This window comes from Vigna angularis, chromosome 8 (genome assembly GCF_016808095.1).
Source record: "Vigna angularis cultivar LongXiaoDou No.4 chromosome 8, ASM1680809v1, whole genome shotgun sequence".
In the NCBI taxonomy this organism is placed as follows: Eukaryota; Viridiplantae; Streptophyta; class Magnoliopsida; order Fabales; family Fabaceae; genus Vigna; species Vigna angularis.
Window position 1 is genome coordinate 5,499,845 of NC_068977.1, and position 72,089 is coordinate 5,571,933.

General features: G+C 27.7%; 2 protein-coding genes and 1 non-coding gene across 4 annotated transcripts; 1 reads left to right on the forward strand and 2 right to left on the reverse strand.

Moving 5' to 3' along the window:
* Window positions 1–12,329: 12,329 nt before the first annotated feature.
* LOC108344732 (SPX domain-containing protein 4) lies at window positions 12,330–14,645 on the reverse strand. The gene is made up of 3 exons (XM_017583209.2): window positions 14,223–14,645; window positions 13,177–13,342; window positions 12,330–12,990 (listed from the first exon to the last, which is right to left on the reverse strand). The coding sequence occupies exons 1-3, from the start codon at window positions 14,505–14,507 to the stop codon at window positions 12,506–12,508; spliced, it is 936 nt and encodes a 311-aa protein (XP_017438698.2). The 5' UTR covers window positions 14,508–14,645; the 3' UTR covers window positions 12,330–12,505.
* A 20,910-nt stretch (window positions 14,646–35,555) lies between these two features.
* Window positions 35,556–35,637, forward strand: LOC128193836 (small nucleolar RNA Z196/R39/R59 family). Its single transcript, XR_008245145.1, has one exon. It is a non-coding gene; the product is annotated as a small nucleolar RNA Z196/R39/R59 family (small nucleolar RNA).
* A 9,669-nt stretch (window positions 35,638–45,306) lies between these two features.
* LOC108343696 (transcription factor MYB106) lies at window positions 45,307–48,131 on the reverse strand. 2 transcript variants are annotated; one of them, XM_017582032.2, is made up of 4 exons: window positions 47,826–48,131; window positions 47,556–47,685; window positions 45,832–46,801; window positions 45,307–45,726 (listed from the first exon to the last, which is right to left on the reverse strand). In XM_017582032.2, the coding sequence occupies exons 1-3, from the start codon at window positions 47,956–47,958 to the stop codon at window positions 45,838–45,840; spliced, it is 1,227 nt and encodes a 408-aa protein (XP_017437521.1). In that variant the 5' UTR covers window positions 47,959–48,131; the 3' UTR covers window positions 45,307–45,726; window positions 45,832–45,837. The 2 variants fall into 2 exon arrangements, with proteins under 2 accessions (XP_017437521.1, XP_017437520.1); XM_017582031.2 differs by having other exon boundaries at window positions 45,307–46,801; window positions 47,826–48,130.
* Window positions 48,132–72,089: the final 23,958 nt, after the last annotated feature.

Below are 72,089 nucleotides of genomic sequence, written 5' to 3' on the forward strand. Positions count from 1 at the left end.
GAACCTCTACTCTTCTTGCAACTAAAAATTTCTCCCTAACTCTTTCTTCTCTATTTCTCAAGCTCTCACTTGATTCTTCTTCTCTTGGTGCATAATACCCTTCTCTCCCATGGCTATTTATAGGTAAAAAAAATTACTATTCATTAATTTTTTAATATTATTTAAAAATAATATTTTAATCACTTGATCAAATCTGATCCTAATTCCTTCCATGCTAAGGAATTCTTATCCTTTCATTTTTTTTACTATTCACTATTCACTTTTTTTTACTAATAATCTATTCAATTTTCTAAAAAAAAAAATCCTAAATAAGTTATCAAAATTTGAACCTCTCCTTCTAAATTACTATAATTTTATATCCAAAATTTACATTTTTCTATCCATTAAAATTATTATTACTAATAAAATGCTAAAATAAATAATTTTCATGAGTCTTACATTTCTGGTGTTTAAACTCTATTTAGAATGTATGAGTGTTAACTTTTGCATACTGTTAGTCCTTATTCTTTGGCTTATTTTCTTTTCTTTCCCTGACTGGATAAGAAAACTGCAATCAAAGTGGTAATGGCTTTTTTTCATTTATCATTTCAGGTTGAAGTAATGTCGTAGCTCAACAGAGAAAGCTTGAAGTCCAGATAATTGTCGAGCTCTGTTTTACTTTCATAATAATATGTTGCTTTCATTTCAATTGTACAAATTCACTTCACCGTGGAATCGAATTTAGTATAATTTAATTGACAATTACATTTTCTTTATTGTATTGGTGAATGTTGCTCTTGATGGTGTTACATTTGTTGACAATTGTACACTGTCTTTTCCCTTTATTGCACTGGTGTAGGATAGGCTCTAACCATGGTTCTGATACCATATTAGAAGGTGGATTTTTAAGCCTAACTCGACCCCACAAAACCGGCTTGTAAGGTGAGGTTTGCACTCACGTATATATTATAATTTGGTCTTATCTCTAGTTGATGTGAGACTTCAGATTTGCACCTTACTTATATATTATATTTTGACCTTATCTCAACGTGAAGGGGGTGTGTTGGATCAATAATGGAATACCCAACTTACTACGTTTTATAAAAGGTACTGTAATTCAAAGAAAACAAAAGGATAAGAGAATGAAAGAAAGAAAAGGGTATGTAAGTATCTGTATTTGGAAGCAACAAAGCCACTCTATTTTGGTTAACATCTTTAGGGTCAATCAACATATATCATTAGTGTCAATTACCTTACATGAGGTATTGTTCACTTTAAAAATGTTGCAGTTTTATTCTTAAAATGTATTTGGGTGAAAAGAATATTTAAATTATCTTAAAATACGACTTTTAAATAATATGATACTATATTGGATGTGGTAAAAATATAAGATAATAATAATAACATTTTTGACATTTTTGTATTTTGTGTATAAAACAAAGAGAGAAAATGCTGGATACATATGTTTTTTAATCTATTACATGTACTTAGTAAATAGTGAAGGAAGAGTAACTCCAAATTCTTATTAAGTTTTTTATGTTATTTGTTTATTGAATTTTCATAATACATTAACGTTTATATGATAAAAGAAGACTTGACATATTTTCAAACATCAAAATAAATGTCTATAAATAAATGTATCGGAAAACATAACAGTAAAAAAATTAAATTTGAAAAAACTCGAGTCATGCACCTATAAGTTAGCGAACTTTTGTAGTTATTTTTAACAAGTTCATCATTTAAATTTATTTGCTTTATCATATTTTCTCTGTTTTTATAAGTTCATCATGTAAAGAGTATTTAAGAGTTAATTACTAAAAAGTTAAACTCAAAGAAAATTTATAAATACACTTTTTTTTTCTTAGCATACCCAAGTTTTTCTTTTATAATAAAATTGTGACAAAATTGTTAAATTTCAAAATGAACTATATCTACATTATGCAAACTGACTTATAATTATAATAGAAATTTGGTTATTATCCTATAAATCATTCAATTGTACTTTGATTTCATATTGCAATTCATATTTTTATTTTACTTTTGTGCTTATTGTCTATAATGTGATGAAAAATCAATTAATTCATCCTAAATCCAAGTATCTTATAACTATTTATCACTATGTAGAGACTATAAGCATGACAATTATTTGATTCAATTGACTTTCTTTTTAATGAAGTCTTTGAGAGAGGTTAATTTTCTAAGTCACACCATAATAACTCAAACAAATTAGCATTTGGTTCCCACATAATGTAACAACTTAAAAAAAAGATAAAATATAAATAAATTTATCTTTAATAAATCGTTGTGGGTATACATGAAATAATTTTTTTTTCGCCTTTTTTTCTTTCTGCATGGACCTTTATTATTTTCAAAGTGATAATTTTATTATATAATTAAATATGTTTTTAGCCTGATATAAAATTGAAATTTACTGTTTAAAATTTTAATATATTTTAGTCTTAAAATTTAATTATAAATAAATTTAATCTATTTAATTTGATTACGTTAATCTTTTTTAACATATCAATTAAAAAATAGATCTGACACATAAAAATTTAATTTAATTAAGTTAAAATAGTTATCTTCATTTATTTTTAAAATCTAGAGACTAAAATATATTCATTTTTTAGATAAGAACACATTTTTATTTCATATTAAAATTAGAAAAATATTAAAAATATCTGAAACACTATTTTCAAAACAAGATTTTTGAAAGCCTCTTTCAAATACGAGAAGGCCGTACATAGCTTTAAAAGCCCATGAAAACTTTATGAGAATTGTTACTTCCATCATCATCTTAAGTGCTTATTACTTTTAAAATTTTAAAATTATCTTATATTAATTTAACATTATTTATCTTTTTTAAAACTCTAAAGCTTCTTACATTCTTACGTCCCTTCACTTTTTTATTATGAATTTTATTTTCAAAATAACGCAAAAATACTAGTTACAATTTCGTCTTACAAACTCTGATTTTGGATTAAGAAAAAACTAATGGTTTGAAAATTTACAATTCTAAAACTGAATTAAATAATGAGTTTTTGTTATTATTTTACCACGGATAATGATTTATTTTCAATTTATGAAATAAATTAATAATATAAAATCAGAGTCATGGTAGCACTTGAAATAAGAAAAATGATAGTAGATAAAAACATATTAGCAAATTTGTAGTACCCTATTCTGGAACGGAAATCAAAGGAAAGAAAAGGAAAACAAAAGCAGAGAAAAACAAAAAGAAACTGAAATTTGTTTTACTACGATCCACCGTCTTCTCAAATTCAAGCAAATTCAAGAGACCGAAGCTAAAGAACCAGGAGAAGGAAAAGTAGGGAAAGGAAAAAAAACAACAACTCTAGCACAAACCTTGAATTTCAAACACCAACAATCTAAGCGAACTAAGGTACTATTTTTCTCTCTTTTTTTTTTAATGTCTCAATAGATCCTTATTTTTGTTCAGAATTTTAAATAGGTCCCTTTCTTTTTTGGCATCTCAATTGAGTCCTTATTTTTAATAATTTGATGCAAATAAATCTTTTCCGTCAATTTCATCAAACGCTCCAATTGAAACGCCAAAAAAAAAAGAAACCCATTTAAAATTTTTGACAAAAATAGGGACCTATTGAGACATTAAATTTTTTTTTTCCAATAATTGTATATGCATGTTTTCAGCCAAAGTCCCTTCCTTCTTTCACTCTTTGCTTTGCTTCATATCCCATTTAGCTCTCTGCTTCAGGATGTTTCGATTTCCTTTGTGCGAAAAATAAAAATCAATTTTTTAAAATACTGGTGTATTTATATTGGTCGCTTTCTCTGAATTGGCTGAACCAAAGGGAACATCCCTATAGAAGACACAAGGAACATCATGGGAACCATCATTTTATTAACCCCTCTAGATGTTTAGATGCAAAAAATATTTGTGAGAGTGATGTTTTATTGGATTATGCAGAGTGATTCATATCAGGCAACAAGATGCTATAACCTTCTTTGTGCTTGTTTTGTGCAAACAAACAGCAGAATAACCATTGTAGCTGCCATTTCCCCCATTTCATCCTACGATTCTAATCAATACGACATCACCATCCTGATTTGAAAGGTTCGTGTTTCTTCTTCCACATGCTATATAAGAATTGTTTGTTATGGCAGTGAACTTATGAGTTGATGCACTGTGAACTTATGGCAGTGATCTTCACAATAACAAGTTGACAGGGCCTCTTCCTCCTCAAATTGGAAGGCGTCTTAAAATACTGAATGAATTTTCTGATCCTAACTTCACTTTTTATTTCATTATGTTATACAGATGAAGAGCACTTTTATCAATTGGAGAAGAGAAGAGCCACATAATTAGCTAAATGCCACCCAAGAATCAAACATGGGATGTCAATGGTTCTGTGTTGAGCAAAGGCAGCTGAAATTAACTATACACTTTCTTAGTTTTGGCGGTGATCATTAAATTAGGATCTGAGAGTTATTACCTCTAAGAGAATAATGCCTTGTAAGATTCTGATGCCATATTATTTGGAAGAAAAACACATGAAGCCCTTTTTTTTTGTGTCTTGTTGAAAGCAATTTGGGATAAGAACATTAATTTTCTGTCGATTTAAAAACTAATTGGTTATTTTGAGATCGTCTTTAAAGGGTGATTTTTATAATCCGACATTTGGTGGCTTTGTGGAGTTGGATTTGATAGAGGATAAGAAAATTTCTCTTAGGAGTTTGGTACGTGCAAATATGTAACAATTACTCTATTTGGTTTTTTTGCATGTAACATTCATTAGAATTAATTAATGTTTTTGATTGTGTTAACTAAATGACAGATTGATCACTCGGGTAGTGGAAAGTTTTGGAGATGAAGAAAAGACAATCATATTATTCACAGCTTGCAGTGTTAAAGCAAGCTCATCTTTATATGTTGGTTCCCCTTGAATCGAGGCCTATAAGTTCGTTAAAATTGTAAAAGTGTCACCATGTTTTCATATGTTTCGGTTTTCTACAAACCGAGACGTATTAACCGCGTTAGTATCCCAATTTTACACTAGTGTAATAATATATATTTTTGTTTTCTTATACTACAATAATATATTTATATGTTTAACTAATAATTTTACTTCTATATTTAGACACAAAAAATATGATTTTAGAAACTAAACTTTTAGTCACTAAAATGATAAAATTAGTGAATAAGACTAATTTAGAGTTCAATAATCATAAATAGCTAAAATATTGATAGTTAATCTTAGCTAGTAATTTTTAGTGTTGGTCAAATGCCAATCTTTTTTAGTAATTTAAGCAAAAAGACAAATAAGTCACGTAATTTTCATATCAATTAGTAAATTATGAAAATTATTCCTAGTTTCCATAAAAAAAAACAAATATTTCTACAACCCAATATTTACGATAATCGGTATGTCATGCATAAACTTTGACTACCAACCATTTTTTAATTATTTGAACTTCAACTCAATGCTTATTCTCTTACATTTTCTCTTAAATTCATAATTTTAGCATAGATTTAATATATATATATATATATATATAAATAAATAAATATATATATATATATATATATAATATGTTTTTAGTTTAAGTGTTTTTGGATTTAGTTCTTCTTTCAAACTTTGCTTCACTTTGATTATTTCCTTTAAAAAAATTATAATTTTTAGTCTTTCAAAAACAATAACGTTAAATTTTGTCTGAAGAGATTAATAGATTATCACATCACTTTTTCTTTTTCTGAAAAGTGTCAACTCTCCTAGCATTACTATTTAATCTTGAGTTTCTTCTTCAGTTTATTTTTTTTATTGACATATTTAACACAAAAACATATATTTCAGTTTCTTCTTCCTCTTGTTACAGAATAATCCTTTACACTTCTTTCCATCTTGAGCCCTAATCCCGCCGTTCAACCCTCACCGTTCGGTGACGTAGTGCACTCACCGTCCACCTTGACAAGATTTTGGAGCAATGCTCTCATTGGAATCACAAACATGTCCTCTTCTTTGCCACAAACGGAATAAAAATTTTTTGAGTGAGAAAGCAATTTTTTTGCTGAATAGAAAATTAATTGAAGTACCCTGTAATTATATTTGGTAAAAAATACAACTTTGTATTATTTTACTCGTAGAGGATGCGAGCCCCTTTTCGATTATTCAAGAAATATACAGTTGTTATTCTTGATTTATTTTTCTGCATTTTTATGTGCACTTCATTTTATTCACCCTTTTGGATATTACACCTGTTATTGTTTACTTTGTGATGTCCTTTGGTTAGATTATAGTTTGTTGGAGGAGGTGAAGAGGGTGGCTGAATCTGCTAAGAGAGAATGAGATCTAAGTATGCAACCAAAAGTGTCTCTCAAACTTTTTAACAAGGCCCCATTGAATGACTATTTTAGATAAACATACATAACATAATGAAGGGGACCATAGCTTAAGACACAGATTTTTGTGTTGTGTTGCTTGTGCCCATCCCTTAAAATTTGTCACTCGCTCGTTAGCTCGCTCAACTTCATCCTAGCACCTAACCTGTAAAACTCAAAACCATCAATTCAACAAAGCAAAACCTTCACTTTAACCAAACCTAAAACTTTCCCGATCTGACAATCAAAACATTTTTTCAAAGTTCAAAACCACCTCCATGCTTCAAACTAATTCAACAACTCAAACTAAAAATGTCGTTGCAATAGTTGCCTCAATAGATCCTCCGATTCCCCGAATCACGAAAACTAAAAAATCAACATCTAAAATCGTGAAAAATTAACAATCTCGCTTCCGAATTCTTGACTTGAGAAACCATCAAAAACAAAAACTCGAACCTCACCGAAGAATTGAGCATGAAAACTTTCCCATCCATCTGATGCCCAGTAACCAATTATGCACAAAAGAAAAGAAAGAAGCAACATAGAAAGCAGAGCTGGAAACAAACACCACCTAGTGAAGTTTCTTGACCGATCCAGAACCACAAACAATTAAAGAAACAAACAACCCAAAATCCCAATAAGAGTATGAAGCAACCCTCCAACCTCTCACGTGAAGACAACAGGGAAAGAGGGTTTACACATTTCAGAAAAAGAAAAAAATACGTGACACTCCGTTAGTTATCTTAAACAAAATTTAATGTCATTGACTTTTGAAGGATTAAAAATTATAATTTCTTTAAAAAAAAAAAGCATCATAATAAAGCAAAGTTTGGAAGAGGAAGGAAACCTAAAAACCTTGATACTTTGTGTGCGTGTTCAAACGTTATCTAAATCTTCTATAAATATAAATGTTTATTTATAAAGATTTTCTTTTTGAAACATCACCCTGACATAAGTTCTAAATTTTGCACTAATCTAATTAATCATTCATTTAAAAAGACTTTGAGAATTATGGATATGTAGGAAGAATAGAAAGTTAATATGACTCCCATGGAAGCTTTGTTCTTTAAGTGTCATCTAGTGATACATATTATAGCTAAATGCAAATCTGAAGCACATGACAACGTATAAGTATTATACATCAACGTATATGCAATTAAACTTTTGTTAGAAGTCTCACATCGATTAGATATAAGATTATTTCATACTATATCAGTGGGTGCAAATTTTACTTTACAAAGCGTATTTTTGAGGTTGAGTTGGGTTTAAAGTTTACTTCTTAACATTCCATCAGAGTCATGCATTTAAACTTATCCCAACAATGTTTTTTTTTTGTTTGTTGAACATATTGTTTCATTTGTTATCAGATTATCCATTAAAATTCATTTCTTAACAACTTTGATGAAGGAATAATTAATTGGTTTGATGACCTTCAAACCTAAAAGTTTTAGACATGTATCATCGTCATGCATTTTTCTTTGACAAACAAGGGTTGAGTTTCTTAATTTGATTACATACCTCTACGTCTCAACATGAATGCAAAAGGATCCTTGTATTTGGAAAAGAAAATGCATAATTGGATGAGCAATCATTAGACATTAACTTAAACCTTGCTTTTCCTACATTATTAGCTTAGGTTCCTAATTTGTGTTGCAAAACATTTTACAATCGGTGAGAATCATATACACTTATTTCACTTTATTATATCATAATCTTCATTTATGATTACTTTTATTCTAATATGTGACATAATGTTGTAAGTTCTCAAAAGTTACGTGAATGATATTAATAATGGATTTGTTGTTAGATTATTAGATGATTGTAACTCGTTCAAGAGGAACAAGTCCAAAAAGTTTAAAATAGTTAAACTTGTTGTAATTTGTATTATTATGTTATAACTTGTGGACTCAATGTGGAATTTTTGTTTTTTTATTCAAAGCACTCTCTCACTTTCTACAAACTTTTAGCAACTTTTACTCGTCAAATCTTCATAGTTCTAGTTCATTTCGACCATTTTGTTCTCTCTCTTGCATATTCTCCCTTTTTTATTGATTTTTTTTTTGTTGAGATGATTCGATGAAAGAATCCTAGTGTAAGCACTTTTATTTGTTGCACAAGTTAGAGACACTGATCACGAGTTTCAATAATGTGCATCTACAGAAAAACATGAGAACCAAAATATAAAATACGCAAATAAAGATAATGAATAACTTTAACAAAGTATATAATGGTGTTATTTAGGAGGTGGATTATTCAATGTTTGATGAGAAAAAATTATACAAAAGTTTATGCTTGAAATATACGTATAAGTTAAGTGTCTTATTGGTTAGAGACAAAAAAATTGAATATTTTATAAAAAAAAAACTTATAAATTCATTATTTTAAGATTTTTAGGTTAAAAGTGATTTTAAAACTTTATTTAAGGTGCTTCGATTTTTTTTTGTAATATATTCTTAATAATTTTTTTTGAAAAATTCATTAATAATATCATAATCAATTATTCATCTTAATATCTAATAATACAAAGATAATTAATTGTTGTCCTAACAACGATATAATAAGAATATTACTATTTATATTTTCTTAATAATTTTTTGTCTCAAATGCAATATTTACATTAGTTTAATCTAGGGTTAAGAAAATAATATTATATCAACTTAATTATTAAAACTTTTTGTGAATTAAGTAAAAGTGGTATATTGGTTCAGACACATTAATTTATTATTTAAATCTTTTAATACTTTGTTTAGAAAAATAGTTATATGGGACAATTTAGATTTATAATGATGGTAGGAGTCAATACAATATATCACAACCTTGCAAGACATCTCTTCTACCTGTTTAGATTAAGCACCAAAGGTAATAATGTGTGAAAATTAATATAGGTTACAATCATAAAAGTACGTGGGTTCTGGAATCATATTATATTAAGGAGTCGAGGGTCATTTCTACCTCCCTTTTCCTTTTAGCATCTCAAAAAATATAGTATTTCCATTTTATCCTTAATAAAACATATTAAAAACCTTAATTATACTTTTGATTCTCCTCCCCTTCTTTTCTTTTCCTTTAGAAGTCACAATGTTCCTCTTTTCATTATACATATTAATAATGAGTTCAAAGTTACACAATGTTCCTCTTTTCATTATACATATTAATAATGAGTTCAAAAGTTTTTAACTTTGATTGAAGTTAAAAACTTTCATATCATTGAATGATTTTTTGTTACTAATTGATAATGTAAAGATAAATACTTTAAGGGTTAAATATGTTTTTCGTCCCTTAAATATCACACGATTTTGGTTTTAGTCCCCACTCAAAATTTTGATGGTTTTTAGTCCTCGTAGTTTTGAAACTCTTAGTATTAGTCCTTAAAAATGGATGACGTTAAGTTTTAGTAGATGTGGCAAACGGCGAGGCCAGGTTTGATGCCAACTGTCGTGCCACGTTGTTTCATTTTTCAAATTGAACCTAACTTCGTCTTCTCCGGCGTTCCAGAAGCTTCCTGTCTCTGCCCTCGCCCTCCGCCGTGGAAGAATATGATGACAGGAACAACCTCAGAGCTCACAGGTATGGTGGGATGAGTATCTATGATGCGATTGTGGTATGATGGTATAAGTATTTATGATGCGATTGTTGTATGATGGTATGAGTATCTATGATGCGATTGTTGTATGATGGTATAAGTATCTATGATGCGATTGTTGTATGATGGTTTGAGTATCTATGATGCGATTGTTGTATGATGGTATGAGTATCTATGATGCGATTGTTGTATGATGGTAGGAGGGTCTCTGACATAATTATTATATGAGGTTTGTTGAGTGCATCAAAGTAATTATGCATGTTTTATAAATGATTGGTTGCATGTTAGCTCACCGTACTTGTTTGTGTTTGTGTTTGGGTATGTGCGATGATCGTATAATTCGTTATACAGGAGCAGACGAAGGAATGTCGTGTGACTCAGTGCCAAGGAAGGGAGAGATAGAAGAATAAAGTAGAAGAATTCGAGTTATATTTATGAATTTGTAGTTGAAATCTGAGTTTAAAACATATAGATATATATCAACTATGAATTTTCAAGTGTAAGATTATGGGATGTTACCTTAAATGTAATGCTTCAATATATAAATTATGAATTATCAAGTGTGAGATTTTGGGATGTTATAGTTTTCAACTCTTACTCTGTTTTAATCGATTAATATTAGGTTTAATCGACTAAAACAGTGTGATTTTAATTTTGAATATCAAACATACAGTATGAAAGTATATGAAATCAAAACCTACTGAAAATCTAAGTCCTAAACATCTAACTATAATTATTACAAAAACTTTCTATAACAGTACAAATCTTCAAAGGATCTACTTGAATCTTGATATCTCTTAGACTTGAATTGGACATCATCAAAACTCTATCTTCGTCATTTTCCTAATGTTTATCATTTTTATCTTATTTATCTATAAATGGGGCAATTGAACATGTGTTTCTCTTTTTGAAGACATAATATATGTCTCCTGAGATCTCCGTAAAGTCCATTATGTGTACAATATTATTCATACATATTTTGACCATAATTCTTATACTTTAAAAATAAGGATTTTAATAATTGAATTTCCTATAATGATAATTTAGCATTGGCCGATAACTGACACAAACAAATAAAAATTTACCATAATTAATTAATGATGTCAAATTTTTGCGATACACACCATAAACTAAAATTATAAACATTAATTTTTTTAGTATCTGTTTTTGAAGGTGAATGTCAACTCTTCGTCTTAACATTCATTTAAGCCAACATTAAATGAAATTTACTTTTAATATTCATTTAGTTTACAATGATATATATAACTGACTCCATCGTTGATAATTTACAGTATGGTAAAAATGACTTAGTAACAACGAATAAAAATTTCAGAGTCAATAGATTAGAAAAAAGATGAATAATGCAAATCAGGACAAAAAATATCTTAAAATTAAATGTTTCTAAATTTGAGAGTCTATAGTCTTTTTTTGAGGATAATTCTCTTTGTCTTCTACCTTATGTATTTATAGCAACAAGTGACAATAAAAAATGTGAGTTACTGAGTGCATATTTATATTTACATTTTATATTTAATTTCAAAGTTTTAGTTTTCATATTTAAATAGTTAATTTAAAATAAATTTATGACGATTGAATTTATTTGAAAATTAAAGAATTGTAAAAAGTTATTTATAACGCATAAATTATTCTTGTTATAATATTTTGTGGACGCTGTTGAAATTACAGTTTAATTAATTCAAAAAGAATATTTAAATGGGCCAACAGTTACTTAGGAAAAAATTGAGAAAAATATCTGAAAAGTGATTTATGTACATGTTTTGTAATCAACTTTTGATTTGTATAATCCTTTATCTCGAAATAATTAAAAAATTGTTGATGAACCAATATAATTTGTTGTGCTATTTTTTCTTTTTGGTGCTAAATGGTCTATCAGTATGTAAAAAAGAATCTTATGACTCTATTCAACCTTCTTACAGAACCAATTTATTACTTCACTTTCATAAACTTAAAAAAGCAAATCAAATAAAATTCCTTTAGGTATTTTAATAGAAATAATAATAATTTATTTAGTATCTAATTTGTTGTAACTCAATAGTAATGTTTTTAAAAAAATTCATGTAACTTTTAATGATGGCCTTGCAATTATTGTATATCAAGCATTTATCTTTATGTTGCAGTGCGTCAAACACTTAATTGAGGAAAGAACTACAGCTACAAACACTTGATCTGGGGAACCCTTAGTTCAAAAACTACAGCTACAAATTCTGAATGCTACTGCTAAGTTTGTTAGTTCATATATGTTAGTAACTGAACAAATTAGATTAGGCTAAACAATGTTTGCTATATTACAATGTTAACACTAATCGTCATAATTCAAAACTTCAACAGCAAGAGTTAAAAGCAAGCATAGAGGTGTATAGTACAAAAGTGAAAGGAAAGGAAAGAAAAGAAAAGGCAATGCTGAGGTATTATTTTCTGAGTTAAAAATGCTAGAGCAAGTGCATCTCACCAGTAAACATGTTTTATTGTATATACGAACAGAAAAATCTCATTTAATTTAGTTTCAACTAACAAAAAGCAATTCAAAAGAAGATACAAGAAACAACCATAAAAGAAAACTTATCCTACACAGAATTGGCTCCCTCTTTGCCAGTGTTGGCTTCATTCGGCAAGGTCGCCGGAGAATTTGCTGCCGAGTTTTCAGCTGTTACAGCACCAGTGCCATCACCATCTTGGTTGCTAAAGAGGGAAGAAAAGGAAAATGGATTGGAAGTGGAGCTTGCTTTCTGAAGACCCTTTATGGCTCTCATAGCAGCAAGAGTGCTACGATATATGTACATGGTTTCCTCCCCAAGAGTTGAGGATGCCTCAGGTAAGGCATTTGTCACGCCATCTACCGGCGGTCTAGCCGGATTTTCTGGAGGGGGAGAAGATTGGATTACTTCTGCTTGTAGGGGAAAGAGCAGTTCTAGATTTTCCTCACATTCATGAACTAGTCTTGTGAGGGGTTCAGTGGTGAAAAAAGGTTGACGAAGAACAAATTGTGTAAAAGGCAGACGCAACAACCCACCAGTTCTTTTATCATACTTCTTCAAAATTTTAATTAGTCCTGTGGGAGTTATAATAGGTTAATGTATTAAGAATGAACAAGTACCTAACTGAAACCTCATCAAACACACAACATGAATCAAGTAATATGTATTTGCCATAACAAAAAACCTTATAGAAATGGAATTTCCACAGGAAAGTGTAGACTTATAAAAAAGATAGATATTAGATTGCTTCGATTGTGTACCTGCAAAGTTTAAAGAACTGTAGTTTTTGAGGAGCACCATTTCTCCATGGATGGTAACCAAGTCCTTCCTGATGTCCATCATTTCTTCACTGAATTCACAGTCAGATGTGTACATTTCACTGTGGCTGCTTTTATCTTTAAGACGCTCGATTCTCTCTTTCAGCTCCTGTTCAATGTTTCAGGCAAAAATCATTTGTAAGTTAGTAAAATCTATAAATTCTATAAAATGACAGACAATTGAATAGTGGGATTATAAAAGACCAACAGATAGTATTGATTCCATTCACCCTTTCAACTAAAAACTATTATACAAATTTGAATTATACCAAGGTTATGTCATACTAGATTATTTTGTATATTCCTTAAAAAAACCTTGAACAAGCTACATGGTATCAGACAGCCCTAGGAATGCTTCTCAGCAGAACCCAACCAACCCAACTAATTTTAAGGTTACATAATAGTTTAGTAAAATTTTCTTCGTATCATCATAAAATTGAACAAGCCAAGACCTTTCTAAATACCCAATTGTGCAAATACAATTTCCTGACTACCAATTTCTCATTTTGATCGAAATTAAAAATAGTGGATTAGGGTATTTTTTTCTACATAAAGTCTAAGAACGTAACTAAGTTAGATACATGTTCCAATTACATTAAACAGCTTAAAAATGAAACCTTTCTGACTTCTAAACAAAAGGGCACTTTGTATACCAACATCCCATAAAAAAGCATGCCTATACATATACCAGATAAAAATTAGGGTTTGATCAGACCTTTCTCAAATACCCAACTGTGTAAACACAATTTCAAGGATTTAGAGAACAGTCCACGATTTCACCCACAAAAAAAGTTTTAGACTTTTCAACCACAACAATTCCGGCCACACGAGCTACATTTCCATGCAATTTTCTTATATATTAAAAATCGAAAAACGAAATTCAAAGCCTGCCAATTTACAAATAATCAATTTTAACAGAAACTAATAAGAATAAGAAAATAAAAGTACAGAGCAAAAAATGAAACGAAAAAAGAAAGTGGGGGAAGAACCTGAAAGCGGATAACAAACTCTTCCTCTTTGTCCACATAGAAATCATTGAACTTTTCAAGCTCTTCATTGAGAATCTTGACAAACCAAGCCTGCAGGAGTTGTGGGGAAGAGGGATTTTGGAGAAGGTGAAGAGGGAGATTGATGGGGGTGGTGGTGGCGGTGGTAGTGGTTGAAGGAAGGTGGTGATTCAGGAGTTTCTTCAATGGTTTATAACAGAGGAACTTATCCCTCCACTCAGGGATGGTTTCTTCCAAATGGGTCTTGAACTCTTTCCCAAACTTCATTGCTGCTGATTGCGAGTGATCACACTTCAAGATTCCAAAATCGGATTTTGGTTTGAGATTTTTGCATACCTAAATAAGATGGGATTGGTGAAAATATAGTTTTGTTGTATGATGAGTGAAAATATCACGAAATTCATTACATTTTTATTTACTCTTCACTTATTTCTTTCTATTTTTTTTCTATAAACAAACATTTCTATTTATTTATTTTATCTACTTACATTTATTCTTTTATTTTTCTTCACTTCATTGATTTATTTCTATCAAACCGATTCTTTTGTCTTTTTTCATAGGTCAATAGGAGAGAGTGTACAAAAAAAATTGTCCATATAATAAAAATAATATAGAAATAAAATAGGTTTAATCACTATTTGTTTATTGTATTTCTTACTTTGATTTTTTTAATATGTTTAAGTTTTTTTGTGTTCTAAATACAAAACTAATATTTTAAGTTTTATAATTGTAAAATACCTTCTTCTTTTTTGCGAAATTAAAAATACTTATTTTAATCCCTCTCTTAAAGATTGTTAATTTTTAATTTTCTTTTGTAAGATCCACATTGGGAAATTGGAAAGTAGGTGTTTGTGAGTGGGAAGGAATCTAAGAATGTTATTTAACGTGAAAGTTGAATGAATTATTTATGTGAAAATGTTGATGGAATGTGATGGTGGACATGAAGTATCTTTGCCCATCATCATCATCATATTATAAAGACTTACCAATAATATCAAATACCACCTACCAACTCTTGCACTAAGTTGTTTCACTCATGGCCGGTTTAGCCGTTGGATTGAAATACTTGGGGAATCAAAAGTTTCTAGAAAGAGAACAAAATATTAAGTTATAATTTAATGCTTTGTTGCTATTAGAATTTTTTTTATTAGAATGCTAGCATAGTATTAAGATTTTGAATTTTAAATGAGATAATGATGATAAAACCTAAAAGTAATTTGTGTCTTAAACCATTTTTTATTAACAAGTTGAGAATAATATTAAAATAAAAATAAAAAATAATTTAAAAAATTAAATTCCTATATTACATTATTTGAATGATATAAATATATAATAATATTATAATTTGAATTATTAATATTTATGAATTAATAATTTTACTAGGTTTTATTTTGAATAATTTTCATAGTAAAAGTTTTTAGTCTTTCAAAATTTAAGATGTGAAAATGAGTTGTGTTTCGTAAGTTAACATACTAATAAAAGTGATCTACGAAACAATTATAATTTAACATATTAATATGGTATCAGTGACAATATTGTTTGTTGGGTATATTCTTTGACTCGCTGTCAGGACCGTTATCAGATCACTCATTAATATCTAGTTTCACACTCGAAATGTATATATTGTGAGGGAGTGTGTTAGAAGTCCCACATCAACTAAAAATAAAGTCAATTTAGAGTATATAAGTGAGTGAAAAATCTTATCTTATAAGCCAATTTTGTTGGTTGAGTTATGATTAAAATCCACTTCTTAACATCGTAGGATATTAGAAAGAGAAAAATCATAGTTGATAACCGTTAATATGTTTTATTTTGTTTTTTATTTAAAAATAAAAATAATTAAAAAGATTAAATTTTATATATTATGTTTGTATAAAAAAATATAAATATATAATATTATTATAGTTTAAATCATTATCCCTTACAAATTAAATTCTAATGATTAATAAAGTAAAGTAATTTAATATGTAAATATAATAATTATTTTAATTTATTCAATAAAAATATTAATTAACCAATTAAAAACTTAAATATTTTAAAAATAAAAAATTTTAAAAAAAGGAAAAAGTGATAGGACAAGTTACAACTTATAGTCAAATTTTTTTAAGGACCAACCGAATTCAATTTATTTTTGACAAATAAAAATGAAACAAACCAAAACAGTTTAACTAACCTGTTTTACTACTCCTAATTAAAATTAGATTGAACTCTTTAACCATTGATTCCAAATATTGTGTCAAACCCACTAATTGGAGGCCATGCAAATCTACAATAAAGGTTTTACCTTGAATGGTTAAAGAAATTGAAAAACAAAATATTAAGACAAGCTATTAGTGTTCCATTGCCTAATATAATTTTATGGATTTTTTGTCACTCTATATTTTTTATAAATAAAAACAATTAATATCATATAAGGTAAAAAATAATGATACTCGATTGTATAGAAATTAAAAAACCAAGACAACATAAAAGTATATGGTTAGAAACATATTTCAAATTAAATAAATATTTCATTAATATATATAAGCTTTGTACTCAAATTTTGTTTTTTCAATTTTGGTGCCACTTATTTTAAAAATAGAGATATCCAGTCCCTTATTCTTTTTTAAGTAATTTGGCTGCAACCATCCAAGACTGTTAATGCATTTATACTAATTTTTATGTGGAACAATCCAATTCACATCATACTAAGGCTATTTATTTATTTATTTATTTTAAGAATATTAGAATGAATCATTTGCTTCCATGTTATCGATTGTAATTTTTTAATTGTCTATATATTTTTTATCATGCACATGTCATTTTGTGGTTAACAATTTTTGTTTGGAAGTATCTATACTTAAGAATTTTCCATTTTGGGAAGTTCCCATACATAATCAATGTTGTTTTGCCTTTTGCCATATGGCTCACTTTTTTTATTCATGGTATATTCTTACACACAAAAAGTTTAATATTAGTATAATTTTGACTACAAAAGAGTTATTCCCAAGTATATTATATTTTTCATTAATCTATATTATCTGTTCAATTTGCTTCATATATAGACCTTTTAAGAAGAAAACAAAACTGTTTGTTTCATTGGTTTTACTTAGAGATCTTCAAAACCTAATTACTGATTATTACCCTAATTTTAATCTTTATTTATCATTATGATGGAGAGACTAATAAACCATAATTATGAGTAAAAAATATCTCTCTTATTCATTACATAACATTTTGTTAAATAATTATGAGTAATTCTACTGTTGAATATTTTGTTTTGTTGCTATAATATGTTTGAAGATGTAACTACTTAATTATACATTCCTAGTAAACTATGTATTTATATCATCCATAAATAATGAAGGTAATAGATGAAAGTTATAATTTAACAAATTTATTGGTAAAAGAAACATTTTATATAAAAGTATTGAGAGTGAAATTCACATTTTATAATCAATTAACAAACTATCACAGAAATTAATGTAATTAAAAAAATTTCAGATTGTGATCTAAATAGGTATTCTATCAACATTTCACTATTTTTACACTTTTTTACAATTAAATACCATGATTTCTTAAAAGAGAAATTAAGACAGGTAAATAAGTTAAGAACAATTAATGGAACAAGAAGAATATACATGTCTTTGACTTGAGAGTTACTCCCTCCACCATCCAACAGCTCATCCACCCTCCTTAAAAAAATTTTTAATTATAAAACTATCCATTTTACTTTAATTTTTTATTTTTTTACCTTTTTATCAAAATCTTAAATCCCAACTACATTTTCACTCACAGCCCAACCCCCCACCCTCCTCCACAAACTCTTACTTTCAAACTTTTCTCCTTCCTAAATCTGATTCTTCCAAATTTATTTTCTCCTCTAATTTTGTTTTCTTTCAACCCTTTTTCTCCATAGCAGTTTCCATTTTATTCGTTCTTTCTTCTCCGTTTCGATCTTCTTGTTGTGTGGTGGTACTGCAGCGATGCTGCGATGTTGGTGAGATGGTGATGTTTTGGTGGTGCTTCGTGTGTGCATCTACTGTGCACGTTTTTTCTTTGGTCCACGAGAGAGGTTGTTCTTGATAGACATTTCATTTTAATTTTAATGTATTGGAATATGTTGTGTGTTGGATGTTTGGTCTCTGCCTGTGCGTTTTCTATGTTTGGTAGCTGTGCATTTGGCCTTGAACAGATGTTGATATCCGTCTACGAATATTGACATCCGTTTAAGACTTCAACAAATACCAACATCCTTCTCCAACGAATACCCACATCCGTTTACAATGATAGCTTTATATATTCAAAAAACCTGTGAAGAACGCATATCACCTTCAACTACAAGAACCTTCTTGCACCTTTTTTTTTCTTGCACCACTCCAAAGCTATTTTACTACTTCCTCTAATTATTAGAGAACCTTCTTCAATCAATGTTATCTCCAACCAAACACACCACAATATCCCACGCTACAGCACCATATTTTTAGCAAAGGGAGAAAAAGATCCAAAAGAATTTCATTCAACAGAATCAGTGGAATGTTATGGAGCCGCATTGATACAAGAACATTAACGAAAGTGGATGATTGTTGGATAAAAAAGTAAAAACATAAATTAAATATTACCCCTGGCAAAAAGGGAACGGGGAGGTGGAGGGAGCAACTCCCCTTTGACTTAGATCTACTTTTGTTTTTGTTTGGGTTATTTCTAAATTCCGGCATTTTTTCTCCTTTTTTCTATTTGCACCCAATAAAACTTTTAATCCTTCAAATACCCTTCAGTGAATTAGATTTAAACCATTAACCATTTCCCCTCACACTGAGTTTCCACTATTCCCAGTTGTTACTTCCTGTACCATATTCCAACACTTTATCATTTCGAAATTCATTTTCCAAAACACATTAAAATAAATTTGGAAATTTTTTTCAGAAGATGATCACCCACTCCTATTATTGAAGCAATCTACTGGAGACTTTTGATGGGGCGCAATAAGAAATTTGATGGGATTCAAGTTTTTTTTCCACATTTCCCATTTGTCATTGTTTTATCCATTGAGGGGATGATTGGATGTTATATGTCAGACTTCATTAAAAACGCACTCAAAACCCCTCTGAACGGACGCTAGGTGTCAAGCAACGAGGATTTGGAAATCAGATAGTGGAAGGCAGGTGTCAGCAGATGAGCGGACGTTTGTTTTAACGTGGGAAGCAAAACTGTGTTTTTTTGAAAACCCCGTCCCACTCTCTTTGCATGCACCCTTCTTCTCCAAAACTCTGATCTTTCATTTCTCCTCCTTCTCTCTAAAAAGTTTTCCCTTCTCTCTACCAAAACTCACCATTTCTCTACTCCGATCTTCGTTCAGGCACCGTAGAAGCACCCCCGGTGTCCCAAGCTTCAGTTTGAACCGCTCAGTTTCGAGTTCTGATCTGGTAAGTCTTCTTCTCTGTTAGTCATTCGTTCCCTGGCACATGCAAACCAACTTCTGGTTGCATGGGTTCATAGTCTTCTTCTGAACCAGTTGGTTTGTTGTTTATTTTGATTTGAAGAGTTGATTGAACGTTGAGGGTAGAAGGATTTTAGTCAGACAAACCGCATTCTATATCTAGTACGCTCGTTCACGCTTAGAGGTAAGGGAAGCTTATTAATTTAATTTGTATGATTATGTGTATTGCATGAACGTTCGTTGAATTGACTGAATTAATATGATATATGATGGTTGATATGTTTGAATTGTATGAAATATGAAAATTGACTATGATATGAATGTATGACATTATGAAAATATATGTTGAGAAATGAGTTGAAAATAAATGATTCTGGTATAAATTTCCCCTATGAAAGTGTACGTTTGTCGGTTTTTCTAGTAAACTTGGTTAGAATTGGATTCTTTCATTTGGGAAGAATCCTAGTTGAGAACGAGCGTCTTAGTTTCGAAATACTGTGCATGAGCGTTCGGCCAAGCATAGTTGGTTTTTGGTATTCGGTTATAAACTTAAGTATATACATATGTATTTGTATATTTTCGGTTATTCTTAAACACTACTCCAATAGTATCTTGTTATATTTATCAAGTCTTCTAATCTAAGTTTAGTAGTGCCCGGTCTTACACCAAGCGCTCATTCTCTTTCCTATAAACTATCTGATGAAAATAATGTTCATCCAAATTAAATAGATTTTCTCTATCGTGCTCGGTCATTTACTGGCATTCGGTTCTATTAATGCTAAACCCAAAGAAGCTAAGTGTTCATAAGCGTTCGGTTTCTTCATGGGAATTCTTCTAAGTATTATTCTTGAAAGGTCTCGAAGTGTCTGTATACATTGGTTACGACATAGAGTCCTAGTAATGGGCATGGTCATTTTGGTGTTCGGTTGAAGTCCTCAAGAGTTAGTTCATCTAATTGACTCACTTTGTAACTAACGTTCGTTCCATTCGTTTCTTGTGATATTTGATTGTACTCGATTTCTGTCTCAACCCGATAGTAACCCTTTTAGTCTAAATCCATTCTGGAACTGGAGACCTCTCGGTCTCGCTTCAAATGTTCGGTCTCGTTCTGAGTTAGGGTTGAACGTTCGGTATTTGGTACCTGTACGAATCTTGGTCAGAAATGTTTAAGTGAGATAATTATTAATGAAAGATGAAGAAAATATGATATGGAAATGTTGTGGATTATGGACAAGCGTTCCGAGGAGGAACGACTCATGTGTGAATATTGAAATTTGTAAAGTATGACTGTAGGTAAGCTAAGCTGGCTGTTCATCCTGATGTTCTGTGAGTACTCGTCTTCACGTAGAGGAGGGTAGGTCATGTGTGGGAACGGCAGGAGGTCCTAGTCCTTAGGGTTACTTTGGACAGATAGGGCTAACCTCGGGTGGCAACTGTTGAGGGCATCCCAGTTACTACATCACCCGGGTGCACGAACGCCTGTAGCTACATAGATTTCATACAGTCCGGACAGTCAGTCTATTAATAGGTTTTGTATAATACGTATGTTGAATTTATATTGTGTGTTGATGGTTTGAAAATGTATGTTATACGTGAATTAAATTACATAAGCTTACCCTGTGTTTTTCTTGTGTTGTCTTGTTATGTACGTCCGTCTTTTCGTTGCAATGATCATCTGTGTGGATGTGAGCAGAAGGGGACGCGCTGTTGGAAGATGCGCTGGAAGAAGAAAATTTGGTAGAAGTTGAAGTTAAGACCGAACAGTAGAACGTTCGGTCAGTAGTTTAGTTTTTGTAGTGAGATGGTCGTTCGATCACCTTCCCCTTTTTGTTATGTTTGACGATCGGTATATTGTTTTGTAAAACCGTTCGGATAGTTGTACCGTTGCACAGTTTAACTTTGTAATTCTTTCTATAAGGCCATTCGACCAGAACCGTTCGTTTTCTAGTGTAAGACTGAACTGAAATATTATTAAATGTAATTATTCTATTATATAGTTTATTGCTATATTTTTGGAATGTTACATTATAGAAAAAGTTTTATACATGATTTTATTAGATTTTAGATTACATAATAATTTAAAATGTTTTTTTTAAAGCTCTAACACTCAACGCCATAAAGACAACAACTTATTGTTTTGATTCATATGAATCTTGCACCCGACTAAATAATCAAAATGACATCTAGACATTAAAAATGATTCAAAAACAGATTTATAATTTAAATTATATATCAATTTGATGATTTGATCAAGAATTAAGGTTTTTAAACAACCTATAACCTATAAGTGCTTTTAATATTTTATATACAGTGTTTCTATTTTTTGTGTGTTATATATTCTTATTATTTTTTTTTAAAGATTAATAATATCAAAATCAAGTATTAATCTTGATATCTAATAATATAAAGATAATTCATTGTTGTCATAGAACGAGATATAAAAACATCACTATTTATTTTTTCTTAATAAATTTTTGTCTCCAATGCAAGAAAAAAATTATATCAACTTAGTCAACTTAATTATTAAAACTTTTTGTTAATTAAGTAAAAGTGGTATTGATTCGGGCATATTAATTTATTATTTAAATCTTTTAATACTTTGGTTAGAAAAATAGCTACCCGAGAGAATTTACTCAATATATTACAATCTTGGAAGACATCTTCTATCCATTTGAGAATTGTGACTCATGTTTTACTTATTTTTACATTTGTTTGTCGCTAAAAGTTAAAAATATTTAATTTGAATTTTGTGTTTTGATTCTATTTTAGATTATATAATGTAGAATAAATTTCTGTCTTTTAAATTATATAATTTAAAATATATTTTTACATTTTAAAATATATTTTAAATTATATAATATATTTTGGATTTGTAATTCGATAGGTACTTTTCAAGTCTAGAAACATAATTTAATATACATATTTGGTTTATAGTTGAAGATAATATTAAAAATTTTACATCGAATAAAAATAAGAAAAATAATTAGTATAGAAGTAAAATGACTCATAAATTAATTGTCTAAAGTTTATGACTTAGAAGTGATGTTCTAGTCTATAAGTTTGTTTATATTTTAAATTGTGTAGTTTGAAATGTGTTTACAAATCCAATAATATATTCTAAATTACACCTTCGAAAAAACATTGACATATTCCAAAATATAATTAAGAATCCGAAATGTTTAGAACATTTAATTACAAAAAATATTTGTATATTCTAAAATTGATCTTTTTAAAATAATTCCAAATCTAAAAATGCCTTTTGAAATAATTTTTATATTGAGTAATTCCATAGTTATATACGAATTTAGAAATTCCTTTCAAAACATTAATTAAAAAAAAAGTAATTTTATATCCTGGGTGTTTTAAAAAGTATTTTAAATTCAAAATATATTTTCTGAAACAGACAATATATAAAAATATTTTTCTGAAATAACTATTTTGATAAATACTGATATACTTTACGAAATATCTAATCTAAAATATAAAAGTACTTTTCAGATTTAGTATTTCAAAATATATTTCCTAATCCTAAAATACTTTCAAGAATACCTAATTTGAAATGTATTCTTTTATAGTTCCCCAAGTAAGTATTTCTTAAGACATTTTTTGAAATATCTTTCTAAACACTTAATCTGAAAAATATTTGAAAAAAAGAGTTGCAAGGTTTTTTGTTGTAATTATAATGAGGTGTAGTTTGGGGATTACAGATTTTATGAGGGTGCAGAAAGAAAAAAGGATGAAGGACGAGGAACCCCTAAAATTTGAGTCATAAGCCTCCATCAGATAATATGAGCGGGGGTTGCTCCCTCCACCTCCCCGTTTCCTCCCTCCACCTCCCCCTTCCTCTTTTACCTTCTCATTTTATCTTTTTATTCCTAATTTATCCTTCAGTATATTTTTAGGGTTAAAATTTTATAATTTTTACCCATTCCCCCACACAAAGTATTAATTCTCTTTTACATGCTCTCATTCTTACTTTCACACACACCTTATTCATTCTCTTTTACGTTCATGCTCTCATTCTTACTTTTTCGTCTTGGAAATTCTTTCTCTTATTTTTCTTTTGGTGTGAGAGTGAGAGTGTGGTGAGTGAGAGGTTACTGCAAAGAATTATTATACTGATGACAAACTTCAATCTCTGTGTTGCTTGAAGGTGATGGTGATGCTTTAACAGAAAAGTGTGTGAATAAGCGCCGAGGTACGTGTGGAAAATTCCTTAAACGGATATGGGCATTCGTCAACGGATGTCAATATCCGTTTAAGGTAAAACGAATGTCCATATCCGTTTAACAACAACATTATGCAGTCGAAGTAACCAAGTTACAAGATTTTTATTGAAAATGCATAAATCCTTTACATTGTGTCCTGAAAGTTGATTATTATTATTATTATTATTTTGCAACATCATCTTGCAATGGAGCACTACTTCCAATAAGCCTAGGAATTTAATCTTTTTACAAACTGATTGTAGCAAAAAAATTGATTGCTCATATCAGTATTTATCATCACTACAAACCATCAAATAACAATTGGAAGAGGGGGTGTAAAAACAACCTCATTTACAAAAAAATATATAACAAGAGTAAGCTGACGACATTTACAAAAAAATATCTAACAGGAGCAAGCCAGATTCTATGCAAACTGATAACACACGACAACAATACAGCAGTTGCAGAAAATACAGAATGCTAAAACAGCAAAACTTTTTGGCAACAAATGGAAAAAAGGAGTGGGAAAGTTGGAAGTAAGAGTTTTACAAAATGAAACGGATCTGGAAGATGGGGACAGATATGGAGTTTGGGGGTTTGGGGGGTGAGAATGTGAGAGAAAGGGAGGTGGGACTGCTGAAATTTAGGTTACTTAACTAAATAGGGGTTAAAAAGTAAAAAATAAAGTAAAAAAGTTAAAAGAAGGTTATTTATGTAATTAAAAAAAAGTTGAAGAAAATTGGGGAGGTGGAAGGTGAAAACGTGGTGGTGGAGAGAGCAACCCCATATGAGCGGCACTACATTGGGCCACATATTCTGATCCGGTCCATTGTAGTACTTCTTTCTTCTTCAATGATACAACTTGTAATTAATTGAGCTTTTACAAGAATAATCTTTTTATATTATTATTTTAAACTTATAGAATTCTAATAATGAAAAAGCACTGAAAATAACTTGCTTTAATTTTTCTATTGGAAAAATAGTTCTACAACTTGATAGTGCAAAAACAGTTACATTAATATTCTTTTATAAATGTCAAATTTCGTTTAGTATATAATAGTATTAGCTTTAGCACATTCATTTTTTATTAAAAAAAATTCATAATCGAATTCATGATATAAAACTAGAAAGATATAACCATTATGCCTAATCGTCTTAAAAATAATAGTAAATAATTATATCATAAAAAAGTCATAATGTATTAAATATTTGTTTATTAGTGAAAATGATAAAAATTTAATAAACATTAAGATCTCTTGTGTGGTCGGCCATATACACAAACCATTTTTCAAAGTAAATTTATTAGATTTTGCACAATTATCTTGAAAGGTGATTTTTATGTGTTAAAGGTTTAAAAACTACTTTATGCATGCATAAAAATAAAAATAAAAATACAAAATATTTCAAAATCAATATTATTAAATAAAGTAAAGTAATTTTTTTAAGAAAATAAACATGTATTATGATCATTTACTTATATAATTCAAATGGGATAGTAGTGATTTTAAAGGAGTTATTTGAAGAATTGAAGTTTTGTAAGATATAGTTGAATACAATGATGTTGTGGCTGCCATATTTTTGGGATTTTAAGGAAGTTCAGAACCATAAATTTGAAGGTCACAGATTCCATGATGACTACATAATAATATCTTCAAAGCTCATTACCCATTTTCTGTATCTCTTACATATGTCAGAATGCAACTGCTGCCTTTTCCTATAAGGCGAACATTTAATTGCCAACTTCAAACTCAATTTATAAAAAAAAAACAGTTATTTTATTCCAGAGGTTAGAAAGTTTAGTGTATTATATTGTTATTCTGTTGGTTTCATGTAAAAATAAATACAGCTTGAGAAAAATAATATATATATATATATATATTAAAAATTGAATTTTAAATCTAATTAGATAAAATTGTTGTTAGATAAAATTGTTGTTAAGAAATAAATTTTAAATTTAATTAAATCCTACAAGACTGAATTGTAAAACAAGATTTCCACTCATTTATATATTTTAAATTTATCTTATTTTTATAATTGATGTGAGACTTTAAATACATTTCCTTTACGTCGAGGTATATGCATATAGAGAGCATGAGACTAGATATTGATTGGTGGTTCGATAGGAGTGGAACAATATGTCCAACAAACAATAAATATTATTTAGATAAATTCTAATCTCGCTGCTCTGATATTAAGAAATAAACTTTAAACATAATTTAACTCCACAAAACCTTGTTATCTATTTATATATAGTTTTATTTTAGTTGGTATTGAATTTTCAACATATTTTTCTTTTATCGAGAAATATATATTTATATAATGGAATTAGACACAATAATTTGATAATAAATAATACTATAAATCTGATAAATAGTAAATTTTTTGATAAAAGTAATAAATTCAACAAATAATAAATTTTACTAAACTAAAATTTCTATTCACTTTTATATTATAAACTCAGTTGAGTGTGAATGTATGGAATTTTCAACAAGAATTGATTATAATCCTAATTAACTAACTAGGAGTTAAAGTTTTATAAATAGTGAGTGATGTATTGGTCCTTGATCATTTAATTGATCCTGAAAATAGTTTTTGGTGTTAGTTATATCCATTAAAATAATTTGATTAGTCTAAGGGAAGTACTATATATGATGAATGATGAATTGTGGAGAGAGTGTTGTAGACCACACAACTTTTCTGAAGAAGCACTGTCGATCAAACTTAAACAAATTTGACAATAATAATGTCAGAGTTGGTAAGCATTAACTTTAATTTGACAACTCTTAGTCAATTCTCTCTTAACTCTTTCTATCTTCATCTCTTTTGCCTAAACATTCACTTTTTCCTCCACCATTCATCTTCACTAGGATAACATCTTCATAAAGGATCTTTTATAATCTTCTTCAATTTATATTTTTTTTTCATTTTAAATTTAATACTTTGACAAATACATTTCAATAACTTCATATAAAAATTACACATTAAAACCATAAATACTTTGTTTAATGGTTTAATTTTAAAAGAGCTCATGTGTTAATCTAATATGAAACTTTGGATTTTTATTTCTTTTCTTATTTTTGTTATTCAAGTGTATTTATTGTTCTCTCACTTTTTTATTTTTTTAATAATAGGGAGAAACTTTGTTATTTAGTTTTTTTTTTATAATATAATAAAACCTATTTAGCACTGTTACACGGGGAACATTTGGTGGGTACTTAGAATCTTGTTATAATCTATAGATTTTTCATGCCCATGTTTACATGAAAGGATAATAGTGAATATTAGAGTTTCTCTAGTGTCACCAAAGTCCTACTTATATAATTCTACGAATTTAAACTTGGGTTTAATTCAAGTTGATTTTACAAAATTGATTTCGAGATTATATTTTTCGTTGTTTATATACTCAAATTTGTTATATTATTAATTGATGTCCAACCACTATAATTGAATTTATTAAGAATTAAATAAGTCTCTTAAGCATTAACGAAGACCTTCAATTTTGTTATTACTGAGAGTTAAGTTAATAAATATATTTGAATATTATAATTTTAATCAGTTTCTTTTTTCTACTTTAATTTAGACTAATATGATTGTTGTTTTACTATTATAATTTTTTTTTTATTAAATTCAATTTAAAGAATAATGTGATACTAATATATATATATAATTTAAAGAAATATAAATCCAAAGTTTCATAATATAATATAGTATAATATAATATAATAAATTGCATATATGCTAAACTTGTTATTTACGTGAGTGAGTATAATGTCTAGTATGTACACCTTCTTACATACGTCACTATTAAAGACAATTATTATAGTGTCCCTGACCTGATCATTGTTTAGATACACGATGGTTACTGATCATATTAGAAGGCTCTGGAATTCTTTTCAAAAGTTATATATATATAATAAATGTTTCATATTATTTATATTTGTAAGATTGAGGTATGTTTAATATCTGTTTTTTAATATGATATTAAAATTACAAGATTATTAGAGTGAAATTTTTTATTTATTAGATATTTTATTTTATATGTTATTAAATTTTTTATTAGTTTTTAATTTATATTTGAGATTTCGGTGTGAAAATGTATGTTAAAAATATCATATTAATTAGTATATTAATTTTGTTGAGTTAAACTTAAAGTTTATTTCTTAACATATTATCAGAGTTATAATTTAAAGTATATACTAGAGAAGTTGGTTGTTTGTTAGCTCTATTATTTAATCTGTTATCAGACCCTTAAACTTTACAAGTCAATTTACTAAGATTGAATTAGACTTAAAATTCACTTCTTAACATTTTATCAAAGTTAATTATTCATTAAAATCTATCTTAGTGAAGTTTGTTGTTTATTAAATCTATTGTTCTATTCGCTATTGGACCTCTATACAGGATCATTCAATAATGTCTAATTTGACTCTTAAAATGTATATACTTCTTTTTATTGTTGTCTAATTTCACTAAGGGAATTGATACATTGTTTTTATTTTTGTTTGTTTGTTAAAACTAATAAAAAGTATAGTTTTACATGAAATTACTTGTCATTTGTATATAAATTTTTAAATGCTTGTATTAACTAAACTCTTGTCAATTATTTCAGTCTCGTAAAATGTGAAATCTAACCTGATTTACATTGCATGGTATCCTTATGAAAGAGTTAAGAAAAACAAAAGCTTCATTTGTAAGAAGAAAACCCTATTGCAAAGAAACCTAGTGAGAGAGATAAGAAAAGGATTAGATTGAGAGAGGAAGCACCATTTTCAACACACAAAAGCATGAAAGTCAAAGTGAGTGGTCACATAGTTTGGGTTTTTGTTGTGCGAACCACATTCAATATATCATTGCCTTTCAATAAATAACCTTGCATGGTTTGTCGTAGTCATGCATGTGCCTTCATAACACCTCAAATAAATTAACATTGACAACCCTAAAACATACAAAGAAATACTGTGAATGAGCTGTATTTCTTGCATCGTGGCCACAAACTAACCACTCATTTTCTCTCTTCTCTATACCATCATTTAAATGATCTGTCAATTATAAGTGTGGTGAAACAGAAACGATAATTAAATTTAAGCTATATTTAAACTTCGATTTATTTAATATTATATTTAAGGTATATATGAGACCGAAGTATGTGAGTTTTAAATTTAGGTAGAGGAGTTTGTATTTAAGATTAAGGGTGAGAATAGTATTTTTAGAGGTGACAATTGTAAATAATTGGATGTTGAGGTTTGAATTGTAGTTCGAATGACAAAATATTTATGTCTAGTATGGGCAAATAAAATTCACTATAGATGAAAAGTTAATACTTTAAATGAATATTCGTGAGTGATGAATAATGAATAATTTAATATCTATTTATAAATATGATGCAGATATCCAATTATTTCTTCTATATACAAATATTAATTACTGCAAAAAAAAAAATTAAAATTTAACTTATATTTTTATTAGATTAAATTTAATTAAAATTAAAATTTAATTTATATTAAATTTACATCATATTATATTATATATATATATATATATATTAATTTAATTAGATTTTATTTTAAAAATTTAAAAATTATTATTTTAAAAATATTTGTAGGTATTAAATATTGTGAGTTTTAGAAGATATTTTTTAAACAGATATATGATAAATAATGATAGAGATAATAAGTCAAATTTTAAGTCAAATTTCTTATTGTAAATTGGGTGATAGGTAGACACTGTCCGACTCAATTTGTTCCTATTCCTAGTTACAACAGACTTATGGTTTAGCTTAGCATGTGAATAAGTGACTATAATAATCTAGAAAACAAAAAACATGTTTCCCTTGTTACAAATAAAAACTTATTTGGTTCTTCATTCTCTTTTTCTCATTGCAAATCTTCAATAGCAACATTGTTCAGTTTTCCGTCTACATTTCCTTGCGGTTTTGAAGAATTAACTTCAAAATTTTCAGAAATACCCTTACTAACATTGTTGTCGAGAATCTTCATTGGGACCATTCAATTGTCTTTCTTGTTGCAAAATCAGTAAACTTTGAGGTCTAATGAACATAATCAGGGAAACATAAACCTAGAAATATATTTGATGTTTGTATAGGTTGTAAGTTTGATTAAGAACTGTTATATGTAGTGAATAATTAAGTTATGGAGAGAGGAAAATGAATATAATATTGTCGATAGGCAATTATTTGATATTGGTGAGTAACCGTTAAAGAATATAATAAATGAGTGACGTTGTGTTTCATTTGTTTGAAAAAACATCCACCTCCTCGCATTCATTGAACAAAGCAATAGGATCCTATGTTCATTGGAAAATCATGTCGAACTTTGTTTTAGATTGAAACGTGACGTAATACATTAAGAAAGAAAGTGTGTGTTTAGCAGTCATGTTCTTCAATTTAATTATTTTGTCCTTTATGATTTTATCTTTAAAAAAGATATTTTAAAATATTAAAAAAATATTTAAACTATTTTAAGTTTTCACTTTAAATAATAAAAGACGATTGATTGTGGAAAAAATAATTAAGATATAAAAATACATTAATTTTAACATATTTTAAAATATTAAAATCACTGTACCTCAATAATATAAAATATTTTTCACCAATATAAGTTCTTCTCGAAGCATCATGGTTGGGTCCATTTGAATGTGTGGAAAAAAAGCACTTTTCGAGAAGCAAAACGTGGCCTTTAGCATGATTGATCCTGTTTGTGATCACATAGCCACAACAATAAATAAATAAATAAAATTTTAGAATTTCTTGCAAATTTATTTTTCAAACCACTCGTTGTTGGATTGAGTAAACATGATTTCTCAATGTTAATTATGATTCCAAGCTGTTCGCATTTTTTTTTTCTTTTTTTTTTCTAATTGGAAATTCATAAGAAAAGTTTTACAACACTGTTAATATATATTAAACAAGACAGCATCAAGGCTCAACACAGTTGATAAATAATTGAATTTCTTAAATATTTTTGTTAATGTGTAGAAATTTTGAGAGGATAAAAAAAGTTAGCAGTGTTATCAATTTTCTTATTAATTTTTAATTTTTTTAGCTTTTACATCTACCACCTAATATTAAATTTCTTGAATGATTTTACATGTAGTGTCATACCTAATATTATAATTTGTTTTATTAACTTATTGTTATGCTCAACATAATTTCAAATAAATTACCTTTGCTTGTTCTTTATCTATTTATGATTTGTCTAAGTAACATTTATTTATTTGTTAGTGTTTCTATCACTTTTTCACCAACTAAATTTCTTTATGTACCTCTTATAAATTATAACGCTAAGAGAATCCAGTTTTAATGGTTCAGAGGGCATAGATTAAAAAAAAATAAAAGTTAAAATTTGAACTTATATTTAAGAAAATAAGTTAAAATTTTAATTACTTAGCTATTCGTTTTAAAAATTTAATATTTCTCTAAAATTTTATTTTATACTTTTTCTTTATATTATTTTTAGCCTTTTGAAGGTAATTTTATCTTCTTTTTGTCTCTTAGAAGGTAATTGAATTAGACCAACTTAATAAGATTAAAATTTGATTTGAGGCAAGTTTCATTTTTATTCTAATTTATTTTTTCTTTCAGGTTCTATCCGTGATTATATTAAGGTTTTAATTTATAATCAATACGTACGTAGAGAATTTTTATGGATAGAGAAACAAAATTTGTTTAGATATATTAAGTAAAACAAATGTTATATTAAACAAGATAATATATAATTCACTTGTTATTCTAACCCACAAATAATGCTAACTACTACACGACAAGCAGGTTCACTATAGGTTTATATAATTAAAGGTGTTAGACTTTTATGCAATATAGGGTTCTCAAATTTGAGGTGGCTAAACTAATGCTAAAACCTCTCAATCTATTCAAATAAGAGCAAATTCAAAAGACAATGTCTCTTCTCATTAACGAAACGTAGAAAAGCTAGAATATGAACTTAAATTGACAACCTTACCAAAAAGATATATGGTGCAATTCATCAAGATTACTTAGAATGTTTTTTTATATTATCGTTAATACGAAAAAATCATTATTTTTTTTAATAAAATTTCATATTGACCAACTATAATAGAATCTTCTCTATCAACGTGTGTGTGTGTGTATATATATATATATATATATATATATATATATATATATATATATATATATATATATATATATATATATATATATATATATATATATATATATATAATTTTTTTTTTCTTGCATGAAATTGGAATTCAATGTACTTAAAGGAAACTAGTAGAGTTTCACTTCAATCAATGAACTTGCCCTTGTCCTTGATTTGCTTAATTAAATTTTATATGCATTTTCAATTAATAAAGGTAGTACTTACTAGACAAAGGAATCAAAGAAAAGATGGGGGGACCATATTTGCAATTATACTTTTGTTGGACTTATTTCTCTTTCTAGCAAACTTAAATAGCATACCCTCCTTTCTCCCACTTTATTTTAATCCTACTATCAAAACGTGGCTACATTATCTTCTCATTTATTCATTGCAAATAAGTTATATACCTTTCAATTACTTTATAATAATAAGTTCACAATTACAAAAAAAGAAAAAAAAAATGCATTCAACTTTAGTTTTTCTTGTACAAACACCTTTCTCTTCAATAGCATGGAAGGATGACTCATTAAATCTATATATGTTCAAAATATAGGCTAAAAAAATTCAATGAAAAGGAAAAAAGAAATTAAAAAAATAAGAAACATTTTAGTTGTAATATATCATAACTATTGAAAATATGAAGCATAAAGCATAACTTTGTGTTCTTTAACATAAAAGAAGAGTGGAACAATATACGTAAGTCCTCTTGTTATCATAGTAACGTATATGATTCGGGTGTTAGTTTTGTTCATATTGTATGCTCTTTTTTTCCTACAAAGAAACTTTTATATAATAGTATTCAACGATACATTTTGAAGTTTTCACAGTCCTTAGATCATAGAGTTTATATATTATCACATGTTACAAAAGTGTTTTAGCGTTAGGTTATAGCAATCACATGTCACGCAACCTCCATGTTATTGTTAGGAAAAAAATTTATACAAATATTTAGAAAATTAAATTAAATATCAATTTTTATGCTTTTCTAATTGATTACCAAAAAAATAATCAACTCTCATCTACTTATTAAGAAATTCAAGAAAAAATACTAAAAATCTTGAGGAATAAGTTACAAGTGAACTATAAGTTAACTTGACAAATCATTCAAAGCAAAACCTTAAAATATAATATTTGCATGTATTTCTTACTTATACACATTTAGGCTTATCTATTTTCACTTGCACATTTTGAACTCCAACAATATCCACTTATGGTTGGATGGAGAATTAGTAAAATAATTTATTTTTGACTCAAAAGTATAAGTTTGCCATAACGATCGATTAGCGTAAACTTTTGCATGAAGAAAACATTACTTATATTACTTATAGGTTAATAAAATTATTTTATCTATCAATTGGGATGCCCAGCAATTATTAGGAGAGGATAGATAAAGAGAAATTTAAATTTATTTTTTATTTAATCCTTTAAAACGTTGTTGAGAATAAAGATAGAGTTTTGACTTTCAAAATAAATAATATTTCATATGTGATAATTGACTTTAATGATATTATCTCCATAAAATTTAGGTCAGAGTGAAAATAAAAACAGGCTTCAAATCCAAACTCTTATATTCTATAAGAGAATTGAAACTCTTAACACTTTATACTTGGATAAAAGGATTTATTTTAATATAATAATAATAATCTTACAATGCTTAGAATGCTTAGAAGTTAAAGTTAAAGTTAAATAAACATTTCTTCAATTATTCAATATGTTTATTAAGAATAAAACTAAAAAAAAATATGCTATGAACTCTAATAATATTATCTCGATAGACTTGATGTCAAAACAATACCCAATAAATATAAATATTATATATATATATATATATATATAATATAATATCTAGTATAAGAAAATTATTAAATAAGAATTAATTTTAGAGACCAAAATAATTAGTTCTTGTTTTAAGTAACTTAGATACTATTTTATAAACTAAAAAATTTTAGTATCTAAAATAGTAAAAAATTATAATTGATTTGGAAATTAAAATCTAAATTGGTTTCTAACCTTATTCATTATAAATTAGTTTAATTTTAATTATAGACTAATTTAAAGAAAAAGTTTTAAATAATTGAAACTTTGATAGTTAATATTAGAAACTAATTTAGATTTTAATATATCCTGTGTTTAAATTAAGAAGATTTCATAGCAGAATTGCTCTTTATATATATGATTTTATAGTTAAAGTTAAGGTGATAAGGTGAAGTCATTGACATTGGTCTTTCATGAGTAATAAGGGACATGCCATGTCTCTGATTTTTCTGTGATATTAACTTCATGTCCTTTAGATCATTTATAAGGATTGCAAGTTTCGTACACATAATTTGAACTTGCTGTGAGTAATAAATTTGACAATGGTCTTGTTTGCCAAATAACACACATTACTGAATGCTATGTAAAAATTGAACAGAACGAAAGTCCACCATGTACATCTCTCTGTCAGAAGAAATCTCAAACTCTTTGTTCAACAAAAGGTAGAACATTTTCTTTTTTCAAATATAGATTCACATCGTTTTGATATAAAACTAAATTATAATATATAAACAAAATGTTCAATTTCTTTTATAAAATTAAGTTAAACATAAAAAGTTGATATTATAAATATTTAAAATTTATATATCCTAATCATGGAAATTCTTATAACATCTATCAAATTTGTATTATTACTTAATAAGTATTAAATGCTGTAAAGTTTGATCTTGTACATTATATTATTATATTATGACTAAAAGTAAAAGGTTTCTAGTTCGTGCATGTATTCACGGACACTATTTTTTTCATTTCAAAGTGTCCAAGATCCGTGAACACAACAAATTCAATTTTTTTAAACTGTAATTTTGGTCTTCTATATGTTTATGTGATTTTAACAAATTATTTAATATGGTATTTTATATCTTTTTACTTAGGTTTAATTGCTTGTTTTGTCCCTAGTTTGACTGTAACGTGTCAAGTTAGTCCACACTTTTAAGAAAGTTTCAATTACGTCCAAACTTGATTTAAAAGTGTCAATTTCGTCCAAACGTAGTAAAATTTGTTTCAATCAAGTCCCTTCCGTTAAATCCACATAAACGGACGTTAATTCTTTTTCTCTCTCATCTGTTGCTCTGCTCCTCTGCACAACAGCAGACCCTCTCTTTCTATTTTTCTGAAGCACTTTCTCAATGCCATTGTTTATTATTTAAGTTTAATAAGTTTATTTTTAAATGCAGTGATATATGATGTTATTTATACATCAATTCTGCAACATGAACGATGATTCCTAATCATGCACTACTATCTGATCTCTCTGCAGTTTTTTTTTTTTACTTTATAGCTAATATTATTTTTCACATTATTCTTTAAGGATGCTTTTTTGTACTTTCAGGCCACGGTGGCCTAATCCTGATAACTTGTTTTCCCTAAATACTGTTGTCGTTTTAAGCTAGAGTCTAATATTGCTCTGCAATCTGTGATGATTTTTAGAAGTACTCTGATTAATAATCTGTGATGATTTTTAGAAGTACTCTGATTAATAAAATCTGTGATGATTTTTAGAAGTACTCTGATTAATAATCTGTGATGATTTTTAGAAGTACTCTGATTAATCAGTGATTATTTTACCAAATCACCATCTTTCGGCTGAGATTGCAGAATGGTATTCTACTGCATGAATTTGTATAAATTCCATTCATGGGCATGGCTAGCCGTTACTTAACATGATACTTCACTTTTATTTTCTTGTAATTTTTTAAATCATGCTAGCTAGGACTGAGTGAAAATTTCCTGACATGTTAATGTAGGATTATACTTTTCCTTTTTTTTATCATTTTGGTGCTTGGATTATATTCAAAAGAAAGAGAGGGTCTGCTGTTGTGCAGAGGAGCAGAGGAGAGGAGCAGAGCAACAGAGGAGAGAGAAAAAGAATTAACGTCCGTTTATGTGGATTTAACGGAAGGGACTTGATTGAAGCAAATTTTACTACGTTTGGACGAAATTGACACTTTTAAACCAAGTTTGGACGTAATTGAAACTTTCTTAAAAGTGTGGACTAACTTGACACGTTACAACCAAACTAGAGACAAAACAAGCAATTAAACCTTTTACTTAATGCTCTTCGACAACACAACACGTAACCAAACACTTAATATATTTGTTTGCATTAGAGATTTTATATCTTATCAATAAATCCAAGCTTCATTTAAAGGTCACTGTTATAGAATTAAGTTAGGTTTCACGTTCGAAAAATATATATAAAAAAATATATATTTTGGTATAAGAAATATGTGTGTTAGAATCTCATATAAAATGAGTTTATATAAATTTTGTAAGGGTAAAATATTTAAAGATTTGGTAGAAATAACATATTCCAATTTCCAATACAAGTTTGACACTCTTGTTTGAATAAGGAATTTTGAAAGAAATTACATTTATAGAATTTTATTAGAATAATCGGATTGTTTAAAATTAGATAATTTCAAATTCTAATTTAAAGATAAGAATCTGAAATGTTCATATTCTTAAATTCATGTTTTTTTTTTGTAGTTTCTTCTTAACTAGCTAAAAACAACTAAATATAAACAATGGTCATGTTTCTCTTATAAGATGTAAAACAAAAAATTATATAAGATGTAGGTGTTAAATCAGACAAACAATAAAATAATGTGTAGTCTTAATTTACCTCTGACGAAGCAAAAAATATGTTTAGATAAATAAATGCACATATTTATGCTTATCTACACAAAAACATACAAATGTTTATTTTATGTTGTAGGAAACATCCATTACTTTTATTCTCTAAAGAGATTTGTTTAAAAATAACAACTCACATCAAATCATCTCCTGGTTAAAAAGCTAAGGTTGCTTACTAGCATTGTTAACTCTACAAAGACTATCTACTTCATACGATTGTGCACTTAGACAAATTCAAGTAAAAACACACTATCAAATAAGAGATAAGTATATCCATCCATTAGAATAATACGTAAAAGAAGAAATGAACATTTAATATTGCATAAAGTTCATTTAATTCATCCTACAAAATCAATCTCGTCAATTGAAAGAATGACATTTAGAAGAGATCAAGCTCTTCATCAGCTAGAATCAAATTTATAATGACTACTTGCTTTAGAAGCTTGTATAGTAACTAAAGACACTCAAAACGACAACAATTGATATTTTCTCTTTAGTGAGCAATCTTGAGATTTGTTGACCACTTCTTAGATAATTCAGTTATCTTAGCCAAGAGTGGCTATTTTGTAAAAAAAAAAATACTCGGTTAATAACAATGAGTGATTGTTGTTCAAACCATACATGTTTAAGTTAGAAGGAATTTATTGAAAATACTTGACTAAGTTAGAAGTAACATGTGGAAATAATATTTGGTTAATTAAGCTAGAAGTTGTTTTGTTGAAAGAATATTTGGTTAAACTAGGAGTGACGTGTTGAAAATAATGTTAAGACAAGATCCTCTAAGAGAATCTTGTTTTGAAGTTTAACATAATTGTATAATTAAATAACATATACCAAATGAACCATCTAGGATAAACACACTAAATGCTATTCTAAAAGCTAAATGTTACTCCAATCAGACTTTGCCTAAAAGTTAGTACATGTATTATGCCTAAATGCTTAAAAATGTCTAATAGTTGTAACACATGTATGAAATAATATTCTATTGTCTGATATGTTATGTTCTCTTTTTTGTGTGCAAATCATTAAAGTACATAGCTTTATTCAGAAGTTCTGCATTAGATCATAAGAACATTAAGAGATAGGTAGATTTTATGGAAATTTTCCTTAATACTTTCTATTTGACACATTTATACAAGCAACACAATTACCTCTGCAAAAAGGAACATAGCATCTGACCTCGTACCTAAAGGCTACCTAATCTACGTGAAAGTCAATGCTCTAAAAACAAATATTTTTTAAAGAATTCTATATAAAGAGGATTTCATGAAGATAAGACAACAAGAACAAGATTTGTCATTGCTCTTACGCTGCCAATATTTTCTCTTGCTTACATCATTTAGAGTTTCTCTTTGAAAAAGAAAATCTTTATTACAAGTTTCTAGATATTTATTGTATTGAAAATATATCCTCTCTAAAAGAGTTATCATCTTTACTTGTTTTACAAAAAGCTTTGTTATTTTGTATATTCATAAGTGAATTAAAATACTTGTTGGTTTAACTCAGTAAAGTTAAATGATGTAGCTAGTTGGACTAGTGTAAAACTAGAAGTGGTGAAACTCGTCTAACAAGTTAAGTTAATTTGTAAAACCATGAGTAGTCAAACTTGTTTGTAATATTTTAAAGATTAGTGAAACCCTTTAAAATTGTTTAAAGGAGAACTAAAAGTAGCTAAGATTGGAGTGAAGCAGTATAAAAATAAGTCTTCATCCTTGTTTTCATTTTAAAAGCTTTTTAAATGCTTCTGAAAATCCTGAAGTGTTCAACACTACTTGCAGACCAGTTAACCCATGTAATAGAGTTTAACACTTATTTGCGAAAAAGTTTTAAACCCTATTCAAACTCTCCCAAACATCACCCCGACTCCTCCTTTTCTAGAGTTTACTAATTCTTAATTAAGTAAAGAGTGGTTTGTGAGAAAAATACTTGATTTAGCTAATTCTTAATAAGGATGCTTTAAGAAAATGGGATTTCTTTGTGTTGTATGTTTACTTTAGGTAAGGTACAAGAGGTGAAAATTTGTTATTTGTTCTTTGATTTTTCTATTGTCAAACATGTTTGGGTTTGACTTCAAAATATTCTCATTGATTTTATGAATCTTTCTCCTTTGGGATTAATTTTTCATCTTAAGACTATAAAATGCCCTATGAAAAATCATGTTAGATTCTAACAAATTCTTAGCACTAACTCGATCATACATAATATTTTTGGGAACATTAGATCCTCAAGTAATGCTTCTAATAAATTAATGCATAATGACTTTTTCATTTTGAATAAAATATGATAAAATATTTATTTTTTATTCTAATATAATAAAGACTTAAAATATATTAATAAAAAATATAATTAAATAAGAATTAAAACAAAATTAGTTAATGTAAATTTTAATACTCCTTATATATTTTTATTTTGAGATTTTAATACTTTCAAAACATTTATTTCAAATTTATAATATAATAAATAATTAAATAAATAATATTATAATAATAAATATAATTTAATAACTAGTAATAAATATATTTCAGATTTAATAATTATTTTTAAAAATATATTTAATTAAATAATTTTATCAACTTTTATTTATTTCTCAATCCATCATATCATTAGAAACTTTAATAAATTTCTCCTACATTTGTTTTCATAATTTTTAATCAAAATAACATCGCTTTCACCAATTTTTTTTTTTTCAAATTCATTCATTTTCAATTTCTCAAATCCATCCTCCAATTGAAACACAATGTTTGATTTGTATCTTTCTTCTTCTTTTTTTAATTTTTATGATATGGTTCATATAATGAGAAATAAGTGATAAATTTAGATGTTAAAATTTGTAGTAATATTTAAAAATTAAATAATTTACAATAATATTATAATTCAAAATGAATATATTTACATGCAATGAAATTTTCCCTCCAAAACTCTAAGATCTATTAAGTCTTCTACGTTGTTTGAAAATCCAGTATTTTCACCCCTTCTGCTATATATGCTGCTTTCATAATTGCAAATCCGCAGTAAATCCTTTTGTCAATATTTCGATCAACTGAGTTCAGATTGGACAAATCAAAGGCTCATTTAAGAGATGGGAGCAAGCCACATGGGATGCTTCCCCTTCCCAAGTTGTTTTAAAATTATATTTTCTCATTAAATATACTTTTGGTCTTGAGATACTTTCAATTTTTTTGTGATCTTTTAAAATTTTAATTTTGACAATATTTTCTTTTTGTTTTACATTTCATCATTGAAAATTCTTTATGTTTCCAAACGGTCTATATACAAAATGTATATTTTTATTTCTGAAATGATTTTAAAAACTTTTTATCAAATGTCTTTCATCAAACAAGTGTATGAAGTTAAATCAGTAATGATATATATAAAAATCAAGTTTTTAGAAAAAAAAACATATTTTAAAGACTAAAATGTTAATAAGTCTACTATATATCCGAAACAAAATTTAAACATTAGATTTATCATATGTTATAGTCTCTTATATAAGAATCAAGCACAAGAATAATCTTTGGAGGAAAAACACACCAATGAATAAATTTATACAAGAACTTTAATATAGTTCAGTGTCTCAATGCCTACGTAAATAAATATTTATCATGAATATTATTACTCAACATATAATTTTTTAGCAAAAAGGTTATAAATAACAAAATTGAGTATCATAAAAAATCGTATGATCTTTTCTATATATATGTATAAGTAGCATAATTGCTTCTAGGAGAAACAACATAACATCTGATTTCGTATCAAAAGACTACACATCTATGAGAAAGTCAATGTTCTAAGTAACAATTCTTTTACAAAAAAAATTATATAAAGAGGATTGTACGAAGAAAAGACAACAAGAATCAAGATTTATTGCTTACTCTTACAATTTTGTTTTTCTCTCAAGCTTACATTATCTAGACTTTCTCTTTGAAAATGAAAAGTTTTATTACAAAGTTTTACATTTTTATTTTTCTCCAAAGCTTACATTATCTAGACTTTCTGTTTGAAAACGAAAATTTTTATTATAGGTTTTCAGATTTTCACTTCATGGGTGCTTTGGTTTTCCTATGGTTCTATTTAAAATATAGTCTCAACCATGGGGAACAAATGAGTCATGTGTGACCTACTCAACTAAGGAATCTTACAAGATATAATCAATAATTAAGCTTAAACCTAATTACGAGTCTTATAAATTTTGGGGAAATAGTAATAGTACTATGTACATTGTACTCATTTTTTCAACTATGATAACCTAGATTGTTCATGAATACATATATATGTCCTCATGTAGTCTTTAATCTTGGATTCTTAATTGATGTTTATGCTTTAACAAATTGTTTTAATTAAAATTTGTTATAATTGAGTTTATTGAGCATGAAAAACAAAAACATATTAAATAACTTTTAAGTTCTATAAATGTTCTTTGGATATTTTGAGACGTGTCACTACAGTTAAGTTGAACTCATGGAGGTGTGAAAATAAATTGGTTAAAGCTTCATAACACCTTAAAGATAAAGTCAAGAATAGAAAATAATCAAAACCATGAGAAGTCAAGTTAAGCACTGCATATGAAGGCAAGAAAAACATGAAAAGGTGGAGAAATTTGGCTAAGCCAAGAAGAGGGAATGATTTTTACAAGTAGCAAAGTTAGGATGGTGTTAAATCTACATAACATATCAACCATATGAGTCCAAAGGTTTTTAATTTTAATTGAGAATTTACTTTGATTAAATTTAGAAACTTTCATGTGATCAAATGAGTTTTTGCCAATAATTGAGAATGTATTTAGATTAAATTAATCAAGAATATACTTTGGTTAATTAACTTTTTACTTTATATAAGAGGTAAAAGAATAGACATATTTAGACATACTAATATTTAATTGTGAATGTAATTTGGTTAATAGTGAAAATGCCAACAAATTAATTGAGAATGTATATTGATTAATTTGAAAATCTAAGACAATAATTAATTGAACGACAATCCTTAGATAACCAGTGATGAATCCTAATTTGAAAAAGGAGTGGGATCAACCTTTTTCTTTGTTATTATATTTATCTCTTTTTATTTTTTTCTAATTTTATTTCTTACTTTAATTTACTCTTTTGTTAATTAATCTTTTACTTGTTTTGTTGATCTTTGTCTTCTTATATTAATTTTATTTTATTTGACTAACCCTTTTGTATAGTTTTTATTAAAACTAATTTGCTAAGAATCAATTCCATGTTCGTTGAGAAACGACTTAAGATTGATTTTTCCTCAATCCAAAAGGGGCAAAATCACCATTGATGAAGCTTGAAGACCCAAGCAGGAGTTGGAGAGCTTCCAAGCACTCCAAACAACCTCTAAGGGTATCTCCGTATCGCTATAGTTGAAGAATGAAGTGTAAGACGAGAAGAATCCCCAAAACCTCATGAGAAACTTTCTTAAATAACCCATTTTGACATAACATCGTCACTGCTCAGCTGCAAATTAATGCCACTAAACACCATTCTGTTCGCAAAACTAACGCTTGAGCGCTACTTTTGTGTCGCTCAGCGCCATTCCTCTTGGCCTTCTATCGCTCACTTGTCGCTCAAGCCTAGCCAGTTTTACAACATTCTAAAATTCAAGTACTTGCGTGATTTCAAAGGCGCCCAACATGGATATTTGCTTCAAATTGATATTTTCTTGTTCCAAAACATGCTTCCTTGAGTTCTTGCTTAATTTCCTCCACTAAAATTGTTTCTTATTCATTTATTTCCCACACTCAAATAAAGAGATTTGAGGAAAAATAAACATAAAACAACCAAAATACAAAACACATTAAACTTGAGGATAAAACAATATTAAAGCTAAGAAAACGTTGATTTATTCATGACAATAGGCATACAAAAGTAGGTAAAAATGGATGTTATCACCTTTATTGAAGACTGAACAGAGAATCAAGATTGATAATCGTAGAAGAAGATGAACACAACGACATCATTTTGAAATGTTTTTTCTTAATTTTCTTTTTTAAAAATGCGAATTCCACGTCACTAATGCCACACCATTTAAAAATTCATGTCATCGTGCCACGTCAGCTGACATTTAACGTCGTTCAGTCAATTTAACGGTAGGGGTTCAATTGCATCAATTTTTCACAAATAGGAACCCAATTGAGATAAAAAATAAGTGATGTACCAATTTGAGACAAATACCCAGAAATAAGGATCTCGTGAATGATTTAACCTAATATTTAATTGAGAATTTACTTTGATGAACAGTAAAAATGTCAACAAATTAATTGAAAATCTACATTGATTAATTGGAAAATTAAGTAATTAATTGAGTGATAATCCTTAAATAATTAATGAATCCTACTCTAGAAAACATTGGAATCAACTTATATTATTTATTATTATTTTTTTCTCTTTTTATATTTTTAAAATTTATTTCTTGCATTCATTTACTATTTTGTTACTTAATCTTTTACTTATTTTGTTTATCTATATATCAATTTTATTTTATGTGATTAACCTTTTTGTAAGAACTAATTTGTTAAAAATCAATTTTGTATTAATTGGAAGACAACTTAAGATTAACTTTTCTCTATCTAATTTGTTAACTACTATTATGACTGACTTTGTAATAGGTAACTATAGTAAAGTAACATTAATTTGATCGCATGAACGATCGGCTTATATATCAACTCTGAAGTCAGTTGTCCATCTAGTTCTATATGAGTAGCCATCCACATCTCATAGCAAGAAGGTGGAGATACAAGGTCAACAAGCTCTAGTTCTACTGCCTGTGCCTTATGCCTTCATAAGGCATTGCCTCGAAAATGCATACCTTTGTGAGGGTAGGTGGGTGCACCATTCAATGTTTTTCATTCTTCGAAGCAAATAAAAAAATTAGACAATAAAAAATTTTAAATACAAATTGATGTCATTATAAGAATGGTCAGAAACTAACCTATCAAGAATCATCCATTCGATTGGCATGAAATTGCATCCAATCTTCCTCACTACTTTGGTACTTAGACATAGGAATCAAGATCTTAATGCTTTCCGAACACATTCTCATATCAAGAAAAATCCCTCCATCTTATGGTAATGACAAAAGAACCATTCTTTCTTACCATCTTAGTGTTGAGAAGGTCGCCAATTTTGCTATGCAAATAAACATATGAAAGTTTAATCAATAAAATATAAATATAAGCTAATAATGAATTAACTAATATGGAATTCACATACATATATATATATATATATATATATATATATATATATATATAAATATATATATATATATATATATATATATATATATATATATATATATATATAAAAGTCATATTATGTTTCATCTAGCAATGATAATACTTTTAAAGTAGAATAGGACCTCTATGAGTTATAGCTTAATAATTTAAATGCTTAATTCAGCTTGTTCATTCTCATAAAAGAAAAATAAATAAATAAAAGACCCATTCAACACAAATTATAAGTATTATCCACCTAAGTTAGTGGATATTAATTATACTTAGATTCTGAATTTGGGAGTGCATACTATACTTAGATTCCTAATTTGGGAGACTAGCGTAGCTACTAACTTTATAACACAAATAAAATATAAATCAATTTTATTACCATATCAATTGTTAACCATACAATAAAAAAAGCCTAACAACTCGACTTTCTTCTAATTTATTTATAATATAATATTAATTATAATAAATTTTCTTAAGCATAACTAATATATCATAATTCATATATTTTGTTATTATCTTAAAGAAAGATCTCAATGTTATGAAGTCTCAGTTTAACTTATACACCTCATTTTAGTTTTATTCTAATTCTCTTATTGACTAATGCTTGGACAACCTTATAATAAAGCTCTTTCTTCATTAGACTAGTTTAACTCACAATGGATGAAGGTTTGACCATGTCAATACCTCATCGAGAGATGATTTACTGACTAATAGAAAAAAAAGATTGTTTTATCCAAATATTCACACGTAATATTGTCATTAAAAAGCTAAAGAAAATTATCTATTATAGTTAACTTACATAAATTAAATTATAATAAAAATTAAAACAAAAATCACATTCTATCAAATTTAACAATAATGAATATATGATAGGTAAATCAAAGAGTTCGGTTTAAATTTAAAATTAAACCAAAATAAAGACTCTTACTATTTGTAATCGAGATTTCATTTGCAAAACCTTAATACTTATAAAATAATTTCTTAAACAATATATCTGAAGAAGGAGGAAATTTCCTCAAAATAAAGAGAAAATGTATTGGTTCCACCTTGATAAAGTATGTGTGACAACCAAGCAAAATAAAGCTGTTCTAAAGTTTTAGCAAGAGAGAGTGCAAGAGGAACTACATAGAATTAATGGGAGATGATAAAAAAGTGTGATAATGGTAGAACTGTATAAATTTAGTTTGAAGATAAGGTGAAATGGAAATTATATAAACATTAAAAAGCAAGAATGCGACATGAAACCAACAGCAATAAAGTCCATACTAAATGTTTCCTTTATTGAATTTTTTTGTATACAGTTAAACACCGGAAAATTAATTACTTGGCGTAAAAGTCATTTAATTCGCAGACACACTTGTCTACAATAACTTTGACTACAGATCCAATTGCACATTCTCCCTTCAGAAAGATCAAAATCAAACCCAAATCCAAACAAATTGATATAAACATTTGATGCTGGAAACGACCAACCAGTGAGCTGTTTTCCAAAACTAGGTATCAGAAAATTACAATAACACACTTCCAACGGAAGAAAAATATAAAATAAAAAAGAAAAAATAAAAAAAGAGTCTCTGTTAAAGCATCAACAAAAACCACTATATGGAACTCCACATATTTGTGTGAGCATGTTCATTTCATGGTGATGTGGGAAGAAAAATAAACCATTTCTGACTTGGGTCATGAATTTCAGGAATATGCAGCTTCTATGTGACTCACACTGACATAACCCTTTCCAACACGAAAACAAATGCTCCTGTGTTTGAATTTTCACTTCATCTTGTCGCATGAATTTGAGTTTATCTCGTTAAAAACTTTGGCCCTATAAAAATTGTTGTAAGTGGTTGTGATGAAAGTAAGAGATAAACATAACTTTTCACCCAACAAAACTAGGTGAAAATTCAACCTTTGATGATCCATTCCTCACCTAACATCAGAACATAGGAGAATGAGAAGGAGATGAATTCACTAAATTAAGGATGCTGTTCCAATAGTTGTTGTTATCTTCGTAAAAATCACTGTGACCGGCGCTACCGTCACCATTGTTAGACTCTCCTCCACCTTCCGACGACAAACTTGGATCTTCCGAGTTTGTCTTAAGGAGAAGATTGGTGAAGCCTTCTTCAACAATGTCATCATGTGAGCCATTGGTTCTGAGAGTCTCGTGGACCCAAGTGCCCTCCATGGCCATCGTGAACTCATGCAAACCAGAACTGAAAGTGTTGATAGAACTATCGTAACCTTTCCATTCCTGCTCACCCTCTTCTTTCACAAGAGAAGAAGAATTACCCGAACTTCCCACAAACTCGATCATAGGCATTGCGTTATCATTGTTGTTGTTGTTATTTTCTCCTCCAATCGCATTCATAATCTGTGGTGCATTCTCAGAGAAAGATAACGTAGAAGTAGGAGACTCAAGGTCCCCACTTACCCCAACCGTGCTTGCAATGGCGCCACTCCCTTCACTGGACTTCAACCAACCTCCGTTGTTCCAAGCCTTGAGGACGTCAAGGGAGGACCGCGACGGCGGCGGCGGTGGCGGAGGTGGTGCTTCTGGTTTATTATTGTTGAGCACTGAAGCTGAAGTGGATGCAGAAGATGATGATGCAAATGTAGAAGAACTTCCAATTTGTTGCTGAAGTGAATGCGAACGTAGCTTTGACTCTCTCACTAGTCTTGCTTCAGCTTCAAGTCGAGCACTTTCCCACTGGGCCATGTGGCTGAGGTTTGCAGCGGTTTTGGATTGACCATCACTGGAGAGAAGTGCATCGTTTTTGGGTTTGTGTGTGACAGGGTCAATTCCCATTTTTGTTAACCTTTTCTTAAGATGTGTGTTCCAGTAGTTCTTGATCTCGTTGTCCGTTCTCTTTGGCAAGTGTGTGGCTATTGCCGACCACCTGAGTACAAAGACAGCACAACCATAGTGCAGACAACGTTAAATTAAACCCTAGACCAGTATTCCAAAAATACTACTAAATCAGATTACTCTTTCTTCTTTTTAACTAACCACTATAAAAAATGTGAAAGAGAACGAGAAGGGTATGTAGTATGCATTAGATAATCACATAGATGATGGCTACATGCCATTTTGATTATGGCAGAAGATGTGTATGACATATATGTTTTGCAATTAAGATTGGCCTCGAATAAACCTGTATGTCAGGGAAAAATTTATGGAAATGGCACAGAGGACAGTGTCTAATTTTATTTATTTTTTTGTTGGGGGAGAGGGTTGAAGAGTTGGGTGAAGAAATTGAGAGGTCATTGCATTTAAGACATTCTGCTGCACAGGAAGGGCACAGGAACAGAAAAGAAATTATAGCTCCACACGGAAAATGAATGAATGAATGAATGATTCATGTAGTTACTGAGGAGAGAGTATGAGAGAATAAAATATGAAGTTGAGGTCAGTGTGTGAAATACAGTGACATGATCCATTATAACACACTGTCATTTAGAAAAACAATGCATCACTTTCACATCTTCAAAAAAACCCATAATGGGTCTTGAGTTTTGAACATTCTTAATGTTACCCTTGCTTCTAAGAAAAAACTCATTCAAAACAGTTTCCTAAGATTTCAAGCCTGAGCAAAAACACTTGGTTTCAAAACTGCAAAAACAACATAGCACAAACAAAGATTCCAAACAAACCTGTTTCCTAAGAGGGCATGGAGTTGAATGATGGTTTGTTCCTCTTGCAGACTGAACTTTCCTCTCTTAATATCAGGTCTGAGATAATTGGTCCATCTCAGTCTACAGCTCTTGCCACACCTCTGAAGCCCTATAAACACACACACACACAACAGCACAAGGAGTTTCACTTCAACATGATCTACATTGCAACACTACACAAACATGTACTTACACATGTTGCTACACACTACATAAGCAATATTACACCAAAAAAACAGTGTGAAGTACCAGCTTTTGCTGGCAAGGCACGCCAGCTTCCATGACCATGTTCTTCAATGTAAGCTAAGAGCTTCTGATCTTCTTCCGGAGTCCATGGTCCTTTCTTTAAACCTACCTTGTCGCAGCATGGTGATCGTCCCATTTGCAAGTGGAAACTAGCACTAAAGACTGTAGTAGCTTTTGCTCTTACTTATATAGCACAATGAAGGGAAGAAAGAAAACTATGGTGTGAGAGAGATCAGTGAGAGAAAGAGAAAGAGAGAAGAGAGAGAGAGAGAGAGAGAGAGAGTGAGATGGAGTTAATTATAAATGAAGAGATAGGCATGGAAGAAAGGTCAGCGGCATAAATGGCATAATAAACTAAACTAAATTATAAGGTACATGTTTGTGGACTATATCGTTACAAGAGTACCCTTCTCTACCAACTCATCAATTTTATTTTATTTTTTGGTAGTTATGTTACTCATAAAATTTCTATTAAAATAATCATGTGATTTTTAGGATTTAGACACCGTACGTTTACATCTAAGAATTATTTGTTTAACAAACAGTTTTATGTTGGATCATTGTTCTGTGTGAAAGATTGTCATAGTTGCTAAATATCTAAAGTCATTGCTTTTGTGGATAATCTCTTTTTCAATCACATGTGAAAACTTGTTGGACTTAAGTGAGATTAGTTTATAATTTAGTAAATTAGGAATAGTTTTGAGATGACAAAACAAAAAAAAAACATGTTTTGACTATTAGGGTAATTTATGAATTGTATAAATTGAAACTCAAATTTTACTTCTTTACACAATATGTCCTTAAAATAGATGTGGGTGATTAGGAAATGAGAATTTTATAAATTACTTTAATTTCAACTCTTAAATAATACGAAAGTATAACTTAAATAAACCTTCAATCAAAACTAAGACTATAAATGAGTTAGATTCCTAATCAGCTAGTTAAGAAATGAAATGAAAGTATTTATAGATTATCATATATTCTTATATAATATGGAACTTTTACATATACCATGAACCCCCTTTAGTAAAATGTTTCTGTCCACTTATATATTTCTTATTTACATAATTTTAAAATGATAAAATTATATATAAAAATTTAAACTTCATTTCACTCTTTTTCTCTCAATGAATGTTTAAAGAGTGACACTTGAAATATTATAACTCATTTACACAAATTAATTTACAAGAATTAAAATCTTAGTGAAAAATACATGTAAGAAACAACACTCGTCACCTAAATCACCTAGATACAGTGTAGTATTATTCTAGCATATTATTATTAGAAATCAAATAAAGATAGTATGAAGAAATCGAGCTTAAAACAATTTGTTTACTTTATTTCACTTAAAGTAACTGCTTCACGTTGCAATATGAATTCAAATACAGAGATAGAACTTGCAAATGATTTTAATTAAAGGAGTGTAATTTAATAAAATACTTTGTGTGTAATGACTGTTATATTAAAATATTCTTGGTATGTCATATTTATGTATAAATAAAAAATATTGAGAAATATAAATGTATTGGTGGAAAGATTGATATGAAAAGGGAGTGGACTGTCTTTTCTTATGAATTTACTTTGGGTAGAATTTTGAAGCCATAGAGCAATGAGCTATGCCAAAGTTATTATAGCCATAATTTCTAAGTGATACGTCATCTAGCTGTATTTATGGCATGGCTAAGCCCAGTTTTTAATTATTCATCATACCATTCCTTTTCAGTTTTTTCTTTTTCTATATCAACCAATATCAGTAGGGCAGTACTCTTTTTACAATTATTCTATTTATTATTATTCTCTTTACATCAGTCTTAATTATGATATAGTCCACACTAACTAGTTTGATATGGATTTTCCTGAAAAAATAAATAAAGAGTGGAAAGTTTAAATTGGTAATTCAAAAATGTTTTTTAATTGATTTGCCTTTGACTTAATTTAATCTAGGTTGAAAACGCTGAAAATTTAAACTTTATTGAGACGTGGTTCATTTTAAAAACTTAAACTGAAAATAGTCTTTTTTTTTTAAATAAAAAAATCCTTTTCAAATTTATAGAAAGAAGTGAACTAGTTTTTTCTAATTATTTTTAGACTCAAAAAATACTTCATGAAAATAATTTCCATCCTAATTAAGAAAGTAAGTTGTTTTCTTAGTTCTAGTATTTCTTATTAAGTTCAACACATAAAAAATTCAATTTGACTAATGAAATAACTAAACTATAAATGATTAACTCTTAAGCATGATCATTAAATCATTAAAAATTGAATGGGAAAAAGACTATACCTTTGTTTTACCCTCAAACATTAATTTTTTTTGTGCTTTTTCGTAAGTTTGACCAAAAAGTTGAAACCATAGTCTTGTCAGTCCTAAGTGATGTTTGAACAATAGAGTCTTCATAGCAATCAAGAATTACTGCTAAAAATTGGAGATATCCATTGGAGGTCGGCTACAACCTACCATGAGAGTAGTTCCTTAATTCAGTTTCTGATGTGTGTTTAGCTTCTGTTTAATTATGCACTCACAATCCAAAAGTATCAAAGTGCAATAATTTCTATCAAGTTATATAAATGAGAACAAATATTATTAATATATTTTTCAATACATTCTTGTTCTTTTTTTTAGTGATATTGTACGTTATTAGAAATCATTTACCTTGATTTCGCTTAATATTGTTATTGTACTTTACTTTCTTTCTGTATGGATTAAACCACTTCAAATATTTCATAAATATGCATATAAAAAGTATACCTATTACTAATAAAAAAATAAACTTTCTCTGTTCTGTTTAAAAAAATCTAAAAATGATAATATCTTTGTTTTTTTGTATATGATCGAGATATCACAACTGCACTCCATCTCTTTAATTTAATAAGGTTGTTTTGCTCTGAAAAGACTATTTTCAACAACAGTATAACTAATTAATTTCTGACAGATTATTAAGTTAAAATTTAATTTATTTTCAAAGTTGATAGTTTGTTTGGTATCTAATTTAGAGAGAAACAAGAATAGAATATTCCGTTGTAAGAATTAAGTGCAGCAAAAATCACTAAAGATAAATGAGTATAACAAGCATATATTTTTTTCCTAATAGAAATTTGTGATAAAATTTAATTCAAAATGAGTCAAAATCTCACATTTAATAAAAATGAAAAAAATTGAATGATATTAAAGAAAAATAAAACTCACAAACATTAAGTCATAAAATTTTACGTTGGATGTAATGTTTTGTTTCTCAGGTAGAAAAACTCATGAATTTCTCTTGGTAAAATAAAAATCAACACAGTTAACATATAGTTTCCTATCAAACAACAAACAAAAATAAATATATCTAGCATGAGAAGAATTTTAGAAAGAGATGATGGAAGATTTCGAATTATCCAATTTACACTTAACAGCTTTATCTAAATTGAAATTGAATTTAATGAGAGACTATGTTTTTTTTTTCTTTTTTCTTGTGTGGTGACAAAAATGTTTGAATATTCATATTTAATGTCCAACAGTAACTGAAACAAGCTTTTTTTTTATTTAAAAAAAGGAAGAAGGAATCTTGAACGTAATCAATTAGTTTGCTTTGAGTGTGATGATTTTAGAAAGCACATCTCCAAATGTGCTATATATTAAGAGTAAATGAGAGATGAGATATAAGTAAAAGAAGAATTTTAAGAAATAGCAATGATGATAAAAAAAGATGGGTTTTATTTAAGGTTGGAAATTAGAGAGATGAGAAAAGTGGGGTGCCAGAAAAGGTTGGCACTTAATAATAGATTGAAAGAAGAAGAGGAAGAAGAGATAGGAAGAAGAAAGAAGAAGAAGGAAGAAGATAGGGGTGTTTTGGTAATTAAAGAGAAATGAATGAGGTGGGGGCTCTAGGGTTGCGAAGGGGTATCTTGAATGATTTGGTGCATGAAAAGACAAAAGAAGGGTCCCGTGATGAAAAAAAAGGGCTAAAATAGAAAACTTAAATGTATGTGGTGTGGGATGGAAAAAAGTCTCATTGGAAGGACAATGGGGACAAGTTCCTTAAATTTTATCGTTGCCAGCTCTAAGCATCGTAATGGTCCAACATAGCCTTAATGATCTCATTTAATGTGTAACTATTACACTTGTCAAACTGATTCAAGTTCCACATGCCTCATTTCTGACAAAACACAATCCTCTTCAACATTTTTCACTTCCATTCTTCTTTCCTTTTACCCACCTTCCCATCCAACCTATCTCTTACCACTTTCTTTTTTTTATCAATCATGTTAATGTTACTATTATCCCTTTTCCTATACTTTCTTCATCAATAAAATCATCATCTATCTAATCATATCATTAATTCAAAATATTACATTGTTTTCTAATTTTTAGTTTTAATACTTTCATTATATTTTATATAAAAGAGTATTACCGTATAATAGTCCGGTCAACGTTGTTATATATCTGAATAACCAACTTTCCTATATAACAAGAAAACATTTTAAACCCCTTTATTTGTTATCCTTTATTTTGTAATCGGTCGGTCATCAATCTAGAACCAACTGATCGGTAAGGCCAATGTAAAAATATCTTCATAAATTCAGCATGTTTAGCAAAATAAAACATACTTACAGACTCTTAAACCAGAATTGATCAACCCTAATTAAAAACTCATTTTGAAACCTATAAATATAGAGATAAGGTAAGGAGGTAAATGATTACATTTATTATAAAATTAATACTGTATTGTGATAATCGATCAAATTTGTTAACTAACTTGAACATCATAGTGTCTTTAACAAGTACACCTCCACTCGGCTTGAAGATCAAACAAAGAATACTGATAACAATGATAACTGAAATCGAAGGTAACGCAAGAGGACCAACAATTAGGTATAAAGAAAATAGTTCTTGACTTTACTACCCAAAATATTATTAAAGAAGGAGTCCATATCATTTTGTCTTTTTACAAATTAAAATTTATTTCACAAAAAAAAATTCCATTTTAGGATGATTATAGTTATGATTGTATTTATTGAAATTTGAACTGAGTTCTGATGTGATTAAAGTCACTAACTTCTTTAACATTTTAGTATTAGACAGATGTCAATTTCAATATATGATCTTATGACTTTGCAAAAACATGTATTATTTTATAAAAGAACATTCAAAGTGTTTCAATATTTATATATTTCTTGGTTAATAGAAAAAAACTTATCTTATATTACTAGAAACACTCAATGATTAGAGTTTATTACAATCTTCTTGTCCAGCTATCTCCACGCACGATTCTTCACAATCATACACCCTATATAGACTATAATTCAAAGATAATGAAAATTCAGTGCAAGCAAAGAGTAAGATACCTTTGTGATATGATGCAACCACCAAGATATTTGAAAACAAACTTATCTCAACAGTAACTTTAAAACTCAAAGGTAATTTGAGATCACGGTGAGAAACAATCTTTATGCAGATAAAAGGAACTTTGTAAATATTTTTTATAAGTGGGTTAGAGCAGTCTAAATATTTTACTATTAATATATTTTTTTTACCGATAAAAAACTTAAAAACTACTTTTATATGAGATAAAAATAATAACCGTTATTTATCGAATTTATCCTGACGGATCAAAATAAAAAGGCTTAAGTCATTTGTTTTGTTTTATTACTAAATATCATTGTTGTTTTTACATTATTAGGAGATTGATGGATGTTTGATGAATGGCGATTTAATGAATTCATTTAAAGAAGTAAATAACTAAAATTACGAGATTGAAGTGACGAAATTATAAGTAAAGATTGGTGAAACTTGGTAAATATTAATTAGAAATACTAAGAAATTCAGTTAAAATTTTGCAGTATGTAATTAATAAACAGTATTATTGTGATGAACATGGATGTGTTCGATCAATAATGGAATACACAACTTACTACATTCTACAAGAGTACTATAAGAGACTAAAACCGTTAAAGTTACTATGGAAGCCAATGATGGAATCTTCATCCAAGAAGGAATCTAAAAGGTAAGCTTTTTTTATATGTTTGCTTTTTCATTAGTGATTCACATAAAAAAATTCGTCGATTAATGTAATTATGGTCAATCATCATGTATGGTCTGATTTAGAGTGTTGAACTTCTTTACGGTTTTATTGTTTGAAAGGCGTCTCAGAAGGTGAAAGAAATATTATACTATCTTAGACTTCAACTTATAAACCATATGAGACTATTAAATTGGTAAAAATCTAAGCACCCAATCAATGTCTAAAAAAAAAAGATTAGTATGAAGGACTTAAGGGACCGAATGTTTGGTTATCGACCCCATGGTGGACGTCAATATTCCAATTTCGAAGTATACCAAGTAATATCATTAGTGTCAATTACCTTACATTTGAGGTGTTGTTCGTTTTAGAATCGTCACTATTTTGTCTTTAAAATGTATTTGGGAGTGTGAAAGGAATATTTAAATTATTTTAAACTTCAGACTTATGAAACTATTTTGGATGTGGTAAAATTATAAGGTAATAATAATGATATTTTTGTATTTTTTTTTTTTGTATAAAACAAAGAGAGAAAATGTTGGATAGATATGTTTTTTAATCTATTACATGTACTTAACAGTGAAGCACGAGTAACTCCAAATTCTTTATTAAGTTTTTTACGTTATTTGTCTATTGAATTTTCATAATACATTAACGTTTATATATTAAAAGAAGACTTGACATATTTTCAAACATCAAAATAAGTGTCTATAAATATATCGCAAAACATAACAGTAAAATAATTAAATTTGAAAAAACTCGAGTCATGCACCTATAAGTTAGCAAACTTTTGTAGTTATTTTTAAGAAGTTCAACATTTTTAAATTTATTTGCTTTCTCATGTTTTCTCTGTTTTTATAAGTTATAGTTAATGCAAAAGTGTGTGACACATGTGAGTTTGGATTCTTGAATGTGAAACTGAATTACATTCATTGGTATCTTTCTCATGTCACTATTGTTAAATAATTGTTAAGAGTATTTAAGAGTTAATTACTTAAAAGTTAAACTCAGAAAAATTATAAATACACTTTTTTTTTCTTAACATACCCAAGTTTTTCTTTTATAATAAAATAGTGACAAAATTGTTAAATTTCAAAATGAACGATATATACATTATGCAAACTGACTTATAATTATAATAGAAATTTGGTTATTATCCTATAAATCATTCAATTGTATTTCGATTTCAATATCTTTTTTTGTGCTTAATGCCTTTAATGTGATGAAAAATCAATAAATTGATCCTAAATCCAAGTATCTTATAACTATATTTTCAATTACCACTATGTGGAGACTATAAGCATGACAATTATTTGATTCAATTGACTTGTTTTTAATGAAGTCTTTGAGAGAGGTTAATTTTCTAAGTCACACCATACTAATCACTGAAACAAATTAGCATTTGGTTCCCACATAATGTAACAACAACTTAAAGAAAAGAAGAATATAAATAAAATTATCTTTAATAAATCGTTGTGGGTATACATGAAATAAATTTTTTGGGTTGTAATAAAAGTTTGGCTAGGTCCTTTTTAATGAAAACAAAACCTAAATGGAAGCATAGCCTTAAATCTCAAAATCCGTACTTAACTTGATAAAGAAACTAGCAATGGACGAACGCTATTGATCGTACAAGTGGAAAAACAAGCTATCGATTTCAATCATTTATGAAGATGATGGCAATGCAAAAGGAAAAATTAAGTTTTAACAACAAAGCGTATGATCGTCAAATTAGGCAAGAAAAAAATAGCTTATGTGGGTCATGAATTCATTGAACAACGACCAATCAAAAAGGTAAATAATCAAATCAAGCTCTTATTATTATTATTATTATTATTATTTAATTACCAAGGTTGTTAGTGTATGCATGAATACTATTATTATTACTTTTATTATAGCATGTCTTTTTCACAAGAAATTTCTTCCAACAATGTCATAATCATCATGTGGTGACATCGACTTTTGAGGGTTTTAAAAACTTAACCACGAGTAGGTTTGAGTTGGTGCTAATTTCACGATCATGAACATGATTATCTACTCATTGTGTTTCCATATTCACAACAACACACATATGATCTCACATTCTTGAAAAAAAAAATTAGGGTTTGCTAGGGTTCAATCATGCATCTTTTAGGTGTTCCTCAAATATGTCCATCCTAATGAGGGAGCAACTTTTTCAATGTCACCCACAAAATGGTGTTTTGGTGATAGAGTGATTGCAACACATAACTTTAATTTAGTTAAGTTGTTTTAGCTTGAATAGGAAAGAGAATCCATTAAACCCATTTGAGTAGTAGTACATTTTGTTTAGTCTTTATGTTAATGTAAAGTTGTCATGATTTATGAGAACCCTTTTGGATTAAACATTTTATTCCTACCAAAGAGAGGCAAGATCCTATGGACATGAAAGTTTAGGTAAATTTTCCAAGTACCTTGGAGAACCTCCTTGCTTAGGTCAAATCCAATATTAGAAGCCATCTTGGAAAAATACAACATATAGACATCAATTTCATCCCATGGCTAGGAAAGTAGGTAGCTTTAGTATAACCCACTCTCTTTTCTATTTAATAAAGTGCATAAGCTATACTTAATTTTTTCTTTCATGCCCTACATTCAAACCACTTACACCATTCAACTACTACTTATAAGTTATAAATGAAAACAAACTCACCAAAAGAGAAACCTATAATACAATAATAACCATATTATTTTTATTGCTAACTTCATGTTGTTTTCGAAAAATATGCCTAATCGTCTTTATGTAAATTTTCTCATTCAATCATATATATTTTCGTATAATGCCACTTCAATTAACTATTTGTTAGGAAGTAATTTGATACTTAAGTGCCTTTGAATTTGAGAATAATAAAGTTTTTAGTGAAAATATTACTTTATCTCTAAATCTGTAAGACCAATTTAAGATCATAAGAAAGCTCATGGTTATAAAAAAAATAAAATATCACCCTTTAATTATGATTGATTTAATTAAATCATATATTACTCCTGTAAAAAAATGGATAAATATATACCCTTTATTTATTTATTTATTTCTTTATTTCTTTTGCAATGCAATTTCATCTTGATCACATTTCACTATGAATTCAAACCACCAATTTTCTCACAACAATTATTTTTTTCAAAGCAAAATTCCATATTTTCAAATATTCCGCAAATAATCTTGGTAAAAATATAAAAAAAATGACAAATTAAAAGAATAATGCCTCTCGTGAAAAATAAAAAATGAAAAAAAAATGTACCCAAAATGTAGATAAAGATACATTAAATAGCTTCATGGTTGATTTTGAACTGTTTGATGCTGAGTCTAATATTAGATCACACACCACCCTATTGGAAGCACATCGTGCCAACCTTAGCAAAATTGTCATTGACCAAAAATAAAAACTTAGTAAAATAGTCTAATTAATTTCATGTTTGTTTAATTAATTAATTTATTTCTTTTAGTTTTACAAGTGTGTGTGAGAGGAACTTTTACTTCAATTAGTGTGTTACGCATGCAATACGCATGATAAATGTTTATTCTATGTCTCTAAAGTTTATAATAAATAAATAATTTGTTTAATGTATAAATTATATTATTGTTAAAATTTGAAATAGGTGAATTTTTTTAAATAAATAAGTTATACTTTAGATTTATCATAATATAATTTAGAATGGTTAAAACTCAATTTAAAATACCAGTGAAGATGATATATAAAAAAGATTAAAATATCCAAAAGTAATATTTTTATAAAAGTGGAAACACCTATGTCAATTCTTTTTTATTTTAGCAAAAAAATTTAAAATTATAAAATAATTTTTATTAAAAATAATCATAAAAATAAATAATTTGTACATTTTTTTTTTGATAATTTTTTCATTATAAATAATTATTTAAATTTTAAAAGTAGATATCAAAAAGTAAAATAGTTATTTTAATTTTTAAAATAATTAAAATAAAATTAACTATTATTTAAAGAATAAAAATGAAAAATGTAAAATAACAGTTATTTAAAAAATAAAAACAAGAAAAAAATGTGTAAAAAAAATAACTTTTATACATATATATATATATATATATATATATATATATATATATATATATATTTATGTACGTGTACGTACGTGTATATATATACATATAAAATTATGATTCATGTTGTGTGAGAATAATTCATACTAAAAAGATAATTCATTGATTTTATGTGAGAAAATAAATAAACTGAGGTACGTGATGAATTATAAAAAATGTTGAATGGTATGTAAGAAATATTTGTTATATATATATAACAAATATTCCTTACGTACTACGTATACACATAGATATTTATGTATATATATATATATATATATATATATATAATTGTCAGTTGTGTGAGAATAATTCATGCTAAAAGAATAATTCATGGATTTTATGTACGAAAATAAATAAACTGAAGTAGGTGATGAATTATAAAAAATGTTGAATGGTATGTAATATATTGCATTCAACACTTTTTATAGTTCACCTACTTTAATTTATTTATTTTCTCACATAAAATGCATAAATTATTCTTTTAGAATGAATTATTCTCACACAACATAGGATACAATTTACGTACGTGTATATATATATATATATATATAATTGTCATCATGTGTGAGAATAATAATAATTCATGGATTTTATGTGGAAAAATAAATAAAGATGGCGGACACAGATAGTGATGAAAATATGGCGGACACAAACAGTGAATCAGATAGCAATTATTTTAATAGAAAAATCAAACGTTTAGAGAAGAGAAATGAACATTTATTGAAGAAACTGCCCGAAAGTCACATAACTTTTTTTGATGTTCAAAGATTTAGGGTACTTCAAAAAGCAAAGAAACATGTAGAGAAGTGCCTTAGATTCATAATGTAAGAAAAGTACAGGGAGGCTAGGGCTAAAATTTCGAAAGCGATCAAATATATGACAGAATACAACCGCTTATATCAGACGCCTCCGTCTCCATCTCCTCCATCGTCTCCATCTCCATCTCCTCCATCTCCTCCATCATCTCCATCTCCATCTCCTCCATCATCTCCATCTCCTCCATAGTCTCCTTCTTAGTTAAGAAAAAATATTATTAATATATTTTCTCATATTTGTTCCTTATTTTGTTAGTGATATTGTGCGGTTATTAGAAATCATTTACCTTTTTCTTAATATTGTTATTGGATTACTTTCATTTTGTATGCATTAAAACACTTCAAATATTACATAAATATTATATTAAGAGTATAATTACTAATAAAAAACAAACTTTCTTTGTTCGGCTTAAAAAAATATAATCATGATAATATCTTTATTTTTTTATATGATCCAGATATCACAACTGCGTTCCACCACTTTAATTTAATGTATATATATAGATATTTATGTACGTGTACGTACGTGTATATATATACATATAAAATTATCATTCATGTTGTGTGAGAATAATTCATATTAAAAGTATAATTCATTGATTTTATGTGAGAAAATAAATAAACTGAGGTACGTGAAGAAGAATTATAAAAAATATTGAATGGTATGTAAGAAATATTTGTTATATATATATAACAAATATTCCTTACGTAGCGTTCAACACTTTTTATAACTCACCTACCTTAGCTTATTTATTTTCTTATGTAAAATTCATGAATTATTCTTTTAACATGAATTATTCTCATACAACATGATGACAGTTTTATATATATATATATATATATATATATATATATATATATATATATATATATGTACGTAGATAGATATTTATATATATATATACGTACACGCCAATAGATATCTATGTACATACGTAGATATATATGTGCGTACGTGTACGTACGTACATAAATATGTATGTACGTGTATGTACTTACATATATATCTACGTATACACATAGATATTTATGTACGTAGATATATATATATATATATATATATATATATATATATATATAATTGTCATCCAGGTTGTGTGAGAATAATTCATGCTAAAAGAATAATTCATGGATTTTATGTAAGAAAATAAATAAACTGAAGTAGATGATGAATTATAAAAAATGTTAAATGGTATGTAAAATATACCATTCAACACTTTTTATAGTTCACCTACTTTAACTTATTTATTTTCTCACATAAAATGCATGAATTAGTCTTTTAGCATGAATTATTCTCACACATCATAGGATACAATTTACGTACGTGTATATATATATATATATATATATATATATATATATATAATTGTCATCATGTGTGAGAATAATAATAATTCATAGATTTTATGTGGAAAAATAAATAAAGATGGCGGAGAGTGATGAAAATATGGCAGACACAAACAGTGAATCAGATAGCAGTTATTTTAATAGAAAAATCAAACGTTTAGAGAAGAGAAATGAACATTTATTGAAGAAACTGCCCGAAAATCACAGAACTCTTTTTTGATGTTCAAAGATTTAGGGTACTTCAAAAAGCAAAGAAACATGTAGAGAAGTGCCTTAGATTCATAATGCAAGAAAAGTACAGGGAGGCTAGGGCTAAAATTTCGAAAGCGATCAAATATATGACATAATACAACCGCTTATATCAGAGGCCTCCGTCTCCATCTCCTCCATCGTCTCCATCTCCATCTCCTCCATCATCTCCATCTCCTCCATAGTCTCCTTCTTAGTTAAGAAAAAATATTATTAATATATTTTCTCATATTTGTTCCTTATTTTGTTAGTGATATTGTGCGGTTATTAGAAATCATTTACCTTTTTCTTAATATTGTTATTGGATTACTTTCATTTTGTATGCATTAAAACACTTCAAATATTACATAAATATTATATAAAGAGTATAATTGCTAATAAAAAACAAATTTTCTCTCTTCGGCTTAAAAAAATATAATCATGATAATATCTTTATTTATTTATATGATCCAGATATCACAACTGCATTCTACCACTTTAATTTTATATATATATATATATATATATATATATATATATATATATATATATATAAAATTATCATTCATGTTGTGTGAGAATAATTCATATTAAAAGAATAATTCTTTGATTTATGTGAGAAAATAAATAAACTGAGGTACGTAATGAATTATAAAAAATGTTGAATGGTATGTAAGAAATATTTGTTATATATATATAACAAATATTCCTTACGTAGCGTTCAACACTTTTTATAGCTCACCTACCTTAGCTTATTTATTTTCTTATGTAAAATTCATGAATTATTCTTTTAACATGAATTATTCTCATACAACATGATGACAATTTTATATATATATATATATATATATATATATATATATATAAAATTGTCATCACGTTGTGTGAGAACTGTTCATGCTAAAAGAATAATTCATGGATTTTATGTAAGAAAATAAATAAACTGAAGTAGGTGATGAATTATAAAAAATGTTGAATGGTATGTAATATATACCATTCAATACTTTTTATAGTTCACCTACTTTAACTTATTTATTTTCTCACATAAAATGCATGAATTATTCTTTTAGCATGAATTATTCTCACACAACATAGGATACAATTTACGTACGTATATATATATATATATATATATATATATATATATATATATATATATATATATATATATATATATAATTGTCATCATGTGTGACAATAATAATAATTCATGGATTTTATGTGGAAAAATAAATAAAGATGGCGGACACAGAGAGTGATGAAAATATGGCGGACACAAACAGTGAATCAGATAGCAGTTATTTTAATAGAAAAATCAAACGTTTAGAGAAGAGAAATGAACATTTATTGAAGAAACTGCCCGAAAATCACAGAACTCTTTTTGATGTTCAAAGATTTAGGGTACTTCAAAAAGCAAAGAAACATGTAGAGAAGTGCCTTAGATTCATAATGTAAGAAAAGTACAGGGAGGCTAGGGCTAAAATTTCGAAAGCGATCAAATATATGACAGAATACAACCGCTTATATCAGACGCCTCCGTCTCCATCTCCTCCATCGTCTCCATCTCCATCTCCTCCATCATCTCCATCTCCTCCATAGTCTCCTTCTTAGTTAAGAAAAAATATTATTAATATATTTTCTCATATTTGTTCCTTATTTTGTTAGTGATATTGTGCGGTTATTAGAAATCATTTACCTTTTTCTTAATATTGTTATTGGATTACTTTCATTTTGTATGCATTAAAACACTTCAAATATTACATAAATATTATATTAAGAGTATAATTACTAATAAAAAACAAACTTTCTTTGTTCGGCTTAAAAAAATATAATCATGATAATATCTTTATTTTTTTATATGATCCAGATATCACAACTGCGTTCCACCACTTTAATTTAATGTATATATATAGATATTTATGTACGTGTACGTACGTGTATATATATACATATAAAATTATCATTCATGTTGTGTGAGAATAATTCATATTAAAAGTATAATTCATTGATTTTATGTGAGAAAATAAATAAACTGAGGTACGTGATGAATTATAAAAAATGTTGAAAGGTATGTAAGAAATATTTGTTATATATATATAACAAATATTCCTTACGTAGCGTTCAACACTTTTTATAGCTCACCTACCTTAGCTTATTTATTTTCTTATGTAAAATTCATGAATTATTCTTTTAACATGAATTATTCTCAAACAACATGATGACAATTATATATATATATATATATATATATATATATATATATATATATATATGTACGTAGATAGATATTTATATATATATATATATATATACGTACACGCCAATAGATATCTATGTACATATGTAGATATATATGTGCGTACGTGTACGTACGTACATAAATATGTATGTACGTATACGTACGTACATATATATCTACGTATACACATAGATATTTATATACGTATATATATATATATATATATATATATATATATATATATATATATATATATATATATATATAATTGTCATCCACGTTGTGTGAGAATAATTCATGCTAAAAGAATAATTCATGGATTTTATGTAAGAAAATAAATAAACTGAAGTAGGTGATGAATTATAAATAATGTTGAATGGTATGTAATATATACCATTCAACACTTTTTATAGTTCACCTACTTTAACTTATTTATTTTCTCACATAAAATGCATGAATTATTCTTTTAGCATGAATTATTCTCACACAACATAGGATACAAATTACGTACGTGTATATATATATATATATATATATATATATAATTGTCATCATGTGTGAGAATAATAATAATTCATGGATTTTATGTGGAAAAAGAAATAAAGATGGCGGACACAGAGAGTGATGAAAATATGGCGGACACAAAGAGTGAATAACAGTTATTTTAATAGAAAAATCAAACGTTTAGAGAAGAGAAATGAACATTTATTGAAGAAACTGCCCGAAAATCACAGAACTCTTTTTGATGTTCAAAGATTTAGGGTACTTCAAAAAGCAAAGAAACATGTAGAGAAGTGGCTTAGATTCATAATGCAAGAAAAGTACAGGGAGGCTAGGGCTAAAATTTCAAAAGCAATCAAATATATGACAGAATACAACCGCTTATATCAGAGGCCTTCGTCTCCATCTCCTCCATCTCCTCCATCGTCTCCATCTCCATCTCCTCTATCATCTCCATCTCCTCCATAGTCTCCTTCTTAGTTAAGAAAAAATATTATTAATATATTTTCTCATATTTGTTCCTTATTTTGTCAGTGATATTGTGCGATTATTAGAAATCATTTACCTTTTTCTTAATATTGTTATTGGATTACTTTCATTTTGTATGCATTAAAACATTTCAAATATTACATAAATATTATATAAAGAGTATAATTGCTAATAAAAAACAAACTTTCTGTCTTCGGCTTAAAAAAATATAATCATGATAATATCTTTATTTTTTTATATGATCCAGATATCACAACTGCGTTCCACCACTTTAATTTAATATATATATATATATATATATATATATATATATATTTATGTACGTGTATGTACGTGTATATATATACATATAAAATTATCATTCATGTTGTGTAAGAATAATTCATACTAAAAGAATAATTCATTGATTTTATGTGAGAAAATAAATAAACTAAGGTAGGTGATGAACTATAAAAAATGTTTAATGATATCTAAGGATTATTTATTATATATATATAACAAATATTCCTTACGTACCATTCAACACTTTTTATAGTTCACCTACCTTAGCTTATTTATTTTTAAAAAAAAAATGGATAAATTATTTTTTTAGCATGAATTATTCTCACACAACATGATAACAATTTCATATATATATATATATATATATATATATATATATATATATATATATATATATATATATATATATATATATATATATATATATATATATATATATATATATATATATATATATATATATATATATATATATATATATATATATATATATACACGTATGTATATATATGTACGTAAGTATGTATATATATATGTACGTAAGTATGTATATATGTTGATAAATATATATTTTTGTACGTACGTATGTATATATATATATATATATATATATATATATGTACGTACCTATGTATGTGTAAAATTGTCATCATGTTGTATGAAAATAATTCATGCTAAAAGAATAATTTATAGATTTTATGTGAGAAAATAAATAAATTAAAGTTGGTGATAAATTATAAAAAATGTTGAATGATATGTAAGGAATATTTGTTATGTATATATATAACAAATATTCTTTATACACCATTCAACACTTTATAGTTTATCTACCTTAATTTATTTATTTTTTTATATAAAATATATTAATTATTCTCCACAATATGGATGACAATTCCATATATATAAATATATATATATATATATATATATATATATATATATATATATATATATATATATTAATTAGTGCAAAATTAACTTTCAAACTCGCATAATACGTTTCAGTTTATACAAAACCAAAGTTAATTTTGCACTAATATATATATATATATATATATATATATATATATATAATAATAATATATGCAAAAGCACTAAAAAAATGATAGAACTTAGTGATGACTCGACTGTTTTTAGTGATGATGAAGTTGTTTTTTTTTAAAAGAGCAAAAATTTATGTATGTGAGCTTTACACTCTTAAGAAAAGGAACTTAGGAGAATGTTGTTCGTGAAAATATCATAACCACAAAACGTTTAAAAAAATACTTGCGTTAATCCTACCGTGACATGACCCAATTTCAGCCCTCTCCACTCGAACTTGAACCACCGTCCACGTATGTTAAAATTTTTTATATTATCTTAATCATGCTTATTAAATTTTTAATAATGAAAAACTATATTTTTTAAGTATTATATTGTCTATTGAAATTAAGTCATGTAATAAATTATTAAATAATTTTGAAAATATATAAAGTTTTCTGTTCATGATCTTAAATGAATAAGAATATGAAATTTAACCATTGTAATGCCTAGCAATAATAGCATGTTAACATAAAGGTAGCATATGTGTAGATAGATAGATAAATTCATTAAAAAAATTAACATCTAAAAATACTTCCATTCAATATTTTTATTTATGTAGCCTGTTTATTCGATAAATGATAACAGATATCTCAGTTTTGAGCCTTTAGTTAAAATGACCCAAATTGTATCCCTTTTTTATACCCTTTATTATTTTCAAAGTGATAATTTTATTATGTAATTAAATATGTTTTTAGCCTGATATAAAATTGAAATTCACTTTTTAAAACTTTAATATATTTTAGTTTTTAAACTTTAAATATAAATAAATATAATCTATTTAATTTGATTACGTTAATTTTTTTTAACAAATCAATTAAAAAATAGATATGGCACATAAAAAATTTAACTTAATTAAGTTAAAATAATTATCTTCATTTATTTTTAAAATTTAGAGACTAAAATATATTAAATATTTAGATAAGAACACATTTTTATTTCATATCAAAATTAAAAGAATATTAAGAATTTCTGAAACACTATTTTCAAAACAAGATTTTTGAAACCCTCTTTCAAATACAAGAAGGCCGTGCATAGTTTTACAAGCCCATGATATGAAAACTTCATTTGAACCCAACACAAAGGAAAGCTCCATATATTTATGGTTTAACTCACTTGATATATCCCCTTTTAAATTATTTTTGAAAAAATATTAACTGAAAATTTTTTGCGATATAATTTAAATTAAAAAAACTACATTTATTTAATTAAGATAAACATTTTTCAACTGAAACAACCTCAACTATTTTGTTTATGTTAAAATATGTTAGACTGGGCCGTTAGCCCAACTCATCTTAACCTACACTATATAGAGTTAATATAATTTGATTAATTTCACACCAAATTCCAAAATATTTGGTGGGAATTAAACATGAGTTAACAGGTTAAATAAATTGAATTACCTAAAATTAAAATAATTATATAAAAAATAAACTTTTAAGAATATTTTTCTGATACTTAACAAAATATAACGTATGAAAAATTAAATTTTCATAATTAAGAATTAAAAATGTACTTAATCATCATTAACGGCTTTTCAAAACTTCAATATTATTTTTTTCATTAACTCCAAATTTTTATATACTAACTAATGAATTAAAATTTTAATATAATTTCAGCAATTAGGTAGACTTTTATTTTTAGGTGGGTTCATCGATTGATTTGACCTACCTTAATGTCACAATGAACTAAATCATTAGTCTTTATTATTATTATTTTGTTATATTCAAACAGAAGTAATCATCTTAAAAAAACTTTTCAAAACAGATTAAAAATTAATTTAAATTTAGATTAGTAATAAAAATAATAGCCAATATCTAATCATTAAAATAATCTATTTTGTTTAGTGTTCTCTCAGACACATTCTTAATTAGATTGAGTATCAAAACTTATGAATACGTCTACTTGCATAAAATTATATAGATGCCTCTATAAGAAACTTGACGACAAATTAAAATTATAAAAGAAATTAATAATTAATATATTTAAAGACAAACTAAAAAATAATTTATTTCCCACTAACAAATTTAAAATAATATATTACAGGTGCATTAATTAAGGAAGAAAAAGGGTTTCTCTTACCTATAACATTCTTATATATGTGTCCCTAATCATAAACTAATAAAGAAAATATAATTTAGAACACTATAAAGGTATTATTACCTGATAGTATAAATTTTACTTTTTCTTTTCGATCTTACTAAACCTAATTTCACTATCTCTTTCATTAAGATATGATATGATAAATAAATTGGTATTCATGTATATTACTAAAATCTATGATAAATAAATTGGAGAATATTAGAATTGAGCAGACATCAATATAAATTTGAATAAGATTATTAATATATAGATACCAAAAAACTATAATTAAAAAAATGACTGTGGTGGTTTTTCTTAACTCATAATCTATTGTGATGTACTTTTATTATTAAAGAATTGTCTTTCGTTGACGTTAATATATATATATATATATATATTTTGATAGATTCATTTTTATTTTAAATTATTAAAGTGCTTTTATTTTATTTGAAACTTTATTTTTAAAATCTACAAGACTGTAGTTTTTTTAATTTTTGATTTAATATTAAAAATGAAAAAAAATAAGTGTTGGAATTTTTAATTTTTTACTTTTTATAAAATAAATTATTAAATAAATATTTAAGTGGATATAAATGTAAATATCAATTAAGACATGAAATTTATACATAATAGATATTAAGAACATATATGTAAATATCAATAATTAGCCAAAAAAATATTAGGTTAGGTATACCTAAACATGGATTTAGCCATCCTATAGTCATTCTATATAAGAATTTTCTTTATTTGGCCTAAAGGAAATTATTCATACGATGTTGTGATTGAGAGGAATATATTCTCCAATTTTGTCTTTTTTTTCGTGTATGGAAATGTTTTGTCACTTAAAACTTAGTGGAGAGAAAAAAAAATCACATATTATTGTAAATAGAATTAGTCTTTAATTCAATAAATTGAAAAATAAATATAGTCAGTGATAAAAAAAAGTTCACTATAATATAACCTGATTCACACTATTATTTTTTTTTTTACTTTATTTGTCAAGGAAAAACATAAGTGAACGCATTCTTGATAGAGGAGGGGGAAATGGTATATGAGATAAAAATAAAATATTAAAAAAAAGTAAAAATGAATATTGTTTAGTTTAAGCAAGAAAATAGTTGTTTGATTTCAAAATGTAACTATATCTTGAATATTGGTACTTGATGCAAAATGAGTTGATTTTTTTTTTATATAAAAAAATATTTGTATGCCTTTAAAGTTGATATAAAAATGATAATTACGTTAAATTATATTGTAAAGGAAATAAAATAATAAGTTGAACAAGTTTATTCTTTTATTTCTTTAAAATCACAATTTTCCTAAAACTTAATTTTTTTTTTAATTTTTCTATACCTTTTTATATTTATTACTATATATAAAGGTTATCTTCTTTATTCCTTTCTTGAATCTACAACTTAGGAGATAGCTAATGTAACATCCCAAAATATAGTAATTACCATAGATTAGAATTAATTACAATTAACAGTTAAAACATGCAGTTTTATACTAATCGCAAAGATTCCAAAACCGAACATTCACACGTACAGAAGTAAAATACCATACAACAGTATTCCAAAGTTAAAAGACGAACGGTTTTACAAACTTTAACCGAACGTCCAAAAGCTAACAGAAAACGAAAGCTACAACTAACGAGCGCTCTAGGGCTCGGCTTTAACCTCTACTTCAACCAGATTGGCGTCCTCCAAATTTTCTTCTTCCAGCGCTTCATCAAGCAACGCCTCCCAGTCTGCTCACATCCACACGGATGATCATTGCATAGACAAGACGAACGTTCAAGGACGAACGACAACACAAGGAAAGAGACACAGGGTAAGCTTAAGTAGTTTAATTCATACAACCCATATAACAATTTAACATAAGCAATTAACATACGAAACATATAACAATACATCAAGGCATAAAATAAATCATCCAAACTCTCATAAGACCGACCGTCCGGACTGTATGAATCCATGTAACTACAGGCGTTCTTGCACTCGGGTGGTGTGGTAACTGGAAACACTCATCAGCTGCCACCCGAGGTTAACCCTATCAGTCCAAAGTACTCAAGAGGACTAGGGCCTCCTGCCATTCCCACACATGACCTACTCCCCTCTACTTGAGGACGAGCACTCACGGAATATCAGGATGAACAACCATCAGTAATTTTACCATGGTCATACTATACAACTCATCATATTCAAATCAGAGAGACGTTCCTCCTTGGAACGCTCGTTCAAATTCCAAACTCATAGTTTCATCTCATATATGGTTCGCACATTATACACTTCCCTCAACATCACATTTTCATTCTTAGTTCCACTTCCCTAAAAAGACGAGCGTTCAGACCCCTTCATAATGAGGACGAACGTCATCATGATACCGAGAGACACTCGTTTCTGATAGAAGAAAAACGAACGTCCTTCCGAGGACGAACGTTGTGACCACTTGAATCAACTAAATGGACTGACTCTAGAACGATTTAACTGATACTTAGAATAATTTAATTTCAAGGACATTAGATTGAATCCAAGTGGATAAGACATCATAAAACTTTTAGATATTAAAACGGACACGAATTTATAAAAGGTACTACCCGCCAGTCACTGACCGAACGCGGTAGCGGATATAAAGTTACTGTTTGGACGAACGCTAATTAGCTTTATGGACGAACGCTATTTTCATTCAGGACGAACGCTATTATCGCTCGTTGAAATTTTACGAAAAGGACGATCGTTTGGTTTGAGACCGAGCGCCACTTAGGACGAACGCTCGATACAAGACCGAGAGCCCATTTGGACGAACGCTCAGTAGATGACCGAACACTAATTAGAACGAACACTCGATATAAGACCGAGCGTTACGAATCTGAGTTCAATTATTTAAAACATTGGACACCACTAGGATGAGCCGAACGCTCAAACCTAGACTTTCACTAGAGGACGCTCGTTCTTAAGCCAAATCCTTTCCAAATGAAAGAACTCTTATTCTAAATCAATTTCCAGGAAAAGCCGAACGGTAGAAGACCGTTCGATGACGAGCGTGCATTATCAAAGTAAGGACTCTTATATTTTACAGATTTTTCATCTACAATAACTTCACATTTTACATACGATTCATATCTTATAATTTATTCCCACCATAAATCTCATACATTACAGAATTCATATTATCATACATAACTTACAGAAATCATCCATTTTCCAATTCATACGGTTCAGTCTCAACATACCGTTCATACAATATCACTCATACACAACCAGTACAACAGGGTTCGTTCAATCACAGTAAACATCATGCATTTCATACATCCAGTACACTTCATGCTTTCACACACATTATACAGTATCAATTAAATTACTAAAGCTTCCCTTACCTGGATCAGTAGTGAACGAACGTCCTAACGTGAAAATCCGTGTTCGCCCAACTATCACTTCTATCCTCAGACTACTCAACTCTTGGAACTAAAATCAAACCAGAAATCAACATTTGATTCAGAGACAGAGAATGCATGTAACCATACTTGGTTTTTGCATGAACCCTAATAATGAACAGCTAAGGGACGAACGTACCAGAATTCAAAACTGGAACTTGTTCGGTTTGATGGAAAGCTTACGGCGTCTGGATTGCTTCTATGGTCTCTGAAATTGGATCGGAGAAGAAGAAGGTAAGATATGGTAGAGAGAAGATGGAGGTTCTAGAGAGAAGGCAGAGAATTTGGAAGCAAAAGTTCGGGGAAGAAGATGAAGCATGCAGAGAAATGGGAGAGGGTTTTCCAGAAAAGTAATTTCTCTCCCCACGTAGGACGAACGTCCATTCGCCTGGTGCCACTTGGATTCCACTAACGTTTTCGAACGTTCTAAAGTGACACTTGGCAGCTGCATGCAGAATGAGTGTGAGTGCGTTTTAATTGCACTGCACGTGTGACGAGGGTGCATTAAATGGCGTCAAGAACGAGAGGTGGGGGTTCGTTTCTTAATTAAAATTTCTGGACAGGATTTGAGAGTAATAATTACGTGATTTGACAGGTGGCAGTGGTTAAATTTTCGAGACCTCACAGCTAAGAATTTATTTAAATTAACAAAAGAAAAATGCGATCTAATAACATTTTCTCTTATTTGATTTTTAAGGTTTTTATTTATGTTATTAATGCATGTGAATTGAAAAAAAAAAATAGTATTTCTGTTAGTCTAATTACATTGTAATGTGTTTATTTGTTAGGTTTGACTTCCCTAACAAAACATACTAGAGGATCTTCGGACATCTACAATTTATTTTGGAGGGAAAAAATAATATTAATTATTTCTTTATATATCATTTATAGTTTATGAAAGTTTTAATCACGGTTTCTTATATCACTATTGCCATTTTTTGTATGTTCCACTTTTAATGATAATTTTTTATATAATTATCGTTATTTTTACTTTTAATTTTAAGTAATTATTGTTAAAAGGTTTGTAAAAATTACAATTTTTTCACCGTATATTTATTTTACTACGTTGACTTGTTAAATATTGTCATTAAACGTAGAAAATCTATTTTACACTAGTATCAATTAACTTATAATAATTTAAAACTTAATTAATAAAATCTTTACATTCAATTTCATCTTTATACTTTTTTTTTCACGTTGTTTTAGTATATAACAAAGTGGGTAGTTATAAATTTTGAATTTTATAAAACCCTAATTCTTGACATCCTTAAAAATAAAGAAATCAACGAGATCTTTGTGTTTTGTTACACATCAATCATACATATATATTTGATGTGAGCACAGCATGCGTTGCTTCAGCTGAAAGTTTTGCTCCAAAAGTTTAAGACAGAAAGCAGCATAGCATGAGAGAGGATGCAAGAGAAAACCATAACTGGTAAAAAATATGACAGCTTGAAGAGAAATAACAGAGTTGAATACGGTGTATCTATATCTACATCTATCTATTTTCGACAACGTATGAAAAGGAAAAGAAAGGCCAAATTCATACATACCATATAAGGAAACTTAGCTTCTTTTTCTAAGTGGCTTTGGAATAACCAAAGATAAGATTGGAAGCACTTTATCCATATACAAATTATTGTCGAATATGCATGTATCTGAAATTATCACAACCCGACAATGGAGACTTAGAATTATAA

Bases quoted from the DNA above. Each gene is read 5' to 3' on its own strand.
- LOC108344732 (XM_017583209.2), bottom strand. From the start codon at position 14,507: ATGAAGTTTGGGAAAGAGTTCAAGACCCATTTGGAAGAAACCATCCCT. The intron at 13,343-14,222 runs GTTCTTCCCCCA...AACATTGAACAG, and splicing joins AGTTTGTTATCCGCTTTCAG to GAGCTGAAAGAGAGAATCGA. The intron at 12,991-13,176 runs GTACACAATCGA...TAACTCCCACAG, and splicing joins CAGTTCTTTAAACTTTGCAG to GACTAATTAAAATTTTGAAG.
- LOC108343696 (XM_017582032.2), bottom strand. From the start codon at position 47,958: ATGGGACGATCACCATGCTGCGACAAGGTAGGTTTAAAGAAAGGACCA. The intron at 47,686-47,825 runs GTACTTCACACT...GTGTGTTTATAG, and splicing joins TGCCTTGCCAGCAAAAGCTG to GGCTTCAGAGGTGTGGCAAG. The intron at 46,802-47,555 runs GTTTGTTTGGAA...CTTTGTACTCAG, and splicing joins CATGCCCTCTTAGGAAACAG to GTGGTCGGCAATAGCCACAC.